The sequence below is a fragment of the Sinohyriopsis cumingii genome, chromosome 6, assembly GCF_028554795.1.
Source record: "Sinohyriopsis cumingii isolate HCF-2022 chromosome 6, ASM2855479v2, whole genome shotgun sequence".
Classification (NCBI taxonomy): Eukaryota; Metazoa; Mollusca; class Bivalvia; order Unionida; family Unionidae; genus Sinohyriopsis; species Sinohyriopsis cumingii.
Window position 1 is genome coordinate 115,412,713 of NC_142966.1, and position 60,948 is coordinate 115,473,660.

Genomic DNA, 60,948 nt, shown 5'->3' on the forward strand with positions numbered 1-60,948 from the left:
AGAGTTAGAATTAACATTACATATAAATTCATGCCTGAATTTATTGCCACTATCAATGACAGATACCAAATAATTAATATTTCCGCGTTTCGATATTATGAAAAAGAGAAGTATGTAAAACCGAATATGTTAGAACGATGAGACCTGTCAGTTGGATTAGTGATGTATATCGCATCGCTACTAATACTCTGCAAACCAGATCTGCGGAAGATGTTAATAATTTTTGGCATCTTTAACCGGATAGTAGATGAGTATATTAGACAAGCAATGCAGGAAAGGAGACACAAAAAAGAAGAAATAAGGTAGAAAGTTGAAGAATCTAAACAAGCAAGGAAACGGAAGGGCAAAAAAAGAAAGAACTAAAGCCGCAACTTAAAGAGGGTGAACGAGCAAGGACACAAATGAAGACGATTTAGATTCAGACGAAATTAGACGAAGGAGTGAACTTCGTTCACCAAGTAAAAAGAAGCAAAATAAACAACTTGAAGTGGTCTGAGCGATTGGGTCACTCGAGGAAGTAGTCTTGATACTCCATGTCTCAATAACGGCCTCGCGGATGTTGAACGACTAGAAATTCTGATAGGTGGAAGACGATCCGGCAGTAATTCCTCATAAATCATCAACGAAGCAGCTGCTATTTGTCAAATATTATTTACAAGTGGTATCATGGATATTAATGTTAATCGGTCCCTTATTGATAAAACCACCGATCATTACTGCAGTGATTAAGAGTATACAATTAGATCAGTGACATGAAAAATAAGATGACCATAGATAATGCTCAGTGTGGACCAATCATCGTCAGGGTGATTACTTCGCGATTACCTACGTATAAAGTTACCTATGGAGATGGACTCGGTGATGTTGTTCAGAGTCTATTCAGAAGGATAGCCCCAAAGTAATACCGATTGAAAAGGAACTAGGAGTGAAAGCTTTGACATTATTCGTGACAAAGGTATTGTTGCTGTTGGTAATGTTGCTAGTAAAACATTCTTAGCAATCAAGATTAATATGACGAAAACCTCAGCCAGTAAAATTACCAAGCACAGAAGTTATGCCTGCAAATATTAGTAAAATAATAAATCAAGCTGAAAATAAAAAATTTAGAAGAATTGGCTGGTGTACCCTGTCAGAAAAAGGAAAAAAATATAACTGCTAGTATAATAGCAGGAAGTACTCTTCGTGTTAGACGACAGCAAGTATAATAAAGATTTGTAAACATGCACCAGATCCCGCATTTGACATGGACGCACCAGTTCTCAAGTATGAATCAATGCGTGATTATCAATATTATTATTATGACACACGTGTACCTAATGCACGAGGAAGAATCTGGTTGCAATTTCAGGATACAAGTAGATATTGTTTGCCTGCCGAAGAATTCATTGAAATTGAAGGTAGACTTTTGAAAGCAGATGCTACAGTGTTCGGAATTGGTAAGTGTCACGTTTGCTCATCCGCAGTTGGTAACTCTTGTATGAACTAAATATTATTACAAGTCATGGTTTCATGTCCAAACATTGCCGCACGTTAGAGTTAATCTCTTACGCAAGGTTACCGTGACCAGAGAGAAGATCAGGTGTCTTGAATCGGCACAGGTGTTAGATAGCGCGACTTCCCACCTATGTGTTACAGCTTTATCCTAAGATCAGAGGAACTGGGCGTGTTCTGAATCACTTTCCCACATGGACATACATCGACATGGACATTGTCCGCTAAGTTTGATTGGATCGAAACAAAGCGAAATCCAATCGGAATTGAGACAGAGGGTGTGATAACGATTTCGATCCGATTTATAACTTCTAAATAGCAAGCAAAAATTTAGTCTCGCCTCGAAAGATTGCTGAGCAATATAGGGGTACTTAAAGAGAGCCACTCATTATTTGGCGGTAAAACTTATAGAGCAGATTCTAAGGAAAGATAAAGCTTCGTAAAGCGAGGTTTTTTTTTTGGGACATAACATCCGGTTCAGATAAGTCCCGATTTTCTAAGAGGGGAAACAGAAGTGAGACTAGCAGAGAAGTCGGAGTCGACTAGTCTAGGTGGCGCTCTACAGTTTCGTATTTTGCATGGGTTAGAATTTTAAAGACAAAGAATTTCCCCGGCTTTCCACACTGGTTATACTGGCTATTTAAAAAGGACCTTGTATAGGTATAATTCAAAGAACCATTAATTCCCTTTATTTCGGTGTATGATTGATGGGTGTAATATGGGTTATAGAGTATACAGCTTGGCCTTATTCCAGATGTGCACCTTTCAAAAAAGTGCTAGCTTCACTTGGTCATATTCACTTCCTGAACTTCAGAGGTAAATTGTATAAAAAAAGCCTAAAACTTTTTTTTTTACATTTTTATATTTGGTAATTCATTCATTGCGCTTTCAAATGTTGGTATTGTCTATTCTGGCAAAATTCATTTTCCCTATTTTAATAGCTGCTATGGATAGTGTACTTCAGACTAATTCAGGCTGATTTTTTAGCACAAGGGAGCAGTTATTTTAGTTAGCAATGTGCTTAGATCATGTACAAGTTCCAAAAGTACAAGATCGAAAGAAATATCATACACATTACATTAATGTAGCATAGAGGTATGCAAACATTCTCTCCATTGTGCATGTTTAAAAAATGCAAACAACTTCACCTTATGTACGTCACTCTCTCAAAAGTACGTAATAACTGGTGAGCGCCCCCCCCCCAGTCGGAGAATGGAGGAGGAGGAGGAGGAAAACGTGTCGATAAAAGGAAGTGGAGGAGGAGGACTATAGAGAAGTCGATGAGGATTAAAAAGCTACAATCAGCATTAAAAGGGAATTTTGGAACAAAATAGCACTGAAATCAGAACAGAGCACAGGTGGTCCAAATAAAATATCATTAACTGAACGTCAATTCAAGCACTTCAATGACGCCAAACGATCAGTGACCCGCGTGCGCTTAATTTGTCTACTGGTGTCATCAGTGATTCAATCAAGGTGGGTGGTACATGTCCACTTTTAGCAGCTAAACCGATGAAGCCACAGCTGTTGCAAAAGCAGCTGCACTTGGTACTGTTGGAGCTGTCGTTGGGATGGTACTAAAGAAAACAACAGGTTACGGACTAAAAACTTCCAAAAAATGGAAAGGTCTAAGACTGACAGGAACCCCTAATTCATGGTACGGCCAATCCACGGGGAAAGGTCTAAGACTCATCGGGACACTTTGCTGATTCTTCCTATGTCCAATTTTAATGTAATTGATGCTGATAAAACATTAATATAAAAAACGTCTTTGGTGTTTTTTTTATGCGGGATCAATTACCAAAACAACCAAACCGTGTTGAAATCCCAATTTAACAACTTTTGGTAATTTATGGCATAATTTACATGATTGTATTCGCAATGGGACAATGTATTTAAAGTATTAGTTACTCTAACATAATGGACTGATGTTTGGTTACAATGAAGAAACTATTTACGAGAAAATGTAAAATGGTAAAACTTTATAAAAGGGCAATTTGCCCCTATGGTGGGGCAACATGTCCCACAATGCATTCGACATCTGTAAAAGTCTGTAAAACTACAGAGATACTATTGAGCTGTAAAATCAAGTATTATTCCTATATCGACATTTTATATATGGCAAATATGCTAAAACTACATAATGTTGCATCATTCAAATAAGCATAGCAATGTGGATAAACAAGGAGCTACAACAATGCTCAAGTCTAAATAGTCCCTAATTTCCACCGTTAATGAAGAAAAGACAAAGCCCAAAAGTCGTGAATGTTCCTCGTACATTCTTTATTACTCACACTTAAACCAGCAAAATTGCATATTGAGGATGGTGCCACGGGACTAATGGCACCACCTGAAGCATATTCAAATTAGCAGTTTCGACAAATATTGTCTTTATTATGTGTTGTGTCAGCTGACAAGGCAAGATCATGTTTAGCAACTGACTTTGGTGATTTTAAGTTCATGGCTGATTCTGCCTTTCGCTTTCTTGTGCGCTCACTGGATATTCTAGGCTTTGGCAAAGGTTTAAGCAATATGTTCATAAAAGCTGATTCGTCTGCATTTTTTGCATTCGTCAGGAGATATCCACAAGGTAGCACTTTCCATTCTTACAGCAAGAATAGTTTCGTCAAACATTTTCGGATTGCCTGTCTCCTCGACGGTGATGGCAGAGTGATGTGTGTTTGTTGATTATCAGGTGACTGAGCATAAATTGTTTTGTCTGTCTCTGGATTACCCGACCCATCCACAGTGGCTGTAGAACTACAAGTTAGCAGAAATTCAACCGTTTTGCCTGGTTCAGTCAATGTTTTTGCATTTTCAGAAGTGATTATAACGTTACCAAGCGATTGATCATCAACTGACCTATTTCCCTTATTCGATGTTTCTGTATCGCTTGCACGATATGCAATAACTATAGGAATACCAATTGATTGTCAGCTGTCTTGTCCCCTTGAACAGATGTTTCTGCATCACCCTACCCCTCGGACATGTCTATGCAGCCAGTAACCGACGTGTGATCAGCTGTCTTATTTGATTCAATCAGTTGTGATGACATAGGTATTGCTTGTTGACTCGCATTAGGCCTAACGTCTTTACCAACTGATCTAACACCTTTTGATGCAATGATGTTTACTGTCTTGTGGATAGTACCTATGCCTGTTTCAACCATGTTCCATATTCTGATACTATCAGCAAGTGTTCTATCAAGAGATTCCTTATATACTAAGTATAAGCTGACAACCTGTGGCCAGTTAAAGCCCACGGCTCTGCTACCACCGGCTGCTTCTGGAGCTGTAATGGCCAGATTGTAATGCCTTTCATAAAGCCTTTCAGCCAATCAATACCTGCTGAATTACCTTGAAATGGATGGTTTTTAATATTCAGATGAACTGCTAAGTCGTATGCCAAGCGCTGTACGTCAATAGTGGTAAGTCCGAATAATGCCTTTTCCATGAACTGATGTGCTCAACTAGAACTCATAATCAGGCTTGAAAACAGTAGACTTACTTCCCAGTTTTGACACTCCAGGTTGAGAAACTTTCAAATCTCTATGTCTGCGCAAAGTTTAAGCTGGAATTCCATAATTCCTGGCAGCAGCTTTCAGTGAAGTTTCAGAATGAATAGCATTAAGAGCCGAATTTAGAGTTGGTGTCCCATAATTTCCTCGATCAGTTTTCCTTCTGTATGTTCGCACCATCTGCAAAAATGTATAGAACAATTTTAGGCATATGAACGGTTAGTTAAAAAGTGTACAACATTTAAACAGTTATGGGGCAACACGACTCTTGTACTCACTGGGTTGCATACGCGATTGATCCATGTATGGTGATCTCAACATGAGCAGAAACACAATTACTGATGTGAGAAAGCCAAAAACAGACGATGATGTTGCAACAAAAAGATACGTATATAGTAACTGGTTTTCTCAATATGGCTAATAATACAATTACTGGTCTTTAAGAACCAGAAACAAACAACGACGCTGCAACAAAGAAATACATCAACAATAGCAACATCCCGATGACGACCTCGTTCACGACAACCAATGACGGACTAACCACGTTTAGATCTGAATATGCTAATCATGTAACACGTTTGTAAATTTTCGTAGAAAAACAAATATAAATATCAATGAATTTTTTAGAAGTCACGTAGTCATCGACATCAAACGTTCTGAAATGAAACGATTAGTGATAGTATAGTAGCGTCTGGATTAGCAGTATGGGAAACACTCAATACTAAATACAAACATTGCGCATAGGCTACCGGCATATACAGATTCTCAATTCTAGGTACTTCATCATTGACAGTATTAACCCATATTTAACGGAATTTTGCACCTGGTATATCTTCTGGATCTATGTTAGTGATATTGGATCAAAACGAAAAGGTAACGTTTTCGGTGACACCCGATAAACAAGATATCGGCTTGATTTACTAGTGGTGTCTTGAATTAGTCGCTAAACTACCACCTACTTAAATTATATAATGAGCCAATTGATTGACTTTGTTGCAGCGCAACATTACATATACGAGCAAGTGTGCTTGTTGCAGACGCTATTGCAAAATATCATTGATGAGTACACAGTAAAACTTTAATTTTTTTAACCGCAGACTATCGTTGTGACTGACATAATTGTATATTCTGCATCTGCCGCAGTCGATGGAATAGAAACTATAATCGGATCATTGTTAGCCCATACATAATAGCACCAGTAATATGAATTGGTGTAGTCGTTATAACCGGGGTTGCTGGTATTCTTAATATAATTGCAAAAATGATATGCACGTGTGCGGTTGATAGATTACACGAATATCAAATGTTAGTATCAGCGACAACACACGCGCATGCCAAATTATCATCGCTGATACCATCAGGGCTCGATGATGGAATAATATCAGATCAGGAATACGCAGAATTGATTAAGATTTACCATGCATCAATTGGAAACCAAACCCCCTTGTCGGAAACATGGACAGAGTCAACGAACAATGATCCCTAATTTAAATCAGGAAATAAATAAAATAATGTCACTAATGACTACGTCACAATAATTGCTAGAACAAATCGTCGCAAATACAACACCACCAACAACCACAATGATATCAGCGAGCTCAACCAATGCTGAATTCGACGTTAGGTTTCCAATGGTAAACCCAGCCAAGGAAATAGCATAAGCACAATTGCGAGTATATTACGGCTGGTCAAATATTAGATCAAAGTCGTTTGGTAGGTTGCCCGAAAACAACTCATTTGTGTTTTCTTATTATAATAAAGCTGATGAAACTCCCGATTGGCAAGTTGTTGGAATTCCTACGGATATGTATAAAATAGAACAGATTAAGTCCGAATTCCAACGCAGGATTAATTCTGTCACAGAAAAAAGAAACCAAAATTGCTATTACGGTTCATGAGCCAACATCATCAGCCGCGATAGGAATATCGACACCTGACTACGCCGTAGATATATATCAATCATCGATCAGAACCGTATTTGGATTGCCTTAGATACCACCTGTTCATCTGAGACCGCCAGAACCCATACGTCGTGATTATGTTTCAAATATGTATTGTTGTCGCTTCCCAAATATCGAAATACAGCGCCGTCGAGCGAGATAGAGTGGTTGACCGCAAAAGGATTTAAAGAAATTATTTATGTTGATCTTGGTGGTAAAAACATTCATAGACTAAGAAGAATGTTATTTGATACTGATCACGAAGCCCGTTATGCATTTATCGAAGATCGGTTTATTAATTCATTCGAGAATGTGATTCAAAGTGACCATCAATCTGAGTGAATGACACTACGACGGTTATTTAAAAAATAAGTACAAGAGTATCGTAACGATAATCTAAATCTGGTCGCATCAGACCTCGAGGATGAGAGTCCGCCACGTTAGCACTGAACCACGGATAATCCTTAGAGATATATGTTTGAATTTTCTTTTCCTTAAATGTTTATTAATTAATAATTTGAATTAACCTTACGGGCAATTTCTACAAGTGATAAGTATACTGAATAAAAAAACAATTGTTGTATAATTGCGTTAACTGCAGCATATATTTATTTCCATTTCCAAACACCGTATAAAATAATCGCATATAAATTTATATAGTTGAGTACATTTTGGTGGATGTCATACGAGAACTATCTTACCTGGAAATCTAAAAATTGCTTACATGGATTTATACCCAAGGGGCGCGTGACTTCTTGTTTTTGTGAATTATCAGGGACAGAGAGGCATTGACGAAGTATAGGGGTGTAAGACATACAAGAAAGAAGGACATTCCTCGTGAGAGAATCTCCGACGTAGTCTATAATGAAGTCGAGCGGGACAAGAAATACAGCATGTGAGACACAAAAAATAATAATCCCGACAGTAATATAATATTACGCAGTAACAAGCGAGACTAATGTTCAATTACGCTATCGGAGAAAGCTTTATTTGACAGAGTTATTTCCTTTTATCTTGCATTTGAGTCAAAGTAGATTCAGTATTGGCGGTGTCTCTCACGATAAACTGAAATATTATTCGCTGAATATATTTCTTTGAAAATGTCAATTCGGTTAAATTATTTGCGACAATGTGTCTTGAACGCCTGAAAAATATTATAATATTTGCAAGATGCATATGTTGAATGAAATTATTTTCTTCGTCAGTCTCCACGTTCACAGATTTAGCATATTTTGCGCGTTTATTGTTTTTCCCATAACCACCACATGCAGAAATCTGACTTTGTGTAATAGCCTGTAAATTACACAAATAATTATTTTTTTTATTTAAATTAGTATGATTGATCACAAGTCCATCTTTGGTTATTCCGTGGAAACATTCATATAAAAATCTATAACAAAGGTATATTTTATTACCTTGGCATTGAATATGAGATAACTAGTATTAATGAAAGTAGTCTGTTTTTTTGTCGACACCATCACGAGATGCCTCATAATTCTTGATGATGGGATGCATCACAAATTCATTTTGCTCCATTTATAAAATATTATTAGTTTAAATTATTATTTTATTGCTAGCGTGAAAATCTGGCGAGATCATCTTCGGAGCTTTTTTATACCTGCAACGTCGTTCCCGGTGTTATTTTTAAAATCATAATATCGCATCAGCTGTCTTATATTTTTACCACCGCATTTACACACAGCTGTGTTCTAACCTCAAAACTCACCGTAAACAAGGTTTTGGTCATAGACTTCTGCAAGGCACATTTGCACGTGAGGGCCATAGAATTCATTTATGCAAGCCCGGTTACAAGGAATCCAGGAACCAATCATCAACCACTTCCAGTTATTCTTTGCTTCACACACACACACACACACACACACACACATATATATATATATATATATATATATATATATATATATATATATATATATATATATATATATATATATATATATATATATATATATATATATATATATATATATATATTTGAATTAATTATAACATGGAGGAATTTACGAGATTATCTGAGATTAAGCCCTCTAAAGCTAGATTTGATCTTGTCAGAATAATCTCTAAAATGTCAAGGCGATCTCTGGTTGATGTTGATTCAACAAATAAGACTCTAATCAAACATATCCTAGAAGCCAAGAAAGAATTTCGCAATGATGGCGTGGCTCATGTGTGGTCAACATTTTTAATTATGAATGACAAGCGAGCAGTGACAATTATTAATTATCTTGACGTTGAAGAAAAATATATTTTTAGAATAAAATTTATTGCGGAAGTGAGCAACACATGGATTGTCCGTGACAAATGTCACCCTCTTCGATTACACAATACTGGAAATATTGTCATGTTAAATTAAAATTCAAAACCAGGAATGCTGACTGAAATTGATAGACCTTATTATAAGCTAGCATATCATGTGACGGAAATTGTTTATGCGATGTATCCGCTGAATGATAAACCTAACATCGATGACCTCCTACTGATACAAATTTCTTGCTTGAATTGTGTAGCTGAACGAGTTACATAACATTTCACAAATGCGATAAGGGTAACGGTTTAACGGATTTACGCTGTAAAAAAACTAAATGTGTGGGCAGAAACAACGAAATATACTGGAGCGTCTCTCAAAGACGTTGCTGAACTGGAAATCACATTTAAGATTTACAATAAGGATAAAGACACAAATTGGAGAGATTTTGCACGAATCGAAATATAAAACAAATGGAGCTTCGATAGAGATTATAGATCATAAAGCACATGCGTGGACTTTTGATATAATAATATTTCCACGAAATCGAATTGTTAAATTCTATAAGGTGATATATCCGAATTTATTAGAAATATCAGTAAGAGTGATCCTGTATCCGTGTGGTTGTTTCAGAGTTCATAATCTGTGAACTATGATCAGTTTGTACGACTTAATAGAGATATGCATCGTTCATAATCTCTCCACGACGAAATGAAAAATCTTGCGTTGTAATACATGAATAATGACTACATCATCGATGACGTTATTGAACGATTACTCAGTAATAGCTTCACCGTTCGGTCAGTTGCTGTTCATGCTGCTCTGAAGCACAATTCACGATTGGAATTTCTTGATATGTCCAACACAGCTTGTGTCGAATACGGACACGGCGGATCATGTTATCTCGGTTGACATGGTTGCATGTTATCCTGGAATTTCTTTTGGAGCGGGTGAATGTTTTGAATACTCCAAGCGATTTGGAATTCCAACACACGAGGTCATCCTGTGTTGTGATAAATGGACAATTACCAAATTTTTACTTAGCTGGATTTGCCTTCATTGAGTCATTCGAGTTTGCATAAAAGCCTTCATCCGGTTGTCGCTGTTTGGTTTGGAAAACATTTTAGCGAACGCTGTAGGACTCCAATAGTTTTATTACGATATATGATTGATGTAAAATATTGATAGCGTGGTTTCTATGTGAAGCAATTATATCAGATCGTCCGCAGAAACAAGTTTGGTTACCACAGACGATATATTCCCCTGATGAAAATCCGGACAATGCCGATCTGGAAAATAAACCTGCAATAGATCTTGCAATGTATAGCAGAAACAAGATCAGTAAATTTACGCAAGGAGGATCATATGATCATAAACGATATTGCACAAGATTAATTCTATACGATGCTGAACTCGATTTCATAATTGCTGCTGCTGATGATGATGTTCGTCCATCGGAGTCGATAAGGACCATTCAATGTCATCTATTCACTGGGGGTGATTCCGGTGATGGCTGATCAGTCCGATCAGGGACCGGAAGTATCTGTTGCAGTGGGGACATGGATGTACATGTTGCTGAATGGGAGTTGTGGAATTGCTGTTCGATGATTTGAGCAGATCGCGTTTCTGAGCTGCGTCCACCAGTCTTTTCTGCTCAAAGGCTTCCACACTGGCATTGACTTGACTGCACCAAGCAGATCGACCAGCAGCGACATTATCCCATCTGCCACGGTCAATGCTTAAGTTCTTCAGCGAGGCCCTGAGAGTGTCCTTGTACATCTTTTATGACCACAATGAGATCTCCTGCCTTGCTGTAGCTCTTCATAGAAGACCTTCTTAGGTAGGCGTTATTTCAGCATGCGAACAATATGGCCAGCCCATCTTAGTTGTGCCTTGCACAGCATAGTGTGGATGCTTGTCAAGCCGGCCCGAGTGAACACCTCTGTGTTCGGTACCTTATCCTGCCATCTGATTTTCAGTAGTTTTCTCAGGGAGCTCACATCGAATTGGTTTAATTTTTTAACATGGTGCCTATACACAGTCCAGATTTCGCAAGCAGAGGGGTGTTTGTGAGTAGACTTTGAGTTTAGTGGCAAGCTTGATGCCTCTCCTATCACATACATTTCAAAGGAGTCTGCCAAACGCTACGCTGGCTTTGGCAATCCTGATGTTGACCTCGTCGGCTATGTGGACTGTTTGTGAGAGGGTGTTGCCGGGGACTGTGAACTTGTCTACATGTTTGAGTTTTGGCCTTTGACAGTGCTGGATGGTTCCAGGTAATCTTCTCTAGGAGCTGGCTCATGCAGAGCCTTGGTCTTCCTAATAGAAATGGTGAGTCCTAAGTTGGTGTACGCTGTGGAAAAAAAGGTATATGATCTGTTACATGCCTTCCACCGTGCTGAAGTTGAGGGCACAATCATCTGGAAACAGGAGGTCGCGAATGTTCTCAACTTTAGCTTTGGTTTCGGTTTGAAGACTCCTTTGGTTGAACTACTTCCCATCCAGACGGTATCGGAGACCTAATCTCACATCACTACCCTTGAAAGCATCCATAAACAATGCGCAGAAAATTAGGCTGAAGAGAGTGGGGAATAAGACGCATAGTTGTTTCAAGCCATTCGCAACTGCAAAGTGTTCGAAATAGTTACCCTGGTCCTGGACTCTAGCAAGCATGCCATCATGAAAATGCCTAACATTTCAATGAAGACTTCTGGATATCCAAATTTACCCACGATCTTCCAAAGGCTTTCCCAGCTGACTTTGTCAAAGCCATTAGTCAGGTCCACAAAGGTAGTGTATGGATGGACATTTTGTTCAAGACACGTTTCTTGTATCTGGTTGGCAGCAAAGATAATGTAGATGGTGCCTTTCTCCTTTCTAAAGTCACACTGACTTTTCTGGCAGAAGGTAATCATCAAGGTGCTCTGTGAGTCTGTGCGATGCAGAATAGAGAGATTCCTTTATGGTTGTCGCAGGATGGGCGATTGCCTTTGTGTTTGTAAATGTGGAGGTTGGATGCATCTTTGGATTCATGGGGTATGCGTTTCTGCTTCCATATTCTACAGAACATCTCTGTTAGTCTTTCCACTAGCTTAAGTAATCCAGACTTGTAGATCTCAGATGGGTTTAAGTCTGCTCCTAGAGCTTTCCCACTAGACTGGAGCGCAATCTCATTATTAGTTTTTATCACTGTTGTAGGGTCAGCCAATCTCTTGTTGATCTTCACCTGGGGTAGACGGCTGATCGCTTTATCGTTGATGGAGGATGGTCTGTTGATGTACCGTCAAAGTGTTCCTCCCAGCGATCCAGTATAGTCTCCTTCTCGGTTATGAGAGTTCTGCCATCGGAGCTCAAGAGTGGGTCTGTGCCTGATGTTACTGGACCATACACTTCACTATAGAAAATCTTAATGTCGTGTCTGTCGGCTAAGGACTTAGTATCATCAGTCTTTCGGCTCAGCCGTGTGACCTGCTTCTCGCGTAGTTTCTTCTGCACAGTTTGGCGGACTTTGCTGACGAAACCTTTCTTTTCAGCGGACTTAGGATCGATGTTGTACGCACGATGGAGACGATGCTTCTCCTCTTATAGGGACTGTATTTATTCACAGTTCTCGCCAAACTAATCTTGATGCTGTCGCTCAGTGACTCCAAGGGTTTCAGATGCAATAGAATACACCAGATGTTCGAAGATCGCCGAACATTTCTCTATGTTGCTGATATCAGAGTCTGTGGTTGCCATCTGGCTTGTCAGAGATTCAGACAGTGCTTGTTCAATGTTGCAGACTTTCAGCCTGGAAACGTTGAGTCTCTTTGGGACTTTAAATACCTGTGGAGGTCTGGGAGGTTGAATCCTAAGATTCCTCTTGGAAATCAGTAGTCAGTGGTCTATCCAACAGTCAGTAACACACATGACCTTGGTCACACATACATCCTGCGTCATTCCTACGAACGTAGACCGTGGATGCATTCAAGTTGTTTTATTACGGTTAGGCAGACAGAGAACGGTGTTTGTGATCAGGAGATGATATGACGCGGACATCCTCAACAGCAGATGTCCATTCCTGTCGCAGTTGCCAATGTCATGTCTACAAAAAAATCCCTCCCACGAGATGTGGTCCACGCCAAATCTGGCGTTAAAATCACCAAGAATGATCAGCTTGTCTAACTTTGGTACTGAAGGAATCAGAGCTTCCAGATCATGGTAGAATTTGTCTTTGGCTTCCTCCGAGTTGGTCATGGTTGGTGCATAAGCACTAATGAGTGTGACTTGCTTTTTCCATGTAAAGGTAACTTCAACATTCTTAGCCGGTCAAAAAATCCCTTTGGTACGTTGGAGAGCTTATTCGCCAAACTCGATTTGACAGCGAAACCAACTACAGACGCGAAGTTTATCGGTGTCACGTCCACTCAAGAGGGTGTAGCCTGCTCCAACTTCAGTCAACCGTCCCTCGTAGGCCAAACGAGTTTCACTCAGGGCTACTATCTCTGTCTTGTAACGAGCAAGTTCTTTTGTAATCAGGGCAGTTCTTCTCTCCGGTCTGTCAGCCTCTGCACGTTCCATTACAGTGCGTAAAATCAACGAACCGAAAATGTGTGGAACCTTACGGGTTTTCTTTGTGTTTCGACCGCAATAATGAGATTCCCTCCAGCCGCGGTAAACTGGCCAGGATAGTTGAAGCAGGTTTTTTTTGAGGACACCTTTTCTATCAACTTCTCAGGCTACGGAGGTCAGCAGCGCTATCCTGAGGAGTTCTGCTTAGTCGCTCAGACGGCTGCCGACATCCATTTCTGTTTAAGGTCAATGGATGAGGACCCTATGGCCCGAGCCGCCTGCGTGCAGCCCCGCCAGTACGACTGTCAGTGCATCCACACCTGTCACTTTGGAGCTCGCCCATGGCCGTAGGACATGCGCACGGGTGATGACATGAATGACTTGCGCGTGAGTTGGATTAAAGTGAGAGACAGTTGCATTACGTCAGCCTCATTCTCTCGTCCAGGCCCCACTTTGTCCAGTGGCAAGACGTACTAGTAGTCAAGACAGCTGAAATGGTGATCGAATCCAGTGGATGACCAAGGCGTTCTATTGTCTTGCCATGCTTTTAGAGCTCCTCGTCTGTTGGGTTCGTCTTCTTGCCCTTAAACCAGCTCGTGGTCCAGTCTTCACATGCAATGAGTGACAATCCCTAACTCACCGAAGATTTGAGACCCATCGGTTACCTTCAACCTAGTTTAGCCGGCCACTCCAAGCCGTTGCCGGTGGTGTGGCCACTGAGCATGCCGCATCTTTGAGCCACAGGTAGGAGCTGAGCGCCAAGTGGATACCAAAGGTGGGTGGACTAGCTATCCCCTAATGAATACGACTGTTACCCTCCCCCCCCCCCCCACCAGAGGTACTACCTCTCCATAAGTACTCCTTACACCACTGCTGACACAACTAAGAGAAGCACATTTATGAGTCGGAATAAGGTTAACTTATTCCAAGGAACTAAATTAGGTACAATTGTGAGTTACACTGATGGTGACTCACCACAGTTTACTCATTTATGATCTTGCGATGCTCGCGTACATTTCCATAAATTTATTATCGATGATATACAGATTTCCTGACACAAATTCATTTCATATCAATACGCAGGATTCCTAAAACAATTACATATCGACGCTGATGCATCATGGGGAAAATGGAGAATAAAATGGGAAAATATATTTAGTGTTTCTGAATCTGCCGACGTTGAATCTAACTAAATATATTATAAAAATAAACAGACGTCAAAACGTTCATCTGCATCATCATTATATAATCATGTGCCCAGACATAAAGGCTTATCTCAATGGACAGGAAGTTCTGGTAAAACAACACGTGCGATTTAATTATTTCGTAATTTTGATATTGTTTTGCTGACTCCAACTCACCGGCTTGCAAGAGAAATGAACGAACCAGGAGTTGAATCTCATACCTATCACAGCTTCTTCCGATAGAAGGGAGATGCATTGACTCCTGTGTAAATTGGTGGAAAATGCATCCATACAATCATTATCTAAGATGAAATATGCACGGTATCGCTGGAGGTATCAAAACTATTTCTTCATTGGCTGTTGTCGAAATATACTGCTATTATCATGTATGGCGATCATGTTCAACCACCATCTTTTGTTGGATCATCTCCGCATGAGTGGCTGTAAAATTCGTAGATTATTATGAGGAGATAAATGATGATCATAGAGCTATTGATTGATCCGCTAAAAGAGTTAAAAAATTTAATCAGTCTTCAGCCAGATAAGATTCAATGTGATATAATACGTGAAGTAACTTCATAGACTACAATTATTGATTTTTTTGAATTTATGGCAGCATACTGATTTGCAAGTCGGAAGATAGTTCGTGATACACTTTAGCAACAATTATTTCTGTTACATAAAGATTATGTTATGGCCCAGCAGACACACGCAACCTAAATATTGAAGTTGAGATTCTTGAAATTAATAAGAAACAAAACCTCATTCTTAATGATATTCTTGTTGTTCCTGTGAGTGCTGTTGAGAACGCGTTAGCAATGGACAAAACTCCCTGGAATCTAGGATATGCTATAACGATTCATTCTTCGCAAGGATTAACTATTTGTGATACAAATATCTGGATTGTTGATGACCGGATCGAATGGTCGAATTTAGTTTCTCTAGCGATGTCGAGAGTTAGAAGAATGTCTCAGCTACGGAGAGTTTTCATAGACCGTGCTATGACTCAGGAAGCCACTGATAGCAATTACGATGATATAGCAAAGAAAATGTAGCTAGTTATCAGCAAACTGACAAAAAAAGTAAACGTGAGTTTGATCTTGATATTCAATTTCTCATGACGCTGAAACTACATCACAATAAGCATTGTGCGAGTTGTAACACAGTAATGCTGTGGCGGTATTCGAGTAATAATCGAAGAGAGTTTACCGTGGATAGAATTAATAGTAAACTCAATCACACACGCGAAACTGTTATACTGACCTGTCTTGAGTGTAATCGACGTCGGGGCGCTGGTGTCCTGCTACCACAGAAGTGAAGGAAGTGGGAATTGTGTATCCTCAGGAATTACTTATAATTGTTCGCGTACTAATCCACGTTGCGGAACAGTTGAATCTAGTCTGTAGATTGCAGGTCTATCCGTGGATCTTGCCACGCTTGAAAGTTTATGTTTACGCTCCAGACTGGATCAGTTGCTCATTTGTTACCGCCTTCATGTTCACCAGGTTAATATAAATATCTTACCGTCACATTACCTAGTACTGGTTGTTTTGAGAAATAATCAAATCGTTGCACTGGTATACGTTTTGTGTGTGTGTGTGATCGCGCTGATGGGTTTCATAGAAGTTGCACGAGTAATTTCATTATTTAACGTAGCTATCACATTTGGTAGTCATGCAACCCACTCATGGGATCCCTTGTCTTTCTGAACTTTATTCAAAGATATTTCCTGAGCATGCTGATATCCAAGCAATCGGTCACAAAGTATTTTACTAAATCGCTCAACGAGTGCCTGATCGTGATGAATTGCGGTATGTAAGTCGGGTTCCAGGACCACAATATTTATATCCATGAGTATGCTTATCACCAAGATACCTAGCCCATGGTGTTTCTGGTAATTTTCCCAGTGAAGTAGCGATATCACTGTCTGCCTTCGCACGAGACAAAATAAATCTGGATTTGTTTGTATCACATTTTACACACCTACCTGTAAGCTCTCGCTTTTAATTTTGTTGTTATTATTGTTGTTAATCCATTTGTGGGGGTGTATGCTCTGTATCGAACACAATATAAATTCATGATATTTATTATATTTCTACAACACGGATATCATTGACTTCTCAGCGACACGAAAGCAAGAGCCAGTCAAGCATCAACCCGCGCTACCAAATTCTATCAGAGTAATTATCATAGGTCCGTCTGGGTCTGGTAAGAAACATTTGTTGCTTAATCTGATAATGAGATGGCTCAAGTGGGATAAATTATATTTAGTGGCACCATCTGTAGATGATCATCGATGCTACGGTGTTTTGAGGGATTTTAATGAAGAAGCTACGTCGTCGGATGAAGATGAAAAAGATAATGTTATTATTGATTTTATCACCAATATTGATTGATGAAGTTCCATCTGTAAATGACCTGGATGAATGTATTAATAGTATACCATGATGTGATGCTGGAGAATCGAATCCAGTTCAAATATTTTACGAGGCAGACACACAAACACCGATGTTATATATGTTACTCAGCGATATACACAAATACCTAAAGTAATAAGAGATAACTGCACTATTTTAGTTGTGTTTGGTCAATACCCACACATTAAGAAACATCCACCAGACTTGGTGTTCGGGGGATATGGATATGATTAAGTGTAAAAACTTCTTTCAAATGCGCAAGCTACCCCATACGGAATTATCACGATGAATTTACAAGATCCTCAGTCACGATATCGTATCGGTCTCGATAAAAAAAATTATTGAGAGACACAACAGCAGAGAAGGCGATGACACATATTGAGTGTCATGGTAGGTAAACGAGCACGCATAAAAAAAAAGAAAACAGAAACGCCAAAGATAAAATAACCCAGTTAGAGAAGTATTGGTCGGTTAGAGGCTTCGGTTTGACATTATAGACCTTAGAAACTTTATTTTTCAAAAATGACCGCTGAAAAAGTTGTAGCATTCGCCCTCCCTGCTGGTATGGGGGAGTTCACTCCATACATTCCTCGGTTCGGACATCAATGCAGTGAAATAACCTGGTGGTTGTCTACGGGCATTTTATACGTCCTACCTCTTGATATTCGCGCAGCTACGTTCGTGATCCTTAACCCCCTCCTTCTTTTGCTGTCATTTATCTCGGGGAAATTGAAGCTTCCAGTACGGCTGAAGATGGGCTTCCATCGCATTACTTCTGTTTATGGTAATGGCGGTTGTGATCACGCACCTTGAGGAAACTGAGGCCATTATTTCTCACACGAAACAGGCCAAAGTCTGGATGCCAGACGACAAGGAAATGGCTGTATTATTATAGACAAATTTACAGAGCTAGCACAAACGTCTACAAAAACATGACGCTCTGGCTAGTTACCTAACCCAAGGGAGCTGGGCATAATTGTGTCTACATACAGACAGGAAAATGCTATGGTTGGTTATAACGCACCAATTTGGCAAACCATTACATACTACTATGTATGGCAGTAGTGGTAATCACATCTCTATAGGTCCATGATACGATATGTGGGAACAAATCTGATCGTCATGTAGCAACGATTTCTCAATAAATTTATGCAAGTTGCAACCGTGTGCATCTCTATGTAACCATGTACCTGTGTCGACTGGAAGCCTACCAAGCTGTGGACCACTTATGCCTCGACTATGTTACTCTTAAATGCGCAGACCAGGACGGCAACCGCCCGAAAAGCGGACAATATTGCAAACATTCTCATCAAGGAGGACCAGCTCTCGGCCCTCAAGAACATATACACCAACATGCCTGATTCCTAGTACTGGGTCAGTCTGACCCAAGTGCCAGACACAACAGCCCCCAGTGTCAACAACCCTCTGACGACGTACTATCTTCCAGTTGTTTTATTCTACGACCGAAAGCCACTTGTTCTCACCCAAGTCCACCGGTGCGCTCAACCGAAAGGTTCACGTGCGAACGTATAACAGCTTCTTCTGTGATAGCGGCCAAAACAGAGTGGACACCAGAACACGAGAATACAAATTCCATGGGTCATCATCTGATACGAAATCTTCCAGTTGTTTTATTCTACGACCGAAAGCCACTTGTTCTCACCCAAGTCCACCGGTGCGCTCAACTGAAAGGTTCACGTGCGAACGTATAACAGCTTCTTCTGTGATAGCGGCCAAAACAGAGTGGACACCAGAACACCAGAATACAAATTCCATGGGTCATCATCTGATACGAAATCTGCACCACTCCACCTCACATTCTTTAGATCTTTCTCGAGTGGTTGGAGCTACGGTCGTGCAAGTCGTCTGTTGAGGCGACCAAGGGCAACATCACCTTGTTGCATGAGATTCGCCGCATGCGTGCAACCACGGAATATTACAAAGAAGTTGAGAAAGAGTACTGTGCTGAGAATGATATGCTCCAAGACCCAAGAAAGAAGATGTCCCTCAAATTTGATAAGGTTCTTTTCGGGCCTTTACAAACGTAGACTAAAGCATTGGCTATGTCATCGCTGCGTACAGCTCCCGGAGTTTACGATACAAAAAATCACGCAAGATAAGGATGTTGTCTACTAATTTGAAGGTGGCAGTCTTGTCTAGTTTGGAATATGCTTCTCAGTCAGACTGAGTGGGACAGTGATCTAGCCCTGGTGCGTTAATGAGGCTTAATTAATTTATATTGACTATGGTTTATATTTAAACCATGCTTAATATGTTCTGTAATTTATGGTTGTTGAGCAGTATAAAGCTCCTCATGATGTAATTTATGGTGGTTGTTGAGCAGTATGTAGCTCCTCATTATGTAATTTATGGTGGTTGTTGAGCAGTATGAAGCTGCTCATTATGTAATGTATGGTGGTTGTTGAGCAGTAAGAAGCTCCTCATGTAATTTATGGTGGTTGTTGAGCAGTATGTAGCTCCTCATTATGTAATTTATGGTGGTTGTTGAGCAGTATGAAGCTCCTCATGTAATTTTTGGTGGTTGTTGAGCAGTATGTAGCTCCTCAGTATGTAATTTATGGTGGTTGTTGAGCAGTATGAAGCTGCTCATTATGTAATCTATGGTGGTTTTTGAGTAGTTAGTAGCTCCTCATTATGTAATTTATTGTGGTTGTTGAGCAGTATGAAGCTCCTCATTATGTAATTTATGAGAATAACGTTGATTAACTATTATATCATTGGTTTGATCCTCAAATTCATCTTTATCGCAAAGGCCATAACAATATGCGTTGCAAATTGCGTTCTCAAATATCATTGCGCCAATGTTTGCCATTTTACACTATACAAATGGATCAAAACCAGTCTGGGAAAAAAGTGTGCAGTATAGAAGATAACGGGGACAGTGATAAGAGCTGGGTGAAGTAAAACCATAAAGAAGAAAATACAAGCAGGTATAAAAATCAAGCATATTAAATAGTACATGCAAAAAGATAAATAGTAAACATTTAACAAAGATTTGTAAAAAAGGATAGAAAACAAATTAAGAAAACACGAAATATTCGTTAATGCGACATGAGCTAAAACATCAGTCAGTCTCTCGTGTGTTAAAAGAGGAATGACATAACAGTCTCTATCACTGTTACATCTGTTCATCACATAGATTAGACGTAGTATAATGAATGATTAATGTATTCAGAAGATAAATTTATATTTGATCAATATAACAGCATAGATCGAGCTGATTATTAAGAAAAGATTGCCAATGATACCACTATGATACTATTGAAAACTTGAAGATAACAATGATGCATTTACAATTTCAATTTGTTAACATTTATTGATATTAAATCAACAAACTCTTCACATATTAACAAGATAACCGGGTGGAATTTCGGATTTATTTGATTATTTATTTTGACTATTTATTTTGCTTACATCAATTCCTTTATTTCCATTAAATCATTCATTTTGCAACGGTGACAAAGAATTATCGTTAACATTCAGGTTATCTTCAAACTTATCAAACCCGCTTTAAAACAATCACCTCTAAATGATATATTTACCCGTAGTTCAATGGGTTCTAAATATAGCTGTGTGGCTGGCATCTTTGTCCAACAGTTTGTAAAGCTTGTAAAGCAACGGATATATTATTTAATCTAGGCTAAACAAAATAATGAGCATTTGCAACCTACTTGCTAGCCTTTATTTGTTTTTGTAGTCCTGAAATTTTTATTGTTGTTTTTGTTTTCGTTTGAGCGCTTTCCATATTGGTTAATTAAGGTTAAAGAAGAATATTGCTAACAATAATGAGTTACATAAAGACATATGAGACTGATCAAGAGTTAGAAACGACTTAGCTCGCCGTCAGGATATGTATATATCCAGAATCTAGATTAGCAAATGTACCGTGTGGATTAATAGTAGCATAAACATCCTTAGGAGACTGTTTGTTGGGTAAAGGTGTTGTATAACATTCTCGATCGTGTTACAACTATCACAGGGATAATAGCTAAAGGATTCAAGGACAGGATGAACTTTAGCATGGTCATCAAACTATACTGAGGTAGTCTTTCAAGATGGAGGAGCTGTAACAGTGTTATCGAATAGCTGTGTTAATGTTTTAAATATTTTTAGTTGTTATCTTAACCTATCCATTAAGATTTTAACATAGGCATGCAGTGTGAAGATTGTGGAACTTATACCGGTCATTTGTGTCAGGGAGATGTATTCCTCTGTAAGAAAGATGAGCTGAAAAGATTTCCTAGGGTGACAAGAAACCCTGTAAGTATGGCGGCAGATAACCAACGACAGCGGTTCGTTGATAGCCCGTCAGTAATGGTAAGTGAATTGCTTTGTTTTGTATAAAACAAAACGAACCCAGTCTTTCAACAGAAAGAACCGTTGCTAATCGCACACACGAAGAAATGCAATGCACGGACTCAAACACCAACTAGACTCGAACTAGTGCCAAAAAGACCTGTTCTGCTTTATGGGACACAACATCAGAAATCCATGATAATACTAAATCAGATGACGGCGAATTAAACCACAGCACAACTGCATTACAAATGGTTGCATGTTCAGAAGAAGCCAGTGCTCAAGACGATGATTTGGAAAACGATAAAACTTCTGCTAAAGTCTCAAGTTCTCTGCGGAACAACTACCTCTGTATGACATCATTTTCGCGTAAAACATTGCGCACATATCCGCATCAACGACAGCTTAATAAGTTTACAATGTCCAATCCACACACCAGTTTCCAAGAAGGTATGCAAGAGTTATCATTGGAAAGGCAGTGTCCTCAAATTTGCGTACAGTGCGTCCAATGTGACAGCGATGCACATTCGTGTCAAGACTTACCCATGAAACGCAGGAATCTGACATTTCCTCGCATACTGAGCATTAATGTGGAGTTAAGCCCACCCAGGTTAAAAGAAAAATACAAACGAAATTTAATACCTACGCCAGCTTGAAAATCACGTAAAATAACCCTACGCACAATGCGATGATGAACGTGGATGCGTGGCCAAGAAGCACGTTAGTATGGGCCTGTCATCAAAGTCGGAATTGAACTATAATATCCGCAAATTGGACTCAGATATACACAATGAATACTTTACGTATTTTTTATAACTGTCGTTCATTAACAAGAAATATACAAAACATAAGAACTTTATGTGATATTTCCGATATTTTATTCTTACAAGAATTGTGGCTTCTCGATAGTGAGTTACACTGTCTCTCATTCGTACACGACCAGTTATATGGATCCGGGGAATCGCCGACTGAATCTTCTAACGATATTCATACAGGTAGACCTTACGAAGGTGTCGGACAATTATACCATAAATCTCTCGCAAGTATTATAGAAGTACAACACATCGATGATCCCAGATTAATAGGTATTACTATCGATATGGGGGATTCCTCCTTGATTTTTGTCAATATCTATTTACCTTGTGATATTGCAGAAATGTGTTGGGAATTTGTAGATTATTTGGGCAAAAGTAATTCTATTTTAGAAAATGCTAATACTCTAAATGCTTATGTAGTAGGAGATTGAAATGCTAATTCGCTCAAATCCACTCCCTTCGCAGACGAACTTCGCCTTGTTTGCGACAAATATGTTTATATTATATCGGACTTAAAGCTAATAGTAGAAAACACAACAAATTTAACGTACGTCAGTGATTCACACAAAAAATGTCTTGGTTGGATCTATGAAGAACACATTAACTTGGGTCAGAGAACAATTAATTAGATTTATGGGGACAGGCGCGTATCAAATCGCCATTACTGCTATGATCGGTAATGTCTTTTCGAGGGGTGAATTTTATTCTTAATTAAGTATTCAATTATTTAGCCAATTGAAGACTGGTGGAGACAAATGCTAAATTCGATCCCATATTGTAAATGTCAGAATTGAATGATTCCAGAACACAGTTACTCAAATTACAAGGTCAAGTTGACCACGACTTTGGCGCCTCGTGAAAAAGGCGGAAGATATATTTGATTCTGACTGGTTACGCTAAATTAAGGGCACGTCTTTCACGTGAAACACTTTGGGCATTAATTATTGTCTTCATCGAAATCCACATCAGTCTAAGCTTTTCTGCAAGAGAAAACAAGTGTAAGAAGAGTACGAGAGTAAATTTGGTAGAAATTCTCTCGTTAAACAGACTGTTGTCGAGGAAAACCAACGAACAATTTTGGCGGTAGAAGCGAGGAACGCTTGAAAGCTCAAAGGTCTTTGTGACAATTCCATGTAATTTGTTGATGCCCATATATAATGCTTTGCTGAATTTATTTACTTATATTTGCATGAATCCATTTGCTGCATTCGTATATCAATTTGCTTTATGAAGTATAACTGTGTTGAGTTTATGCATAGGAAGTCGTATAATAATCTTCTTTAGATAAGTTTGACGAATTGTTTGAATTTGTCGTCTTGTTTGCATAAGAATTAGGTTCTAAGAATTTCATGCATTACATGAGTTACGAGAATCCGTGTGAATTCACCTAATTTATAAGATTTCAGGTATGATTATGGTTGAGTGTGTATTGACTGAAATTAACGTTGTTAAACCATGAAGCGTGATTTCATTTATGTATAGACTTGAATCTGTGTATTCACTGAACATGACTTAGTAAAACATCTAATGTATTTCATTCATTCACTTGTGTAAATTTAGGCTGGCTCGGAACCGTTATGCTCGTGTGGTGTTAATGCGTGATGAATTAGCCATTAAACTAACTAGGGTCGTTATAGAACATGTGGGGCCGACTGATAGCCTTGGCATCTGTTTATCACTGATAGTAAGATCTGATAACGAGAGGGGATAATGCAAACCCCTGTATCATAAACAACAGAAAATTTAGGTTGTCTCTGGGTTTCTTTTGCAAAGGGAGAACATAACTCCTATGACGTATTATCTCTGAGACGTATCCTGTGACGTATTATCTCTGAGACGTATTCTTAGACATATCCTGAGCCGTATAGTGAGACGTATTATCCTGATATCCATGTATATGTGAATATACGTGCTACGCACAGTGTTGAGGGCCAAAAGTGGCAAGACGGAGGGAAGTGGAGGGAACAGCTACAGTGGAAGTGGAGTGAACCGGAGAAGCAGGTTATGCAATTGTACAAGGCATTGACTTCGATTGTTCTCTCGATCCTACGATGAACTAATTCTATCAGTAAAACAGATCGGCTACTTTATTTAAATATATTTCTGTTTTTTAATTCGGTGAAAGTTTTATTTCTAGAAGCAGAGTATGTTCCTGATGTAATGAATTCTCACAGTTGTTTTATGTAATTGATTAAATTGTTTATTTACATGTAAGGGGTGGGGGTCGTGTTGGTCTGTTCTATATATCTTCTCATGTATCTATCTCTTCCACCTATACGTTTCACCACTTATATTTATATTTACTCGAACCGGACAATAACATCGAGGGCGGTGAACCTCTAGACAACGAGAACCAAATTAAGCGAATGCCTTGAAAGAAGGTACAATCCGCCAACCCACAAACATCTTGCAAGAAGAGGGGACTTTGTGTAAGGTTTCTACAAAGTGGATAGTGGGTCGCTAACACACACACACACACACACACACACACATATACATACATACATATATATATATATATATATATATATATATATATATATATATATATATATATATATATATATATATATATATATATATATATATATATATATATATATATGAGTTAAATGGTAAGTTGGGTCAGTGTTACATGGAGTTAGCCTGCTACCAGATGAGTTGTTTCTTAACAATTTAGTTTTGCTGATGATATGTCATTGATAAATCCTTCTATCACAGGCCAAAGGAAATCATTAAAGATAAGTGAACAATACGCATGTGAGAATTATATCATATGTAGCACACAAAAGTCAGTATGCATGATCTTTCCACCAGCTTCTTTCATATTACCATCTCCTCTCCCTGTACATCTTAACGGCAATGTTCTTACGTATGTCAACAGTTATATGTATTTGGGTCATATTTTGAAATCCAGTCGGTCAGCTAATCAAGATATGATGAAATATTACCGATTTTTGTGTACTAGAACAATAGTTATACTCGCACAAATAGAACAATTTTTTTATCAAGTGTAAAAAAGAAATAATAATTTAATTACTACAAATAGAATATACAACGCTGTTACTTCCCCTTAGTTACGATTTCCCACCTATAGAGGACGCAAGTACACGCTTCTTGTTGTCGAAAAATAAAACACTATAAACTATAAATAGGAAATATTTAGATGAAACTAATGAAAACTAATTTACTGTTCATCCTTATATCGGTATGCGTGCACGAAGCACAAGATTTTGTCGCTTTCAAAACTGTTCCATTGTTTCAATTTATTTTAAAAATTCCCGTTAATACAGGTAAAAAGAATAAATGCTGGCTTCCCTGCGTCGGCAGATTTCATATAAAAAAAAGATGAAAGAAATCGGCACACTTAAAGAATCCAAAGGAACCAAACTTGACTACCTTTTGTCGGCCGACTTACGAAGAAAAAAGTGGCACACTAAAAAGATACCAAAGTCAAGATTCCGGGGTTGGTTTGCATTGTAATAAAATAACCTATGTATTTAATATCCTGTCGGTAAGTTAAGTTTATTGTTCCCTGCTAGTTATGGTTATCACCCGGGCTTCTATTTGTTTGCCACATGTAATCAAAATCGATGTTTGCAGGGCAAATAGTATACACAATAATAACTTCCTTTAATAATACTTATGTAACCCATGCTAGCAAAAAGATTATCATTTGCACTCACATTGAATGTTTTTTAAAATAATGATTTTTTTTTGTTTGTTTGCGAGATACCGACTTATAGTTAACCTGGATACAATACAATCTGGGTCAGTTTGCAATAAGTAACTTATAATGCGTAAATTGCAGGTGCCTTCAAGCAATTGGGTGATACTTTCGTATCATTTGCGATTTTGTTATATGACATAAGCGATACACACTACACTAAGGATACATATGCATGCCGGCATCCGCTACATATACGAAGTTCCTGGATATATATATTTTTTAAATTAATTTTCGCATGATGAAAAAAGAAGGAATATATGCTAACAGTGCAAGGTTAATTTCTTTCATTTTATTTTCAAACAAGTGTATGTTTATCAATTTATTTTGTACCGTGAGTGTGTGTGTTTGTGTGTGTGTGTGTGAGGTCACAAATTAAACACAAAATTATTTCCTTTCTAATTTGTACGGAATAATGGAGCAAATATGATTGACGATATTGACCAGTAATGACAAGCTTTCAAATTACGCGCGCAAACCCTAAGACAACTTGAAAAATAAAAACAAACAATAAAATTAACTAGTAAAAGCTTCATATTGAAGCAATTAAATACTGACAAAATGCTCAAAATTATTCTCTCTCTCTCTCTCTCTCTCATGTGTAATCTAAAATGTATTGTATGCAGCTGTGCTACAATGTGAAGCTTAAAATTAAGTATATTTGTTATAATATATCATGTACACTACCCTTAGCAAAATGTATACCGATTATGTATAATATTATCTGTTACGTATTTTTATTTTATAAATGATTATTGATAATTTGACCGGTAGACTTAAATTGAGAATGTCGTTGTGCAGATGCATATATTGTTTAACATAAAAAATGTTATGTAAATATTTTAAATAGAACAAGCAAGATATGTCAGTAAACAAGATATGTCAGTTTGTGTTTTCTCTCATAAATATGTACGTTACGAAGTATGTTTATTTTCTTTCAAAGAATATAAAAACCTATCTTACATAGCATCTACATTTTTGTTAAAGAAAAATAACGTACAAACTATTGTTAAGTTTGGCCGAATTGTATTTCGAGTTGGGCCGCATTGTCTTTGGGCCAAATCCACTATAATCCGGCATAAATGATACAACTTTCCCATCCCTCCCCTATTCGATCCCACATATTAAATACACTTTTTTCTGGTAAACATGGTTTTTCGGAAAAAGAAAGAACGCTTTTCCCCATCATCACTCTTTTGGTTACATCTGAATGCAACATAGTCACCATATTTGCTGTACAAAAGCACGATCTTACGCGATATCACATAGACATTTACGTGGGGAAATTAAGCACTTGCATGGCTAGGTTGAATAAAAGGGATAAATGTACGTCATATCCGATTGTTTACGGAGATATGGGTGGGGGGAAATCATTTTATAAAGCGAATTTTTAAGTCGAATTAAACATTTGTATGGTGTGCATACATAACCAATGCGTTTTGTTTATAACTACAATAATATCACACGTTTGTACAATATAGGTGGCAGGTGACCTTTAAATGTGCCACTTAATTTCATTCGTAACAATGCAGGGTGTAGTTAATTGTGTAGATGTATCTGTATACGTACGTATGAAATAAATGTTCTTTCATGTTTACAATGTTTTTACTTTATATTTTAATTTAACCGCTCCGGTGGCCTAATGGTTAAAGCGTCCGCTTCGGATGCGGGAGGTCGTGGGTTCGATCCCCAACGGAGTCAAACCAAAGACTTACAAAAATGGTACTAACATCTGCCTCGCTTGGCGCTCAGCATTAAGAGGTTAGTGTTAGGACTGGTTGGCCTGGTGTCAGAATAATGTGACTGGGTGGGATATGATGCTACATATTTGAGGCATGACGCCCCTGTGCTTATAAACTGCTACACTGCAGACATCGTAGCGATATGACTTAATTTTTAAAAAAGCTACGTTAAAAATCCAGATCACATCACATATTTTAATTTAGATGTATGGACCATGTAGTCCGAAATAAATAATTCTTATGTTATATTATACTACAATAATAGAAAAATAAGTACCAGACAAATACCGTAATTACTACAGTAATACAACTTCGGAATAAAATAGATACTAATAACAACTAACTAGTTACGATAATAATGCATCTGATGGTGAAGAGAATGAAAGAAATGAAGGTTCAGTCGGAGATCAATTAGAGAAGTGTTAAAATCAAAGAATTAACGTATTGCCTGTATATAACGGATCTAAATGACACGATATATAGAATATTAGATATTAAAAGTGCAGCTGTATTAGGGGACATTAGGAGTGCATTGCAAGGAAAGTATTATAATTTATATAAGATACTGAATATGATGACAAAGAATATTATAGGATTAAATGACCATGGTTGGGTAATTATCGATGTGAAGATTTTTCCTAATCACTCACAAACTAAATAAAGTCCGAAGTGAGTGATTAGGTAAACGTTACACATCGATCAATACCCAAACCATGATCATTTAATCCATTTGATTCCAATTTCGGTCTTCCTTTCGTCAAATCAACTTATTCCATCAACAATGCATTCCAATTAAAGTAACACGTACTTTCCTTTCATTCGCCGCTTCACATCGCCCGTAAGACATAACCTGTACACGATCGCACGAACATATTGACTACTGTCACAGTTACGTTTATTCAGAAACTACATAATTTATATCGTATGCAATGGTTTCAACACATTCTGTTTATTTACAACGTTCTTGTTCAGTTTTAGTCAGTCCCAGCTGCTACGTCTGATGACCTTGACCCTACATGCTAACAGCTGATAAGGAATGAACAAGTGTGCTAGATTAAATCTCCAGTCAAACCTTAAATCATAATGGATTTTATCAATGAACAACATGGAAATATGAACAAGAGGATGCATCCCTTATTAACATAAAAGTAACATTGAATAAATTGTATACAAGAATAACATTTTATATCATTCTCAACAGCGTTAATATATTTGATTTTATGACATATGAAATGTAAACGCTATCACAGTTAAGTTTCTTCCGCAATTTTATACTTTACATGATAGGCAATGGCTACCCGTGGTGTCAACACATTTCTTTTCATATGAAAAAGAATAACACTTTTTAAATTTTAGTATGTCCTATACAGGAATAACAATTTATATATTTTTCACCAGCGTTAATACATGACAAGACTCTTTCAGTTATCTATGTGAAATTAAATGTCCAGTTGCTAAATGAAGAGTTGCTCGCAAAACTGGCAATGTTTTGATTGTTTGCATAGTTGAGTGCCGGAGTGCTGGAAGAAATTAATGATTACACATCCAAAATAATTTAAATTAGTAAAACAATCACCTTTATGGATAATTATATACATTTTTCAATGGTGTTAAGTCTAATTGGTGGAGATGGATGTTTTACCAGTTAATAAATTTATTCAGTTTTTGAATAATGGTCTCACAAATATTTGTTTTTATTTTTGTGTAAGTGGTCATATTCACTATACCACAAACACCCACACAGGTTTTTTAAATAAGCAAACAGAATTAAAATATATTTTTGAAAAAATTACCATTGAAAACGCCATTTTGTTTTTCGTTTAGTAACTTCTGAGTATTCATTTATTTTTTAATAGCTTTTAAGTCCTCCTCAGCTAATTTCACGAATCTTGGTTTATATACCTCATCAGCCTCAAAATTAACTGGCCCATTTCCTACGCTATTATTGTTGTTGTTGATTATGGCCAGGGTGACTGAGGTCATGGGGTGCTTTGTGAGGGAATTTCTCAATCTCTGCTGTTCTGTTTCATTTTTAGCGTTTGTAAGATCCATCTCATTATCGCTAAATCCATCTTCATCTGCTTCATTTGCTGCTATTATTTCTTTTAACTCATTGTCATCTAATTGTTCAAAAAACTCCGCAGAACATTTCAGTGAAAAATCACCGTAATCGGCCATTTTGCGCGACTATATAGGAGACTAACGCCAAATGGTAAACTATGCATTTCAATCAAAGAATATTTGAATATTTGTTAGGACTGGTCGGCCTGGTGTCAGGATAATATGACTGGGTGGGACATCATGCTACATGTCTGCGGCAGAAAGGCATGTAATGATTTCAATACTCGTGACGCATGATGGTGAGACTAAACATGTAAGAATGGTTTTAATTGATCATCCGAGCCATTTAAAATCTGAGAGGCCAGGTATCGAAAACGGGCGAGGACGGATGGGATACAAAGTATAATTTTGGGTAGTGTGTCCGAAAATGATAACCAGTTATATATATCACAGCAATATTTAGTTCCTGTACATATTAGTAAGTAGTTGCAACTTGTAGATAATAGTAGGCCCTGCTCGACGAAAGTTTGAAGCAAGCGAAATGAGTTTAACGGTCCTTGTGTCGGGGTCACTATCCGTTCGTATAGTATTGTCATATACAAGCAAAACGATATTATCCCAACGTAAAGCACAAAGAAAAGACACGTAAATCTTCATCCGCGTTTTTACTTATCTGTCTCCAACACCATGAAACATAACGGAAGTGACACTTTCAATTGTTAGAGGGTTAGAATCCTTGACAGCTAACAAATCAAAATGGCCAGTAAATCGAATGAGATGCGAAGTAAGAGAGTAGAATAAGGATCAACAGACAGAAAATGCGATCAACAGACAGAAAATGCGATCAACAGACAGAAAATGCGAATAAAATTGGTGTTACAGACGTTCAAAATCCAAAAATAGATGTGCTGTACAACGTAATGCAAAAATTTTGCAATAAACTTAATAGATTAAATTGGACAACTTATTATTCTTCAATAAAAAGTTCTGCCTCTGGTTCATTGTGATTCAGTTGAGAGTGTCACTAATTAATATTGATTAATTGTACGAAGATACAAAACCTACAAACAATTCTTCAATGAAAGTGAAAGAATGTTCATTTTGTATTGTAGATACATAATTGTTTGTTGATTTTATTTATATTGTTGGTTTCACTTCTTTCTGTTACATACTTTAAGATTTAGAGTCGCAACAGTATGAAAATGTAGCCATAATGGCAGAGTCAAAACAAAAAAGGCGTGTGTGTGTGTGTGTGTGTGTGATCAGGAATTTTAACGTAGCTTTAACGATTTTTCAGTCATATTGCTAAGATGTCTGCAGTGTGACTGTTTATAGTGATGTCTAGCACTGGGGCATCATGCTGCAGACATGTAGCATAATGTCCCACCCAGTCACATTATCCTGACAACAGACCAACCAGTCCTAACACTAAACTCTTAATGCTCAGAGTCTAGCGAGGCAGCTGTTAGTACCATTTTTGTATGTCTTTGGTATGACTCGGCCGGGGTTCGAACCCACGACCTCCTGCTAAAGAGGCGGACGCTCTAACCACTAAGCCACCAGAACGGTTCCCCCCCCCCCAAAAAAAAAGAAGAACAAAAAGGTACGTATGGTTCAAGCACTCCCAATTTTGGCATACAAATACAAGATAAATACAAACAATACAAATATCATACTAAAATACAAGGTTAAAATTGTTCTATATAATCCGCACTCGACTAAAACGTCAAAAACCTTCTCATGTAGACCTGATTTTTAAAAAAAATCAGCTGGAATCACACGCTGCATATGAAATCGTGATGGTTGTTAATAGTTGTCGACGCGGTAGTAGTCCGCATTATCGTGTTGTCTAAAAGTTACGATGATTGGATATAATAACAAACAACTTCTTGTCAGTTTTCCAGTTACCATGCGCTACTTCAGTCTTCCTTCATCAACTACATTTAGAGCGATTTAGTATTCAAATGAGTTGTGTGTGTGTGTGTGTGTGTGTGTCTTTTATCAGTCTTGCACAAACTACGACATTAACGAACTCGTCTTTTACCAGGTGTATTGGAGCGACATGTCTAAGAATTAAACAAAACAGATAAGACATTTGCTAATACAATTACTAATGACACACTAGTTACCCTGTGTTTGTATGTACATTGCCACGTATTCTGCTCACACGTAACTTGCGTCAAGCTCTGTAGAAAAAGAATCCCTAGATTCAGTCATTGTATCGCATTGTCAGGCACGTAGGCCTACGTGATTGAAAAATCACCCAACTCTACCTGCCTACCATCAGCTATAAACCACACCCAAAACCTAATTCATGTTGAAAAGATTAATATAAAATGTCCGTTGTTATGGAAATAAACGACCCCTGATAATACTACACTTCAGAATGTCATCGTGAAAGGGAGCGAGGAAAGGTTTATCCGTTTAAATATCACGTGATGTTTTGTGTTCCTTAAGGGATTGTCAGTAGTATTTTAGATAGAGATACACCGCTCATAAAAGTACCGAATCATGTACTACCGACATACTAATCATTTGCTACATATAACTAACAGTAATGGACTAAGCTGTACAGAGCAAGTATATAAGTGTAAATTATTCTTACACAAATTTTCTGTTTCTAAGATTCATACTGGTGTAGAGCATTGCTTTACATTGGTAAACGAGGATGGAAAATATTTATACATGTCGCAGGGGAAAATCCCCGATTGTTAATAATTACTTAAGCATTCTTGTACAATGTCTAAGACAAGAAGAACAATACTGGTATTTAAAAATAACATGAAGATATACGTTAGAGAACTTGCATGAAACAGACATGTTACTGTCTATCCCACAAAAACCAAAGAGGTTTTTCTCCTCTTCCTCGCTTGTAATTGACATATAATTGCATGTCTTCTCTAGAAATGAACAACGAGACAGTCATGTACGATGTTATTCTTCGCCTGCTTCGCCGTTACATAATTTAAAAAGTTAGTCTAGCCACTTTGTCAAGAAAAGTAGGCAATTACAACCACATTTCCATATCATGGCTGCTAGAAAAAAAAGATGAATGTGTCCAGTTTTATCAAAAATACATGTCACGGTGTCTACAAACATGTGCTAGACTAAATGAAAAGAAAAACAAATAAAGAAAAGAAAAATGCAAAAGAGCATTAAAACTACACTCAGGTAAAATTTACCTACACACACTATCTTTGTACGGTGAAGACACTCAAAATATCATCACCGTATATAATACATTCACTGTTTATATCGATAGTTACGTGTACACTCCAAAGTTAATGTGTACTTGAACGATAATGCGATAGGAGTGGCCAACAATTACTTGGAATTTAGTACATGCTTTAGGAAACGCAGAGCATATATCGACGCACCCGAGAGTTTCTGGTCTACTTTGCCAAAGTAAATATGACCATTGGTTTCACTGTAAAACGAGGATGGACAATAATTATATATGTCGCAGGGGAAAATCCCCGATTGTTAATAATTACCTAAGCATTCTTGCACAATGTCTAAAACAAGAATAACAATAATGGTATTTAAAAATAACATGAAGAGATATGCGAGAGAACTTGCATGAAACAGATGTGTTACTGTCTATCCCACAAAAACCAATGGGGTTTGTTTCCTCTTCCTCGCGTGTAATTGACGTATAATTGCATGTCTTCTCTAAAAATGAACAATGAGTGAGTCATGTACGATGTTTCAATATGTTTGAAAATTTTCATGCCTTCTATCACTCCGATGTGTAGCGTATAAAACTTTAAATAAAGATGTCCAAAACGGCGTCCTTTCAATGGCATGACGCCGGTCACCTACCCACCCCCGTCCAGTCAGACATATAAAGTGTCTGATACATATGCACATGTGGTATACAATCCATGTCTGACATTAGAAGGATGACCAAGGGGCAGATAGGAAATACTCTATTGTTATTCTCTTTTAGATGACGCTGTCTCTATTTAAAACCGCTCTCTTTAGACCAAATCAGATCTAACTGAGGACCCTTCTTTAGTAAACATTGATTGCAAAACATTTCCATTTTAAAATGTTAAATTAGAGTCCCGAAAACCGGGTTTGCAATGAACAACTTCGATAGCTGCACAAAAATCCGCAGTTCATTTAGAGAGACCCCCCCCCCCCCCGCTGTTGCAGTTGTAATTCTATTAAAATTAATTATCTCAGTATCATTTATAAATGGAAAATTGATTTAAGGTCACAATTGAATATCTATTTACTCATATATAGGTCAAATCTGAATGAAAGCTCCAATTATAGAATGCACTTTCGTATCTAATACGGAGAAAAAAACAAGTTATCTTCACAGTACACATGTTCATTCTAGAATATTCACAAGAGAGCTAAGACGCGTAATTTCGTCGCATTTTCCAAGTTACAGATTTGATTGGCTAGTGTGTGACCTATCTCTATTGTCCTTTGAACACTGTTATCTTTATCGTAGAAAGCGACATTGCAAGCAGGTCATACAACTATACCGACTCAAACGACCTGGGACCGTGGAATAGTAGAGCGTATCTATAAGGTATTTACGCAATTAATATTAATCTGTTTATTATTTGGTCTGCAAAGTATTTTTATTAGAATATCAATGCCTTGATATCGATTGAACACTTTCATTACACAAATTTAATCTCTCTCTCTCTCTCTCTCTCTCTCAAATCTGAATCTCTTTTAATTTGAAATGCTAGTAAATATTTTATTTTATTTTCCCTCTCTTACATGTCTTTAGCTCGTAGATGTCATGAATCGTCACAACATTTACTCCATTAAACTGACCACTCCGGTGGCCTTCGTGGTTAAAGCGTCCACTACGGAATCAGAGGGTCGCGCGTTCGAACCCCAGCCTAGTCATACCAAAGACTTATAAAAATCGTACACACAGCTGCATCGCTTGGCGCGCAGCATTGAGAGGTTAGTGGTAGGACTGGTCGGCCTGGTGACTGGGTGGGACATCATGAGTGGGTGGGACATCATGATACATGTCTGCGATATAATATCCCAGTGCTAGACATAGCTATAAACTGCCACACTGCAGACATGACGGAAATTGTTTTGGTTAAAGTTACGTTAAATACCCCCCTCCCCCCATCTCTCTCTCTCTCTCTCTCTCTCTCTCTCTCTCTCTCTCTCTCTCTCTCTCTCAAACTCTAACACATAATGTACCAGTTCTGTTTAACATAGAATTACATCTAATGGATGTTATGAGGCCTGCCTAACATAGAATAACCATATACATTTGATGTAATGGATGGATGGGGCATCATGATACATGTCAACGGCATAATATCCCAGTGCTAGACATATATATAAACTACCGTACTGTAGACACAAAATTACCACAACTATTGGATGTTATGAGGTCTGTCTAACATAGAATAACCATATCTACTGGATGCCTTTTTTGGTCCTATCTAACACTGGAATAATCAAATCTATTGGATGTTTTGAGGCCCGTCTAACATAGAATTACCACGTCTACTGGATGTTATGAGGCCTGTCTAGCATTGAATTACCACATCTACTGGATGTTATGAGGCCTGTCTAACATACAATAATCATGTCTGATTGGTGTTATGAGGCCTGTTTAACATAGAATAACGATGTTAAGTGGATGTTATGTGAAAGTTGTATGTTACACGTATTCATTGATTATACTTATAAAGGTTAGTCCTGGAAATATAATGATGAGGTATACATTTTGGGTTGATCGTAAACATACGAGCAGGATAGAAGATTATGAAATTCCTTGACAATTTCTTGCAAGTGAATGGGTGCACAATATGTTTTGTTTTACGGAAGATAAGCTCAGCAAGCAATTCAACAGGATTCACGTGATTTGCACTTTTTGCTTGATTAGGTTTTTAGATCTATTCTTGGCTAATAAATAATAGAGCTTTTGAAATTAAAACTAGTTTAAATAACCTGTAATTAAGACCACTTAATGAAGTATTGATGTTAGCTGCCTACATTTATCTGTCTTGGTTTTTTCGTCGTTGTTCTACCGTCTTTGTAAACCATTTATCTGACCTAAAACTTTGGTTTCTCTATACGTAACTAAACACAACAACATCTAATATAGGTTATAATTATAATGTTGTCATAACATTTATCACATTAATACATATAATAAGATATTTTTTCTTCATAACTACCAAAAGCCCAACAGTTAGTCATGCGAGTGTCAATGCTAGTTATTAGAGGGAACCAACAAAGTTTACCATGTACCATATATGGAGGTGTATAATTTTTGATATTTAATATACGTCTAAGGAAAAAAAACATATGAACTCTTTTTTTAAACCATGTCAGATGTTATAATTCTTGAAAATATACGAACTTATATAAGAATGTGTAAAATAGAATGTTTGAATATTTTGACGGACAATCAATAGAAAACTGTAAATTATGTGTATGTTTTTTAAAAAATAAAAGCATGCCTTTATTAGCTATAAAGACTAGATTTACAGGCCTTTCTTGTGAAATATAAAGCCTACGTATTTTTATTTATCTTCAACATCAATATTGTCATTTTCTTATCGTAAATTTGGACGTACGCTCTTTTATGTAAGCAAACACAAAAACTGGTTTTCTCTATATTGGTCGTAAGTTTCCATTTGTCTCAGTATCTCCTAAATTTATGATATATTGCATGTAAATATATTTGTCTGCAGCAATTATAGTGTCATCAGCGGATGAAAGTAACATAACATTTAGCATATTTACGAAATCAGTATGGTTGGAGGGTACAGCACAACCTGCACACATATTTAACAATAAAAATGAATTTATTTAAAGTAATTTAGGAAAAAGAACGATAATGGAGACAACTTTTACCCTTCTCTTACACCTTATCCACGAAGAAAAAGAAAATGGAATTTGTATTGCTTACACAAATACATGCTTTGATATCATCATAAATACAAAGCATAATATTGAAACCTTTTCTTCTGATATATGTCTAATACAGCTTATGTCATATCATAATCCCGCTCCTCAAACATTATACAGACACTTTTAAAATCAACAAAAGTACAGCATAATTTATTGTTGCTATTTTAAACAAATTCATAAGGCTATATAACAGAAATAAACTGTTTGTCGAGCAGTAGCTTTTCGTGAACCCAGCTCAAGTCTCAGAGAGTAAATTATTAAAACAAAGAAATTTTGCCAACCTTAAATTTAATGCTGCAGTTAAAATACTTTATCAAAATAGCTAACATTTTAGGTCTATCGGTTTTGTCACCTTTACTTTTAGACATTTGCACAATAACACATTTATTCCACCCATGCCAGTATTCACGATTATATACACAATTGACCTGTACAATGTATGTATGTATGTATGTATGTATGTATGTATGTATGTATGTATGTATGTATGTATGTATGTATGTATGTATGTATGTATGTATGCATGCATGCATGCATGTATGTAGGTATGTAGGTATGTATGTAGGTATGTAGGTAGGTAGATAGGTATGTATGTATGTATGTATGAATGTATGTATGTATGTATGTATGTATGTATGTATGTATGTATGTATGTATGTATGCATGCATGCATGCATGTATGTAGGTAGGTAGGTATGTAGGTATGTAGGTATTTATGTATGTAGGTATGTATGTAGGTAGGTAGGTATGTAGGTAGGTAGATAGGTATGTATGTATGTATGGATGGATGGATGGATGGATGGATGGATGTATGGATGGATGGATGGATGGATGCATGCATGGATGGATGGATGGATGGATGCACGCACGCACGCACGCACGTATGTATGTATGTATGTATGTATGTATGTACGTTAATTATTAATTTTAGTATGTTAACTTTAAATTTTTCTTCAGCTTTAACTCGGTTATTCAGACGAGATGTATCAACAAAATCCGTCACTTCCACCATTTCGGTATTATTGGCTCGTCACCATCTTTCCCCATTAAATTTTATTTCCTTAAAATATTTGCACAGTGCAATACTTTTATCACATGCATGAATCGCTTTGGATCTTTTGATTTTAACTTGCATATTTGCCTCTGGATTATTTTTGTTTTTTGTTTTCTTTAAACAAGAATAATCACTAGCAAGAGTTTTCTTATACTGTCGGCTATCTGCTATCATATAACAGGTAGTTTTGCTCAACGCAGATTTTCTGCTTTCATGAACATTCTTATACCAAGCGTAATGTTTCCTTTTCTTTCATACACTCACTGCAAAACCATGGTTCACAGTCGACTTTTATTTATATTGCGGGCGTTTTAGAACTTTCACCCCTATGCCCTTTATGAAAATTATCAACATATTACATATATTGTTTTTAATTATATTTACCCACACTCATATTATGCTATCTTTGTTTATAAGTTTCTGCAATTCAAAATCGGTATAATGTACATCCTGAAAATTGATGTTCGCGAAAAATTCATTATTCCGTCCTAAATCCCACAGTCTTCGAGTTCTATTTTCTGTATTTATAGCATGAATCACGTGTATAAGATTACTGGGAATATTGTATAATAACTAGTAGCGAAAACATGAAAACAAATAATTAATATAAAGCACTTCAAAATTTTAACAGCCGGAAGATATAAAGTTGTTACGGAATATTGATCAAGCTCTTATCACCGGATGTGCATTTTACAAATATTTTCAGACACAAACAAGACTATTTTGAAGGATCCATACTGTCTTGACGCCGCATACCACTGTTGCTAGGGATTAGAATTTTAAGATTGCTCAGAATTCCATACTTTGATTAGAAATTATATAAATCTGACAATTTTTTAAGATGAATTACTTTCCATAATCATAGACGAGGACCTTCCTTTCAGATGAACTGATAGTAAGTTTTGATCGACAAACAGAATTAAATTATTGATAGTATACATACATAATTTTAGACGGACAGGTGGATATAAGCGTATAGTTTATCTTCTCATTTTGAAATTTCTGACCGCATCAGCAACACCTGTAGTCTGGACAAACATAGAAAAACAGTGGTTATAAAAATAACATGATATTGATATGTATTCTTCAAGCTATTCTAGGGAACAATTTCAGTGATGTAATAATTGAAAATCAAAATAAACTGTTTTTCTGGAAATTGTTTTCATCTGACTCAAAATTAAACCACACTTCAATTCATTTTGATAATTTGTGTGCAGAGTATCAGGTAACTTCATATTGCAAGTCATATTACGAGCTAGGGGAGATAATCCTCCAAGTGCCGATCAGTAGGAAGGCAGAATCAAATTATAAACAGGTGATATGGTTTAACTTTATGAGCAATACAATGTTGACTTTGTACCACTTCAATCTGTAATAGCAACTGATAAACTAAACAAATCTATACAAGGATTTGCCAAACCAACAGAACGAATCATATACCTTAAGCATGTGGCAGCCCCAAAAGCAAAGATTGATTAGTTTTACTTCAAAGGGATGCTTCGAGTACAAAATAAATATTCAATATTATTATGTATATTTGATTTACCTATATCTGATTTAATATATATTTATTTCAATTTAATTGTTTGTCAGTTTTAAATGTTTTTTTTTAAAATTATTACATGATATCGTAATGTAAATTTATTCACAAGAGATGATACATTTTTTTTCAGAAAATAATTTGACCTGGACTGTCAGTTTATAAACACCAGGTGTTTATCTAAATCCTGACCTTGTTTCAAACTTTGTGGCAACCACGTAAACAAGTTCTGTCTTTATTTTAAAATGATTGGTTGTTTTCGACGTCATGATGGGACTTCGAGTTTATAATATAAACAAATTTTTTTTAAATTTCATAGACTAAAATGGTTGGTTTTCGTCAGGGTCACACTGGGAAGACGTACTCTTTAACAAGTAATTAGCTTCTATAAAGTTCCAGAACATGAATACGTGACCTCCTTGTTTACGTTTTAGGATACGAAATAATCTCTGTTTTCGAAAATTATTCTCAATAGAATCTGGGCTGTTAAACTGGAAGTTGTATGTTGTGCTGTTTGGAGTTATTTCAAATTACTTGGATTCAAAAGCATTAATTCTGTTATTGTTCTGTAAAATACGCGTGCTCATGTAAAATTGTTCAAAAAGGACAGTTTTTTTCATAAACATTTATTCAGCTAGCAGAAATCGGAGTGATAATTCTTGTTTCTACAAGAAACTGTAGAGTTCAACACTACAGATTGCAGCATACGTCATCGTCTTCCATCTTGGATTCTTCATCGGGATTTGAACTTGAAATCAGAAGAACATTTTGTTTTTAGGACTTCAAAAATTGTATTCGTGAATTATTCTTGGATTATTTTTGAATTTGATTCTATAAAACCGTAAGTTCATATTTTTCACTTTTACAGAATATTTCCAGGTAAATCAATTATTGTATAGTTTTTCAAAGCTTGTTTTTATTCTCTCACTCTTTCTTGTGTTACTGTTTATTCGAGCCTAAACACGTGACATAAGAATATATATTAGATTACTGCCATTATGATTTACTAATATTGAACCAGGATGTTTGATAAGAGATCAAAGGTGCATTCTTACATGATCGTGCCGATTTATATAGGTGACGTAAATATTTGAACATGTTCAAGATATGTTTATGCCAGTGCCTTGATGATTTCTTAACATTGGACCAGGTTAATTGATAAGGGTTTAGAACAGCATTCTTACATGATCGGGTCGATTCCATTTGTCTTAAAGCATGCAACTGTATGACGTTAGATCTACAGCAAGATCCGATTTACACGTGGTGGCTGAGTCATGTTTTTCACTGTCATAATATTCGGCTTATGTTAAATTATCGATAATTTGTAAACACAAAGTCATATCTTTGTTGTTGCAAGAATACGACTGAATTCTCGGGTTCAAACTCTTTCCATTTTCTCCAGCAAACGCGTTCACACGGTAAAACGGATATGATCCTAATGGATATTTAAGAAATACATTTATGGCAGTGACAAAATTGACTGAAATTAATACAACTTGAAATAGTGGTGGCTTTATGTGGTAGCAGGGGATCTTAACTCAACATTTTCGCAGTCCTTAATTTTTGTATACACCAGGGTTTGTACCAATGTCCGTTCGTGTCATTTATATTTAGATTTTTTTTTGCCAAGAAAAGAGTTTCATGATAAAGGTGAACTTTTCATGAAAATTTGTCGGTTTCACCAAAAGTAACTTTTTCCTCAATAAATTTTCTTTTACTCTAACATTTGTCTTGCCAATCTTCTTAAACAAATCATTATTGAAAATGTGATCACTTTTTTGTGCATCAAAAAGTGTCTGCTCTGGCCGAACAGGTAAAAAGAGAAGCAATTTTTCTTGAAGAAACGCAGTTTTAGGAGTGCTCTTATCTTATTTTGTTTAATTATTTTAGACTATATAATTACAATGGTGAATAAACCATGTTGAAATAAGGGTGGCTTCTAAGAATATATTTTGAGTAAGAAATAAACCTCAAGGTTGCTTCCAAAAAGTATAATGAGATGGATCTGAGAAGAACAGCGAGTGGTAGATATATATATTAGGCGTCTCTAAATTGTCTTTCGTATTTTTATACAATGTTAAATTGTTGCCTGTGTTGTATAATATCAGTATTGTCCTCATTCGTGTTCCATATATTGACGCTACAATATAACCGCAGTAAACAAGAAATGCGTTACTCTTGTCAAGAGTCAAATTAGCACAATGTTAATGCGTTGCCTAAAACTCGTAAAAAGATATCTGTCTATTTACATCTTGACAGTAACGCGCCGTTTTTTTAATATAATATTTTACGTTTGCAACTTATTTTTAATGGAATAAGGAATTTTACAAAGTCATGACAAGAAAGGACTCTAATACATTAACAAATCCATTCAAATGTTGCAAGAAAAGTTAAAGTTTTCGAGAGAATGGTAATTCTTTACGAAAGCTCTGGTTCTTTTTATAAATAAAAATCAGTCATTCTGAAAGTTTGTGATTATTTTCATGAAGAACTAGGATTCATCAGAATTTGTGGTTCCATGAAAATTCCTTGCTAAGTTTTACTTTTTGTGCCAGGGTACATACTATTAACGTGAAAAAGTTATCACATTTTGTTAACATTATCATAGTGCTAGATAATGAATATTTGTAAGGAAATGCGTTTCTTTACAAAAAATAAAAAATACACAAAAAAGGAGAATTTTCGGTAAAAAGGTGTTTGTTCACAACATTCATGACTTTTTCATGTTATAATGACGTAAACGCACTTTGGTATTCATCCTCTCATAAAATAAGCCTTTAAACATATAAAATGCCAAACATCTGTGAAACCAAGACAATATGGAGATGGATCTACTCTTATTAGGACAATGGGATGGATGGAATACTGGCAAATGCCATATTTCATAACATTTATAATGTAATGTCATATATAACAAATGTAGAAAGCTCTTCCGAACAGCCGCACTAACACCGCCCTTATGTAAATAAGCTTGTATTTTTGGCTTAAAGCCCACCACACTATGTATCTTTCAGTTTTATCCACTCTCGTGTAAATAAACTAGTAGTTCTTTCTTTAAGCACACCACACCATGTATCACCAATATTATCCATCCTCGTGTAAATAAGCCAGTATTTTTGGCTTTAAGCCCACCGCACTATGCATCGTTCAATGTTACCCACTTTCATGTGAATAAATTAGTTCTGGCTTTAAGCACACCACACTATGCATCACTAATATTATCTATCTTTGTGTAAATAAGCTAGCAGTTCTGGCTTTAGGCACACAATGCTATGCATCGCCCAATAGTATCCACCCTTGTGTAAATAAATTAATATTTCTGGCAATAAGGACACCACGCTATGCATCGCCCAATATTATCCACCCTCGTGTAAATAAACTAGTATTTCTGGCTTTAAGCACACCACACTATGCATCGCGCAATATTATTCACACCTGGTGTAAATAAGCTAGTATTTCTGGCTTTAGTAACACCACGCTATGCATCACCCAATGTCACCCACCCTGGTGTAAATAAGCTAGTAGTTCTGGATTTAGGCACACCACGCTATGCATCGTTCAATATTATCCACCCTGGTGTAAATAAGCTAGCATTTCTGGCTTTAAGCACACAACGCTATGCATCGTTACTGTTATCCACCCTGGTGTAAATAAGCTAGTAGTTCTGGCTTTAGGCACACCAAGCTTTGCATTGTCCAATATTATCCACCCTGGTGTTAATAAGCTAGTATTTCTAGCTTTAAGCACACCACGCTATGCATCGCCCGATATTATCCAGCCTGGTGAAAATAAACTAGTAGTTCTGGCTTTAGGCACACCAAGCTTTGCATTGTCCAATATTATCCACCCTAGTGCAAATAAGCTAGTATTTCTAACTTTAAGCACACCACTCTATGCATCGCCCGATATTATCCACCCTCGTGTAAATAAGCTAGTAGTTCTGGCTTTAGGCGCACCACGCTATGCATCGCCCAATGTTATCCACCCTCGTGTAAATAAGGTAGTATTTCTGGATTTAGGCACACCACGCCATGCATCGCCAATATTATCCACCCTGGTGTAAATAAGCTAGTATTTCTGGCTTTAAGCACACCACACCATGCATCGCCCAATGTTACCTACCCTGGTGTAAATAGGCTAGTAGTTCTGGCTTTAAGGACACCACGCTTTGCATAATTTAATGTAATCGAGGAGACATCAACAGAAGAGTTACCTGGTAGTGCTGCTATCAAGATTTTAATTTGTTTTCCAATTTAGTTGACCATTCCATAAACTTTATATTGGTACAGCAATTGACCAATCAGAGTGGAACACGTTCGGTCTACGTGGATGTAACATAGAGCCGAGTCGGACATTTTCTACATTGAATTTATTTAAGAATCCATAATCCATAATGCATGATCCATAATCCATGATCCATAATCCATAATTTTAATGTACAGAGATACTAGAGAACTCCATCGAATTAAAATGCTTTTTTGTTTGCTTTGGTTTTGTTTGTTTAATCAATTAATTCATTTTTGAAAACGATGTCTCTAGTTGACGTTATATATGCAGCTAGACATCTATTTTTAATAGAGATAATGCAAAATTAAAGTCAAACTTTTATCTAAAATAACTTTGTCTAGTCATGTCTAAAACGAGCATTTCAAATTTTAAATTGAAATATAACTTAAGAAAATTCAAGGTAAGCGGTTTTATTTTACGCAGCTAAGAGTAAATCTAACGCACTGGATTCTTTTCCTGTTAAGACGGTCATAAAACTAACGCCGTTACGCACATCTGCTTTGGTAAAACATTGTTTAATATGTGTCATATAAGTAAACAAGTCACTGCTCCGGTGGCCTAGTGGTTAGAGCGTCCGCCTCGGATGCGAAAGGTCGTGGGTTTGATCCCCGGCCAAGTCTTACAAAAGACTTACAAAAATGGTACTAACAGCTGCCTCGCTTGACGCTCAGCATTAAGATTTAGTGGTAGGACTGGTCGACCTGGTGTCAGGATAATGTGACTGGGTGGGACATCATGCTACATGTATGCGGCATGATGCCCCAGTACTAGAAGACATCACTATAAACTGCTACACTGCAGACATCGGAACGATATGACAGAAAAAAGTTAAAGCTACGTTAAAAGTCCAAACCATACACATACACAGTAGACAAGTAATATCCGCATTCTTTGAAATTGTAAAAAGTTATATCTATACCTCTTATTTATCACATAATTGAAATTTTCGACGTCAAAATTGCCGTCTTTTCTTTGAGTAATTATTGGTACTGATGATTTTCGTTCTTACCATGAAAGATGTTTTAAGATAAATAAATGATAACAAAGATTATAGAGCACAAACATAAACAACCGTGTACATATACACAAATTAAAGAGATATTTTTGCATCGTTTTTATCTATCTTGGCTTCTAACCCAAGCGAGCGTAAGGTCTTGTTCTTTCTTCGCCTCGCCATGTGCATCGGGTTTCGGGCGTCCTATGTTCACACTTGTTATTTATAATTTGTTATACAAAGTCGCATGGCTAATTTGCACACGATTTTAACAGAAACATTTTTGCGTCAAGGCCTTTGAAATCTTTTAATGGATGCCGATCGATCGCTCAATATGGCCGTTGTTACTAAAAATAGAACATTTAAATAACTTCAAAAACATTTAAGCATAATTTGACCAAATGTAACATAATGAATTCTAGCCAGAGGGCTCTCATTTTATATTACAACTGATGTCGATCCGCTTTGAAATATGGGCGCCATTATAGACCAGCCTTGCTGACATTTTCATGTAATGTAGTTTGTAAATAATATTTGTTAGTTAATCCTCCTTTTGTAATTAGAATTCAGACTGCAAAACAGTCCATACGCAGCTTGCATACGCTACATTTTAAAGTATATTTATTTAAGTCTGACCATTATAGCCTGCAGTGGATTTTGAAATAGAATTTTTTGTTGAAAAGTTTTAATTGGCACTAAATAAATATTGGTGAAAAGTAAACTTTGTGCTGGATGGTATAAGTACAAAAAATATAAGATATCTAAAGCAGCGGCAAGGCAGATTGTGCCATAACCTGTTTACACAAACTTTACAAGGTGTCCGTTGTGGCTATATACAATAATTAAATTCGTTTATCTCCATGTAAGATCGCTTCTCCTGGTATATTTGATAACGATGTTGAGAGAATGTATAATTACACTGATGTCAGGACTCGCTGTCATGTGAGCGAGTAAGTAAGTAGGTATGTAAGTTTGTAAATATATGTCAAATTCTTACTTGCAAGGAATGTCTATGAACCCACATGATGGACACGTCAGATATTTCCTACTAAAATCCCATGGGTAAATTGATTTGTTTTTTATTTCACAACTAGAGCACTGTTCCCCGTTATCATTCGAGTAAGCTATATATCTACATGTAGTAATAAATACTAGACAGCCAATGCTGTTCTACTCAATGCATTAAAAAGCAGTCTCAAAGTGTAATTGTACTTTGTAAAGCTGATGTTTAAGCAAAGACCAGCAGAGATGAATACGTCATGATAGTTTAAGCTGTATGTGCCCTCTTGGTCATTGGACTATGTATTGTTGCCATACGAATTCAAACGAATACGGCAGAACTTATACATTGTATTATTGTAATTACAGATAAATAAAATTATTTAATCAATTGCCACTAGAAAAACAATTTAATAGTTTCTATAATTTCATTGAAACAATCGAAGTCCAAAAGAATCCCATTCAGATTTGATGTGAATCGGTGACATCAACATATAGTTGTAGAGCTGAGGTTACTCACCGGTAACATGGGTGACCACTGTTTTGAAAACATGGATTCTATTGTGGGAAAAGATCTGGAAATATTTTCAGGGGTCATTTCAAAGTTGCTTTCATAACATTTTGTGCTTTGATATCATTTTAGCGAAGTCTGAAAAATTAAGTTAAACATAAACTGCTTTTTCAAGTGGCAGTTACTTAAACATTTTTACATATTGATAATTTCAATACTATTGTCTAGATACACCTATCTGTTCGAATTAAACACAATGTATAGTTTCGCGTTTAAATCATATAGTGCAAATACAGGTTGTGTTGACCAAGATGTGCACATAAAAGCGATGGACTTAGACATATACATACTCATACTTAGAAATAGAAGTAGACATAGACGTGGATTTAAACATGTACATACACAACCGTAGAAATAGAAGTAGACATAGACGTGGATTTAGACATATACATACACAACCGTAGAAATAGACGTGACATAGACGTGGAGGTAGATATACAAATACACAACCGTAGAAATAGAAGTAGACATAGACGTGGATGTAAACATGTACATACACAACCGTAGAAATAGACGTGACATAGACGTGGATTTAAACATGTACATACACAACCGTAGAAATAGATGTAGACATAGACGTGGATTTAAACATGTACATACATAACCGTAGAAATAGAAGTCAACATAGACGTGGATTTAGACATATACATACACAACCGTAGAAATAGACGTGACATAGACGTGGAGGTAGATATACAAATACACAACCGTAGAAATAGATGTAGACATAGACGTGGATTTAAACATGTACATACACAACCGTAGAAATAGATGTAGACATAGACGTGGAGGTAGATATACAAATACACAACCGTAGAAATAGATGTAGACATAGACGTGGATTTAAACATGTACATACACAACCGTAGAAATAGACGTGACATAGACGTGGATTTAAACATGTACATACACAACCGTAGAAATAGATGTAGACATAGACGTGGATTTAAACATGTACATACACAACCGTAGAAATAGACGTGACATAGACGTGGATTTAAACATGTACATACACAACCGTAGAAATAGATGTAGACATAGACGTGGATTTAAACATGTACATACACAACCGTAGAAATAGACGTGACATAGACGTGGAGGTAGATATACAAATACACAACCGTAGAAATAGATGTAGACATAGACGTGGATTTAGACATATACATACACAACCGTAGAAATAGAAGTAGACATAGACGTGGATTTAGACATATACATACACAACCGTAGAAATAGACGTGACATAGACGTGGAGGTAGATATACAAATACACAACCGTAGAAATAGAAGTAGACATAGACTTGGATGTAAACATGTACATACACAACCGTAGAAATAGATGTAGACATAGACGTGTCGGTAGACATATACATACACAACCGTAGAAATAGACGTGACATAGACGTGGAGGTAAATATACAAATACACAACCGTAGAAATAGAAGTAGACATAGACGTGGATGTAAACATGTACATACACATGCCTTATGCTTAGGGGGCGCTCACCAGATAATATGTACTTTTGAGAGAGTGACGTATGTTAAGGTGAAGTAGTTCGCATTTAAAACATGCACAGTGGAGAGAATGTTTGCATACCTCTATGCTACATTAATGTAATGTGGATGATTTTTCTTTTGGATATTGTACTTTTGGAAGTTTTACATGATTTAAGCACACTGCTAACTAAAATGACTGCTCCCTTGTGTTAAAAAATCAGTCTGAATTAGTCTAAAGTACACTATACATAGCAGCTATTAAAATAGGGAAAATGAATTTTGCCAGACTAGACAATACCAGCTTCTGAAAGTGCAATGAATGAATTACCAAATATATAAAATGTAAAAAAAGTTATCGGCTCTTTTTTATACAATTTACCTCTGAAGTTCAGGAAGTGAAAATGACCAAGTAGAGCTAGCACTTTTTTGAAAGGTGCACATCTGAAGTAAGGCCAAGCTGTATACTCTATAACCCATAGTACACCCATCAATCATACACCAAAATAAAGGGAATTAAAGGTTCTTTGCATTATACCTAAGATATACAAGGTCTTTTTTAAATAGCCAGTATAACCAGTGAGGAAAGCCGGGGAAATTCTTTTTCTTTAAAATCCTAACCCTATGCAAAATACGAAACTGTAGAGCGCCACCATAAGAAGTTGCATTTTTGGGATAATAACAATTCAGATAATTTTATGGTGTGTACATATGTGATAGTTACCATATTGGCCATACAAGAGTGATGTGACAGATTTAAGAAAGCGTGTAATTACTGCCATGACTGATGTTATGAGTTTGATACGTACGAACTTTATATAACAAAATTTGGAAGTAAACTGTTGTACTTTCAGGAGAAGGCCTCTGTCACAATACACACTTCAAAAAGGAGATCACCATAAAAGAAAAATGTTCTTTTAAACGAGGATGCGAAAGAATCAAGACTATCAGAAGAACAGTTGGATGCTCTCTGTAAAAGCCTGAATTCCAGCCTAAACTCAACCTGTTGAATTGACTCTGTTTAGTTTCCATAAGTGAAGAGATTTATAATTTTATGGTTAGATTTCCGATTTCTTCATTGCAATGCAATACGATCTGTAAAGGCATTTTTTTTTGTCTTAAAATGTCTGTCTAACTGATAAATGATTTTCACGAACAGTAAGCATTTGGATAACTTCTGCAAGAAACGGCACTCTGTGGCATTTTTATAAGCTCTGCAAGAAACGGTACCCTGTGCTACGGCTTTAGATTCTGACTCGGGATCTTCGTAAATCTAATATATAATGATGCCAAACGGAACACGAATTTCGTTTTCAAACACTGTTTAAGGCTATACGATACTGAATTAATTAGAACGAATGCACACTGGACTACTTAGAACTAAATGTGCTTTGGATAACGTGGCACTAATAAAGACTGAACTAATGCACTTTAAATTACTTTGAATAATACACGTTTACAGTCCTTAGAACTAATGCACTTTTGACTATTTAGAATTAGTACACGTTGAAGTACATATAACTAATGCACACGTTGGACTACTTCCAAGTAATATACTTTAAATAAGTTAAAAGCATATAACACTTAGGCCTTGAGTTCATTGTTGTATTCATATTTAAACACGTATAATTAATCATTTCAGCAGTGGATTTTATTTAATATTTTTCTTGGGTAATCATCCCTCTTAAAAAACAGAGATGATTTCTTGTTTAAGACCATGTTTGAGCCGTCGCTTTAAAAGAATTATATATTTCATGTTAGCGATCCTTTGCGTGGTTTTCGTATTTTTGGGAATATGCACATTAGGTAGAGGGACACCGCCACGTGACCTTCTACTGCACAGAGAACATATTGTCTTTTCCAGCGATAACGCCACGACGACCATTCTGCCAGCGATGTATAATAGTGTTATTTACATACAGGAAAATATTGATCGATTCACAAAATTATTGATCACAAATGGAGATATCTGTGCAGAAAAACAAATTGATTTAATAATTTACATTCAAAGCCACTGGATCAATACTGAGAGGCGACGCTCTCTCAGGGAAACATGGATTGATGATAAATTATTTACGGATGTAATCATTAAATATGTCTTCATTCTTGGAAAACCAAGTAATAGGACAGATCAAGTAAAGATCAACAACGAAAATCTCATACACAGAGATATTGTGCAAGGAGATTTTATAGAAAGCTTTCAGAATCTGACACTGAAGAGCATTGTTGCTTTAAACTGGATAAACAAAAATTGTCGACAAGCCAAATTTGTTGCAAAAGCTGACGATGACGTTTTTGTTGATGTCTTCAGAGTGGTTAACACTCTATTGCCATCCCTAAAGAATAAAACTAGAAATATTGCTTGTAGTGTCAAAGAAAACAATACAAGTCCTATAGTGAGAGATACAGGGAGCAAATGGTATATTCCCGAGTATATATTTCCTAAACGGACTCACCTGCCACGGTTTTGTACAGGTTACTTCGTACTCATGACCTCCGACCTTGTCCCAGAACTTGTGCATACATCAAAAGGAGCACAATACATTCCTGTTGATGATATATATCTATTCGGATTCCTTCTGCAATCTTTATCAAACGTTGCTTATACTGATATCTCCAGAAATATGACCATCGATGGCAATTTTGCACTTGATGTCTTCACTAAAGGTAAAGATTCGCATTTGCTAGCCGCACATACAAACAAGGACGACTATATACAGAAGATGTGGATGGAAGTACTTTTTTCTCATAATAAGGAAAAACACTAGGATCTGGATGTAATTACATGTACATTAGCAGTGACAGACTTTTGATAAGATTCAATTTATGATAACGTCATTACAGCGAAGAAATGAATAAAGGGCTTGATGATATGATCTGCTCTAGAAGGCTATTGCTATTAGATGATTAATAGCTTTAAAAAGAAAACAAAAATCTGTAAATACTGATCCACGTTTTGATAATTTTATTCCAGGGCAGGTTTTCAAGTGACTTGTTTAGCATGTACAACCTTTAGTCTCAGTTTGACTATCAAAACAGTCAGGTATGTATTTTAAGATACATTGTTTATTCCAAGATTTGCTCAAGGCCACTGTCAGAGAGAGCGAGAGAGAGAGAGAGAGAGAGAGAGAGAGAGAACTCACATAATTCGGCTTTAATAGCCCAACACTATCTTTAATTTACTGAATTTGTTGTTTCATACATTTCAATAAAAATGTTACGATTTTCATTTTTTTCGTTTTCTGATTTCTTTCACGGCTGTTATACGCATATTTATCAATTTAAATTCTTATCACACATACAATAACAGTAATCATGCACCGTATAGGCTGACTTATAAGTCGAATCCAACTGCAAGCTGCACAGACCCAGAACTGCCGTCGCATTATGTGTTGGCAGATCAGGATCTATGTGTGTTCAACTGGGCACGACTTATAAGTGGATGCGTGTAGTGCATACATTTGTTTGTTTGTTAAATTTATTTTAAATACAATATATTTAAAATGTGACAACTACTTGCCATATATGATGCAGGTTTTCTCTGGAAAGAAAACCTAACGTCTTTTTTTAATGTTATTGTTTCTGTGACCCATAGGTTAATACGTTGTCATCATTGTAAGAAATGCCCCAAAGCTAGTTCCTCAAGAAACCCGTTTGTTATATCATCTTTATTCTGATTGCCATGGTCAACATCAACTTATAGTTTGCAGTTTTGTCTCTTGACCATCAAATAATAATCTTGTTTTTTAAAAAAAGAAGACAGAGTGTATTTTTCTCGTGATAAGACAGCTAGATCGTGCCAGTTTCGTGGGCAAAACATGCAGTAATTATTACACACGGCTGCTATTAGTTCTTTATTGTGACGGAAGAAATGATATAAATGTATAAATTCCTTCCATATTTTAAAAGTATGATGATGGAGAGAACAATCGATATGAATTAACTTATAGTTTTGTTTTATGACTATCAGCCTAAAATTTTGTGATTGAATTTGCAAAGGAGCAGTATCCTCAGCTGGGCGGACCGCTCCAGTGGCCTAGTGTGTAGATCGTCCGCTTCGCATGCAGGAGGTCGCGGGTTCGAACCGCAACCGAGCCATACTAAAGACTTATAAAAAATGGTACTAACAGCTGCCACGCTAGACGCTCAGCATTAAGATGTTAGTGTTAAGACTGGTCGGCCTGGTGTCAGGATAAAGTGACTGGGTGGGACATCATGCTACATGTCTGCTGCATGATGCCCCAGTGCTAGACATCACTATAAACTGCCTCACTGCAGACATCGTAGCGATATGACTGAAAATGTTTTAAAGCTACGTTGAGCAGCCATATCACACACACACACACACACACACACACACACACACAAACACATCCTCATTTGGGCAACATAGTGCCCTGTATAGAGAATTGATGCATCTTCATTTCTTGATGTTTATTCCTATTTTCAACATTTCGCATTCAAATTGCTAGATTTTACATTGGTTGCTAAATTTGAATTATCTTTCCTAACCAATTACTTGAGAAATGTTATTATCTGTAAAATATTGAACATATTTAATCGGTTATGTTAAAGTGCCCATAAAACATAACAGTAATATCCTCTTATTGATAACAATGACTTAAAACATAGCAATAATGTCATCTTATTAACATAAAACATAACAATAATGTCATCTTGTTGATAACCATGACATAAATCATAACAATAATGTCATCTTATTGATAACCATAACATAAAGCCTAACACTAATGTCATTTTATTGATAACCATAACATAAAGCCTAACACTAATGTCATTTTATTGATAATCATAACATAAAGCCTAACACTAATGCCATCTTATTGATAACTATAACATAAAGCCTAACACTATGTCATTTTATTGATAACCATAACATAAAGCCTAACACTAATGTCATTTTATTGATAACCATAACATAAAGTCTAACACTATGTCATTTTATTGATAACCATAACATAAAGCCTAACACTAATGTCATCTTATTGATAACCGTAACATAAAGCCTAACACCAATATCATATTATTGATAAACCTAGCATAAAGCCTAACACTAATGTCATCTTATTGATAACTATAACATAAAGCCTAACACTATGTCATTTTATTGATAACCATAACATAAAGCCTAACACCAATGTCATATTATTGATAAACCTAACATAAAGCCTAACACTATGTCATCTTATTGATAACCGTAACATAAAGCCTAACACCAATATCATATTATTGATAATCCTAACATAAAGCCTAACACCAATGTCATATTATTGATAATCCTAACATAAAGCCTAACACTATGTCATCTTATTGATAACCATAACAAAAAGCCTAACACTAATCTAATCCTATTGAAACTCATGACAATAATCTCATCCTATTGATAATCATGTAACAACAGGGCCGTGTCAGGTCAAGTGGTGGTGCTGGCGGGTTCCAAAATCTCAAAACGGCCCTGACCTACATTATCGAAAGGGCACCAAAGCAAACTTCTATGTGTAATTTAATTATGTTGATAATCATGACAATAATCTCACCCTACTGATAATCGTTACATAATACATGACATGAATCTCATTCTATTGAAAATTATGACACTAAAATCGTCCTATTGACAATCATGACAATAATCTCATCCTATTGATAATCATGACAGTAGTCTCATACTTTTAATATTTATTACATAATGCATGACAGTATTCTTATCCTATTGACAATCATGATGATAATATCATCCTATTGACAATCGTGACAGTAGTCTCATCCTATTGATAATCATGACATAACGCATTCCAGGAATCTCATCCTATTGATAGTCGTGACAATAATCTCATCCTATTGACAATCGTGACAATAATCTCATCCTATTGACAGTTGTGACAATAATCTCATCTTATTGATAATCATGACAACAATCTCATCCTATTGACAATCACGACAACAGTCTCATCCTATTGACAATCATGACAATAACCTCATCCTATTGACAATCACGACAACAGTCTCATCCTATTGACAATCATGACAATAATCTTATTGTATTGATGATCATGACAAAATGCTTGACAGGAATCTCTTCTTATTGATGCTATTGATGCTTGTTCTATTGTATGGTATTGCCTATAGTATTGTAAATCCTTAAAGGTTTTAGGGTTGAAATATATAATAGTTATTTGGTCCTTGCCGTTGTACCATTTAAGCATATCAGACTGTTATATTATTTCAGGTGTTTCAGTAATAATTAGTTTAAAATTGAGTCATTTACATACGACCCTGAATTGTGCGTATTTGTGACCAGGTCCGTAGAGAGCGATCATGGGCCCTGGGTTAAGAAAAAGCAGGGCCTCTCCAGTTCTTATTCAAACAAAATTTGTCTTTTATAAAATTAAAATGTGTTGTTTGGTCAGGACCCCCTTACGGGCCAAGGACCCGGGGATAATGTCCACCCACCCCCTTTTGTCGGCCCTGTTTGTGACCAACTAAAGAAACTGGAGGCGAATTCCATGTTCTAGGTTAATTTTCTTGCAGAACAGAAAGTTTCTAACATATAAATAATGTCATAATTTGACGCTAAAACTTTGAATAAACCACTCAGTCGCATTGATATGTATTTATCATTTCATTAAAGAATACTTTTAAAAACGTTAATATAATTTAAGGAAGAAAAAATCAGATATAGAGGATGATTAAAATATTGAAAGTGGACAACATCCCTCGTGATGCAGTCACGACTCCACCAAAGGTCTTGCTAAGATTCTCCAGTACCCAGGTGCTTGATTTATATTGGAAGCATCCAGGGCCGGATTAAAGTCCTTGTGGGTTATAGGTATTTCTAAAATGAAATAATTGACATTGACATGACTGTGTTTCTTGGTGTATACACTTTTCCGTAACACCGTTTCCTAGGCCCTAGGAACAGTGCCTAATGTGTCTATCGAATAATACGGCTCTGGAAGAATCCCTCCTTTAAGCGATCATGACATCCGTTGCCTGCGTGAACAACATAATTACTCCAACTTCGTCGGCTACACCAATAGTGGTAATCCGTGATACTTCAAAAGTTACATTTGCATAGGGAAAACATTGTGTTATTTTTGTGTGTGCTTTATTTAGTGGAATTAGATGTTTGTGGTTGCAAACAAAAAGTTTGTAATTTAATTAAATTCACACAAACTAACAAATGTAGATATAATCTATAATTTCATATCCAATGTATTTATTTATGTACGAAACTATTCATGTCTAATTATATGCATGCCTTAAAACCCAGTTTACATTGATGAACATGAAAATAGTTGCTTAAGTCAATAATGATATCTAACATATAGATTTACCATATTTGGAATGGGTATACATTATTATGTCGTATGTATGTATGTATGTATGTATGTATGAATGTATGTGTGTGTGTATGTACGTAAATATGTATGTAAAGTAAAATCTATTATAAAATAGCCTTTATTAAGCAATCACCTGCTGTAAACAGCTGCTTATTTATGTTCCTTAAATAATAATATTTCACTTGTCCTAAGACGTCATATTTGTCACATGCAAGTGGTTTGTCGAATACAGGCTGTTTTATTTTTGGATAGCATGTATCAGTAGTAATAAGATCCAAACCCAGTTGTAGACCTACAACCCGAGCTGATATATAAAAATAACTGATAATATATATTTTAATTTTGAAGAGCAAAATTTGTAATTTAAGACATCATTATCGAGCAACTACTGTATCCCAAGAAACTCTATTCACATTTCTTAGCGTAACTTCATTACATGTGTGTGTGTGTCTGTGTGTGTGTGTGAGAGAGAGAGAGAGATGCATGCATAGATAGATAGATAGATAGATAGATAGATAGATAGATAGATAAGAAACAATCATTTAATATTCAGTTTCCAACTTAGTTTCTGTGCATTAATCATCCCATATAGTATTGGCTGGACAAACGTCGGTTTAGATAACTAGTCACATGATGACGTCAGAGGTGAATGAGCTAGTGTTAAAGTTTATTGTCAATTAGGCAGTATTGACATTTTTTCAACTGGATACACAAACAGTGTCATTTTCATCATAATTTATGTCGGCACTCAGTCTGAATTTTTTGAACTATTTTATCTAAATCAAATTTAAATGGCTCAAGTTCCTTCACGAATAATGCATTAGCCCAGCAGTTTTCTTTTAAGTATGACCAGAGGATATAAATGTAGAAAAGTGGAGTTGGTCAGTCTTAACCATCTGAGGGTAGATACTAACTAACTAACCTAAGTACTTTGCGTTGTACGATGCCTCATTCGCACCTGCTTTATCGGGTACAGTTCGTTACTTTATATTCTCTCGTGACCCTTTGAACTTGATGTTTAAAATCAGAAGGGAAGTTAATGAATGTTAAAGAGACTATAGCTGGCCAACGGTTATAGCGAAATGTGGGATTTTATGAGCCGGAAATTATTTCGCTAACGAAACTGTGTAAAAGGCATGAAACGATTAATGCTGTTTATAGTCTGATTAAGTGCAGATTTTTACATTTTTTTTACATCACGAGTTTTTAATGGTAACCTTTCTTATGGAATATTTCCAAGCACGAACATTTAATCAATGTTTAGTTGGGTCCTTTAAAATTAAATTTACAGACTTTGATTTTGAACATAAATCGTACTGCTGAATTTGCACGGAAATAAATGCAATGTAAGTTGAAACTAGTTTCATGTTTATTGTCATGAGAAATTTTAACCGTCCCAAATATCTGAAAACCATTCCGTTTTCTTTGGGTTTTTACATTTCAAAGCATTTACAACAGTTAAACCTCCGTTGAAAACTCAAAGTCAGTTTGAAGGATGTTTCCTCAGTTTGTATCATTTCATAAGGCAACGTACAATAACTTTTATTTCATTTCAGAGGCGGAAACAAGATAAGATGCAGACATGGCGAGTTTCCCAATGTACCGCTTCCGTCAACTATGCTGCGTGGTTCTCTTGACTGTTTTCACGTTTACTGCGATTAATACTTTTCAAGATGTGTTTCAGAGTTCGCGTTTAAACCCTTCCTATTTAAACATGCAGCTAATTGAGAAGTATGCTTCATACAAATTCATTACGAAAGAGGAGGACGGAAGTGTAAATGTGGTTTTACATGTTCCCAAGACGGCGCCTATAGCTAAGTTCCTTCGTGAAAGATCTCTTGGAGAAATTTCAATTCTCAATCCGTTTTCTATAGAAGCGACTACGACATTGCGGGAAGGGCTTACAACGACTACAAAAAAGGCCGATACTAGCCAAGAGGTAAGCATCACATATCCATTAACAGCGTCTGGTTCGCCTTATGTATTGAATAATGACAAGATTTGCGAAGGAGTCGATAATCTTACATTTATTGCAATAGTTCATACGGCAACGGATCACTTTTATAGAAGATCTGTAGTACGTGAGACTTGGGCTAATAAAGACTTACTGAGGAACTATAGCATGAGAGTTGTATTCCTTCTAGGAAGACCACAAGATAAAAAAGTCCAGACGGCCATAGAACATGAAAGTTCTTTGCACAAGGATATTGTACAAGGAAATTTTTTGGATACATATCACAACTTGACCCATAAGGGCGTTTTGGGATATAGATGGATTTCAGAGTTCTGCCCTCAGGCCAAGTTTGTAATAAAAGTAGATGACGATGTATTTGTAAATGTATTCAAACTTCTTTTGGATATATCCAAGATCTATAAATCAGACAAAAGGACAATTCGATGCTATGTTAGGCAAAATGGAACAAGTCCAATACAAAGAAAGACCGGTAGATGGAAAGTTAATGACTGGGAATTTCGAAACATGACACACTTTCCTGTCTCTTACTGCAATGGTTTCTTTGTCATACTAACATCAGATATCATCAAAGAGATGTACCAATCGGCGAGGAAGACGCCGTTCTTTTGGATAGACGACGTTTATCTATTTGGATTGTTACCTGCTAAAGTTGGATCAGTAACATTTGAGGGTGTTCCGGGTCTGAATTTAAATGAAAAACAAGCTCTGGAATGTTTCACTAAAGAACAACCTTGTGATTATTTGGCAGCAACGGCGGTAGATAAGGGAAATATGGAGACACTTTGGTATGGCGCCATATATCAGTACAGGAGTCTAGTGGAAACTTTTGCAAAACCCGAATTACTTGGAAAATGATAATTGCATATATTTTTGTAATTAGTTGTATATATATATATATATATATATATATATATATATATATATATATATATATATATATATATATATATATATATATATATATATACATATATATATATATATATATATATATATATATATATATATATATATATATATATATATATATATATATATATATATATATATATATATATATATATATATATATATATATATATATATACCAAGATATAAACGTTTAAATGAGTATATTTTTTATTATTATTATGAGATGCTCCTGGAAAGAAGAATGATTTGTAAACGTATTTCATTTATAAAGTTATTTGTGTAATATTAGCTAAGTTGAAATGGGAACGATAAGCGTGGTGTTGAACTTTTGGGGTCAGCAACAGGAGAAAATATTACAGGAGCACATACTACATGTATTATATAGACCAATATATTAAAATTGAAAATACATATTTCGATACAATTAACACCAACCACATTCCTCATATTTGGCGCTAAAGCTAATTTAGAGTAATATAGTCCACAATGAGTGGCTGTATTACCTCCCTTTATTTACATTTTGTCCTTATTAGTACCAACCTGTGAGAACAAGCCATCCATCCACGACGGTAACATATTGTAGTATTGATTGGATAGGATGACAATTTCTGATAAGGATTCACTGTGCCGCAAACGGCCAGAACATCCAATCAAACAACAACAAAAAAACACAGAAAGAGACACTTTTATTTCATTGTTTGTTTGTTTGTTTATTGTCTTCTTTTGATTCATTAAAGAGTATATAATATGAGGTGCTAATCCCACGTGATGCTAAAAAGAAGAAAAAAAAGAATGAAAGACAATGATTTAAAGAATGGAAAATACTTTGTTCTAAAACAGGAGAATTAAAAAAAAATAAACAAAACTGAAGCACATTTTTATCCTATTCAGCTTTTGATTTAACCACCAACTATGGATAACAGCAATACATATAAAATATAACATTGTAAGCATATATGGCTTGATATTTATAAATGTGCTTTGAATGTAGTTAGGGCATGATATTAATAAATGTGTCTAATATGGAGTTAGGGCTTGATATTTATTATGTGCCTTGTATGGAGCTAGGGCTTGATATTTATAAATGTGCCTTGTATGGAGTTTGGGCTTGATATTTATAAATGTGTCTTGTATGGAGTTAGTGCTTGATATTTCTTAATGTGCCTTGAATGGAGTCAGTGCTTGATATTTATAAATGTGTCTTTTATGGAGTTAGTGCTTCATATTTATAAATGTGTCTTGCATGGAGTTAGGGTTTGATATTTATAAATGTGCCTTGAATGGAGTTAGGGCTTAATATTTATTAATGTGCCGTGTATGGAGTTAGGGCTTGATATTTACACATATGCCGTGTATGGAGTTAGGGCTTGATATTTATAAATGTGCCTTGTATGGAGTCAGGGCTTGATATTTATAAATGTGTCTTGTATAGAGTTAGTGCTTCATATTTATAAATGTGCCTTTAATGGAGTTAGGGCTTGATATTTTTTAATGTGCCTTGTATTGAGTTAGGGCATGATATTTATAAATGTGTCTTGTATGGAGTTAGGGCTTGATATTTATAAATGTGCCTTGTATGGAGTTAGGGCTTGATATTTATAAATGTGTCTTGTATGGAGTTAGGGCTTGATATTTATAAATGTGCCTTGTATGGAGTCAGGGCTTGGTATTTATAAATGTGTCTTGTATGGAGTTAGGGCTTGATATTTATAAATGTGCCTTGAATGGAGTTAGGGCTTGATATTTATTAATGTGCCTTGTATGGAGTTAGGGCTTGATATTTATAAATGTGCCTTGAATGGAGTTATCGCTTGATATTGATAAATGTGTCTTGTATGACGTTAGGGCTTGATATTTACACATATGCCGTGTATGGAGTTAGGGGTTGATATTTGTAAATGTGTCTTGTATGGAGTTAGGGCTTGATATTTATAAATGTGTCTTGTGTGGAGTTAGGGCCTAATATTTATAAATGTGCCTTGAATGGAGTTAGGATTTGATATCAATACATGTGCCTTGTATGGAGTTAGCGCTTGATATTGATAAATGTGTCTTGTATGGAGTTAGGGGTTGATATTTATAAATATGCCTTGAATGTAGTTAGGGATTACTATTTATTAATGTGCCTTGTATGGATTTAGGGCTTGATATTTATAAATGTGCATTGAATGAAGTTAGGGCTTAATATTTATTAATGTGCCTTGTATGGAGTTAGGGCTTGATATTTACACATATGCCGTGTATGGAGTTAGGGCGTGATATTTATAAGTGTGCCTTGTATGGAGTTAGGGCTTGATATTTATAAATGTGCATTTAATGGAGTTTAGGTTTGATATCAACACATGTGCCTTGTATGGAGTTTGGGACTGATATCCATAAATGTACCTTGTTAGGAGTTAGGGCGATATGACTGAAAAATTGTTAAAGTTAGGTTAAAAATCCAAATCATATACACACACGTCTTATGTTTTAAAGCAATAACACAACACTATGTTTATTACATATATTCTACGTAAATTTGTTTCCTTCATATATTCTACATAAATTTGTTTTCTGCTAGCATCCTGAAAGTGATAAATACTCAGTATAGACCTTTCTATTTTTGTTTCTATGAGCGCGGCCATATTCGTATCACGTGACCGTTCGCCATTACGGTACTGATTCCCCTCAACGGTTTGCCTGCGAGACTACTATTTCCTACGTGTTGATTCTGAATACCAGCGAAGATCTCAAGTAATCATGTCAACATAAAAGCTTTCGTGTGTAGATAAGTGATGTTTTATGATAAAACGGTCAAAAGTAATTCCAAATTACAAACG

The 60,948-nt window shown here is 36.2% G+C and overlaps 1 protein-coding gene across 7 annotated transcripts; it reads left to right on the forward strand.

The window, feature by feature from the left end:
* The first annotated feature begins 34,388 nt into the window (after positions 1-34,388).
* On the forward strand, positions 34,389-58,104 carry LOC149797782 (beta-1,3-galactosyltransferase 1-like). Of its 7 annotated transcripts, none has more exons than XM_089962732.1 (3): positions 34,389-34,574; positions 48,736-48,938; positions 56,799-58,104. In XM_089962732.1, the coding sequence occupies exon 3, from the start codon at positions 56,825-56,827 to the stop codon at positions 58,070-58,072; it is 1,248 nt and encodes a 415-aa protein (XP_089818858.1). In that variant the 5' UTR covers positions 34,389-34,574; positions 48,736-48,938; positions 56,799-56,824; the 3' UTR covers positions 58,073-58,104. The 7 variants fall into 7 exon arrangements, with proteins under 7 accessions (XP_089818858.1, XP_089818857.1, XP_089818861.1 ...); XM_089962733.1 differs by lacking the exon at positions 34,389-34,574 and adding an exon at positions 39,885-39,911; XM_089962734.1 differs by lacking the exon at positions 34,389-34,574 and adding an exon at positions 39,959-40,378.
* The last annotated feature ends 2,844 nt before the right edge of the window (positions 58,105-60,948 follow it).

Bases quoted from the DNA above. Each gene is read 5' to 3' on its own strand.
- LOC149797782 (XM_089962732.1), top strand. From the start codon at position 56,825: ATGGCGAGTTTCCCAATGTACCGCTTCCGTCAACTATGCTGCGTGGTT.